The following is a 72,089-nucleotide window of genomic DNA, read 5'->3' on the forward strand; positions in this document are numbered from 1 at the left end:
TTGCCATGTTTCTTATCCGTGTAATCTAGAGTCCGTGGTTTGAGCATTTTTATCGCGGTGTTCAATAAAAGATATCTCAATAATCTTGTTTTTTGATAGATCTGTGGTTTTATTGCCCCTGTGTTCAGCACAAACCAATTGTCTCGTTATGATCAGATACTGTGCCGACCAATACTAAATAACACTATGGTGTCATACGCCACAGCAGGGACCTATACTTGTGATCATGGAGTCTAAGTGCAAGACTTAAAAAAGTATGTTGTTTCGCTTGCGGTTGTTAAAGCCAAAACGGGGCTCCCAGCTGGCACAGCTGCTGATATTCAGATCTGAATACTTAAACTTATTTAGACCTTATTCTTAACCGTTGCGCGTTTTACGATATCGGATTTTAGGCGGGAATAAAACTCAGTGAAACTATTCAATTTCTTACACAACATTAAGCATATTAACAGTTATTGAAATTAAAAATATCAGCGACATCTTTTTAAAGACTAAACACCTTTTCAAGTATCGAATTTAACATGTCAATAAAATATATTAATACCAAAAAAGGTTTCATTTAATATTGTTCACATTAAACCTTTAAATGAAAGTGTCGCTTTAATTATTTTCCGTGTCTTATTAAGCCGCGAATCGTTTGCTAAAAACAGTTAACAAAAAGGGCTACACGTTCTAATTCTTAATGAAATACAAAAATAAGTATAACATAATTAATAAAGTCCATAAACACACACAGCAAGATCAAAGTTTTAATGGAAAACTAATATGACATTCCACGTAAGTTATTATTTTCGTCTAAATCGAATACTATACATAGAGAAACAATGTATTTATAACCGACCAATGAGGTAACATTATGCAACTTTCAATTTACACAGTGCTATATGGCAACAATATGGAATTTGAACAGTGGTAGTGTTTTAAGGTCTGGACTATCATTACTTGTAAGTTTGTATAAACATTTTTCTAATGCAATTAGTAAAATAATGTTTATATTTTATGTTTAATAATTTATTGCATGATTATTCTGTGCTGTTATATGAATTTGATACCGTTAAAGCTTCCGACATGAATTCATGTCGGAACGATGCTATTGCAAAATAACGTTAAACGATATGAGGTCGATGTAAATCGACCTCATATTTATAGGAGTAGTGACGAATAAGAAAGTTTAACGAATTCATTTGAAAATAGTGATAGGATGGCATAAGGGTCTTTATTTAACTATGCTAAAATAATTATTAAAGACCCTAGATGCAAAATCGCCAATTATTGAGTTAAATGGATTATTAGATGGATTTTAAAGGATAATTAAAGGTAAGATATTAGTTCGAACGTGTTTTGGTTTCTGTATGTACTTTTGTCGTTCCCCGTTTTCGGGGAAATGATTTTAACACGGGGGACATTGATGCATTGGATCACACACGGCATACCCATAACATTATATAAAAAAACACGTTCTGCGCGTCCTTAAATTGGTCGTCCGAAGTCGGAAAACGTATTGCCCTGCATATTAAGTCAAATTAAGTGTCAGTCGCTGCAATTGTCTGTTTACTCGTCGATAGTGTACATGTAGAATCTATGTTAACATCGACATCATTTTGTCAGGAGCAATCGCCGCCATATTGGATTTTGATCATTTTCGTTCGAAAATAAAATGAATTATATTCAAGTAAAATCTTCTTTTCGCGGTCGTAATGTGTTACAATTCGCATGCTGCGTAAAATTGAATCGAGGCATATGGTGATATTTTAACTAGTTTTACAGTTTGTGTGTGAATTTTTTTTAAGACTATTTTGCGTAACAGAACAAATACATTTATATCACTACGCATGGTTACATTCGTTAGATTTTAAGAGATTTTTAAGAATTAATTAAAATAATTGTTAGGCTAAGGTTATTAGATCTAGTTATGTTAAATGTCACGTTGAAAAAAATCAAATGGGATAAATAGAATACTAGGATTAGCGTTGAATACAGAGACGTTTATGTTGCTCGGCTTGAACACCGACAGCGCTCGCCAAGGCTCGCACTCCCGGCGTTCTAAGCCTCGCAACATAAACTTCTCTGTATTCAACGCTAACCTAGTATTCTCTATATTTACATCACTTTCTCTATTTTTATAAGACGTTCGCATATATGAATGTATGTATGCATATCGCGTTTCTACAACACGCATTCAATAATGCTATAAACATGCGCGATTTTATTGCGTATATTGTTCGGAAAACCTTAAATATATCAAATACAACCAATATAAGAGCATCCACATTCGCCTTTACTATTTAACTGGCTTTTGTACACATATGAAAAATCATACAAATGCATATGAATGAAACAGTGTTTATCGTTAAAATATTTCCGTTATGATAATAAATCATATGTCTAACTTTTAGCACCAGTTTTTATTCCATCAGGGATCACACTAGCAGCTTTCTCATTGCCTATGTATGCATTATCAACACATTTAGGCTCATTTTCAACGATAGCCTCTTCAGTCTCGTTATCGTTGTCTTTAGCACTAACGCCGTGCGAAGCAATATCGTTGACTAAAGCTCAAATTGCCTGAAAAGCAGCTCCATTGACATAAACTTTATTGCAAGCAATGCTTACACTATCTTGAACCGAATGCTCACGAGAATTATTGTCATTTGCATTTGTTTCATCGATAAACACGTGTGTAGATATCCCATTTGGCGGAGGTCTTTGTCCCTGAATAGCAGTCCCATGTGCTCGATTTCCAGTTCCATTGACGACTTCGCGCGTAGAGACAATATTGAATAGACGTTCAACTTGATTTGCTGTGTAAGTACATATGAAATGAAAAATTATATCACTTTTCGGAACTTTGTTAAACACAATTGAGAAAGAAACATCTATATATCGAGTATTTTATAACCTAAATATGACGTTTATTAGAAAAGTGAATATTGGAAACGTTCAAATTTTATCTTTGGGCCGCTATTAATCAGAAAGCATTTACATTTTGCATTCAAAGGTTAAACTCTTTTAGATAAAAAAACAACACATTTACATTAAGGCCTTCTTGTACTGTTTTAATATTCTTGAAAGATACAAAAAGACATGTATGCTGTATTTGAACAACAAAAAAAAACAGCACACACTGTTACAAAATGAAGAGTTGTGGCGTGTACAAAAATATTTTATTATGACGTTTTGTTTGCATTTCGTATTGATCGATATATGACTCTTAAAGTATAAAGAACATATAATTAAATAATCATCTTTCATTATTATACTTGGATCACTTTAAGCACGTCGACAGCAACAGTAGACATAAAGCCCAACACCAATTGTTACAAACACCAGGACCAGCAAGGAAATTCCAACACCAAGGCCCCAAATCAGCTCCTTGCGATCTACAGAAATACATGAAATGATATAGTGTTATCCATATTAAAATATAAAACACATAATTAGGGGGAAATGATATAGAGTTAAATACATAAGAAGAAATGAAGTGAAGCAGTAGATAAAAGAGTTACCGAGTGAATGAAAAAATAAGCAAACGATCGACATTCTTAAGGAATCAAACTTATAAGAGAGATGACTAAATAACGAACGAATTAATAAACACATTAACAAACGACTTTAATGATAAACTAAGAAATTAATCAATAAATGAGTGGTGTTAGTACCAGTTATTGTCCGGACAGCACATATAGTGTCCTCAGTTGCGGTGCAAGAACGCTGAAGGATTTCATTCGCGCCGCATGTGGAGCATGGAAGACACTGTTCTGTTGTTGATGACACATTTGAAAACGTTTCTCCATGAACGCAATCCTCACATACTGTGTCCCTGTTTGGGGTAGCTGTAATATAAAAATATAAATAGTATTGACTATACCGAATATCATTTTAATGTTTTAGGGTACACTAGCGTCAAATTTTAACTACACATTTATAACTACTGTTTAAACCCGTTTCCAATCTAGTTCAATTTTATCATGTATAATTAAGAGCCACTCCTTATCTTTCATCGGTTCTACAAACATGTAATCAAGACGAAAATAGCGTTAACTGTTTTAACTATATCTAATAGATCGCCAAAGCTTCATACATATTGAGCACTTTTTATCTCTTGTCCACAACATCTAATGTTATTGGTTTACATTTGGTATTAACGCCCTGTCCTTGACCACACGTCGACACAAGAAGACACACGCCATAAGCCCCGGATTCTCTCCAGAAACCTTTCTTACATTAACACTTCAAGTCAGAGATACTAGTACAGGGCTGTACTATAACTTCTCTCTGAACACCCTCGTCCTCGTGATTCTGGTTTCTACAACTTGTCCTACATGCCTGACAAGAAGGCGCTCTGTTGTTGTTAGGGAGGTAGTGGTTGTCTGGACATTGGGCGCACTTAGCAGACGCTCCGTCGGTCAAGCAATGACCAATCCAATGTGATCCCGGAGTACACATGACGCACGTCATGTTGTTGTGCTAATAGTACATACTCGCATCACATTGGATCGAATACATTACGACGCATGCCGCGAGAAGCCTGTACATTGTGTCTCGTAAGAGGCGTTAGGAAGAATCTATGAAATGTTCATTTCAGTATTGTTAATTGAGTTTCTCATATTATTAAAAACAAAGTAATAAAAAGTCTTTCAACAAACTAAAAAATTAAAAAGAGGTTTAATGCGTTTTCGTACTAAACCATATTGTAAACTTCCCATAGGCATTCAACAATACAGTGGGAGTTTTAACACTGTTTTTCAGTTAGTTTTTGCCACCTGTATTTTCGCTGATTGAAAGATATTGATAGCCCACCATACCATTTGCTATTGATATGGACCAAACAAAATCATCGAAATAAGAAGACGTCGCATTTGCCTTAGAAAGTAGTCATATGATGCAATGTTTTACTTAAACTTACCATTAAATAGCTGATCATTATCTTGGAGCATTCCATTAAAAAGTTCAAATTTATGTGTTTGAATGTGTTTGTTCGTTCATTATTTTTGTAATTAATGCATGATTGTGTTGAATCGTGGTATTAAGGTTTAACCAGAATATGTTTTATTAATTGTATAAATACAATATTTATAACGAACATAGAAACACGGTGAAAATGTATGATTGCAACAAAGAACGTTATCAATTCCAATGTCGAAACATTACCGGTTTCCAACCCAATTGAACAATTTAGAAAAATCATAGGTAAAATTAAACCTTCGATTTGCTTGATCTTGATACAAACTCACGGTCATGTGTACGGTACTGTCCTTTCATAGTAATGGTTTACTAACATATCGACTTTTTTTCTAAATGAAGTCATCAGGATCACGTCACTGTTTTCGCAATATATGTATACTTGAATTAGAGCTATTGATTCTTATGGATGAAACATATAACAGCTTATATAGAGTTTAATTAAAAGTCAACGCAGCTGTGGATATATTTTATGTTCTCACTCATGTATGTATGTTTTATGTTGCCTTATTCAAGCACAAATTATTGTAACAATCCTTTCCATGAACTATTTTACACAGAGTATTTAAGTGTGTAACTTTCACTGCTTTGTTGACTCGGTGCTGCTATACTATTATTTCGAAACTGGCAAAATACTGATGAACATATCATATTCTCGTTTTTAACCATTTCTGTCAAACGTTCCAATAGTATGGGTATAGACTATAAGAAACGTTTAAAAAATGTCTCGCGTGCCTTTCTTTCCAAGAACTAAAGAACACGTTTCAAGTGATAACGATTTGGCAATTGATTTTAAACGTTTTTTATTGTTCAATATAATGAAAATTCATTCACTCTGCTGTATTGGTTACTTGAATTTTATTGAGAATATTTATAAAGTGTCGTATATCTTAAAACATAAGTACATTGAGATCATTCTATCTTTGAAGTCACATAAATACTTGAAATTAAAGAATATTTCGCATAATATGTCGTCAAATAAAGTTAACCCATAAAAAGCAGTGTTCCTTATAGCAATAGCCACAATTTTAACGCTAGATGTGCTATGGTAACAGAGATTTAATGAGTTACAAAATGCTCGGTTTAATTTTTGTGTGTGACAATATATTCCATGTGAACTTCCCGCAACGATATCCGAACATTTACGAGCGAACGCGCGATCGGCTTCGGACAGCGTCGGAGAACGACGTAATTATGAGAACATGCAATTATTAAAAAAAAGATGAAACTGGCTCTTTCCTTACTACTGACTGTCCTAAATTGAAGTTGATCATGGTTGAATTTAAACTGATAATATGCATACATAATTTTTATATAAATTTATTTAACAATCAAACTGATTAAACTGATTAAGTCTAGTAAAAATAAAAAGCTTTAAACACGAATTGCATAAGTCGTGTAAAACTGGACCACACTTTTCGTCGTGTTTTGAAAAGGTTACATCGAAAACTGCTATACTCGGATTATCATTGATAAGCTGGCTGATAGGTTCCAAAAGTAAATGTACAAAAGTATAGGATAGGTGTTATTTAAAATGCCAAAGTCTAGTCGAATTTCAATATTGTCCTGCCCATCCACGGCCATAAATGGTATGAGCTGAATATTCTGTTTATTCTTTACGGGCACTATTGTATACATCCAGGTAAAGAGAAGCAAATGTGGGTTAAATGTTTCTTCAGAAAAGTTCCAATGTTCTTGGTATTTAAAAAAAATTATATCTTCATTTCGAAGCCCAATTCCTTCTATGGAGGGTAACAAGGACAAATGAGATGATGTATTTATAGAATCTGTTTAAACACTTCAACACTTGCATCTTAAGATTTGTAAAGAAGATATTATCGAATCAATATAAACTCATATATTGTTCTTTTTATTTAAGACGAGGAGTTTCAACGGGGGTTGCTAGGTTACGAACCGAGATGTTTCACGCATGCCAATAACTACCAGTTCTAGAGGGGTTTTTAACAGTGGACCAGTATGCATGCCAATAACTACCAGGTCTAGATGGGTTTTTAACAGCGGACCAGTATGCATGCCAATATCTACCAGGTCTAGAGGGGTGTTAAACAGCGGACCAGTATGCATGCCAATAACTACCAGGTCTAGAGGGGTGTTAAACAGCGGACCAGTATGCATGCCAATAACTACCAGGTCTAGAGGGGTGTTAAACAGCGGACCAGTATGCATGCCAATAAGTACCAGGTCTAGAGGGGTGTTTATAAGCTGACCAGCATCATTTATTAGTAATGTAACTGACATGAAAACATCTAAAGTTGTTTAGTACTGCTAACTAGTACCAAATCTAGCTATCAGGTATAGAGAAGATGATGTTTGTAGTTTATAACTGTACCCTACTTGGTGTCATGATTTTATCTAGCTGTAAATTATAGAAGAGATGTTTATCTTTTTGCCAACGACGTCTCTAGCTTTACAATAAAGTAGATACCGCTTTGTACTTTTAAAAAGTAATTGTTTGAACTGTCAAGTAAAGGAAAGAAACATTTTTTTTTACTTTAACAATCTGTGAAGTAATGAAAGAGCGGGTTTGTACACTGGAACGTGAACACCTATAGCCTGAGTCTGATACTACAATGTTAATGTATAGGACAGAGGGGGTGATACAATAACACGTGTGTTTGAGACACATGTCTATAAACAGCTATAAATATGAAGACACAAAATTAGTGTTTTAAGTCTTAACAAGCACGTTGACATAGTTCATATGAAGGAGCTATGTATAGTTTTAATTATAACAATTGTGTCACGCACAATATATGCATTTTTAATAATAGATCATTGTGGTGTTTTGTTAACGGTAACAATATATTCAAACTAGTATGATAATTATACGATAAAAACGTAACCTTTTTTTGCTCAATACGTTTTTTGAAAATTCATCATTATATTGATTAAAATTGAAACTTAAAGGCACAGCGGTCTGTGTTAAAGCAATATATATATATATATATATATATATATATATATATATATATATATATATATATATATATATATATTTTTTTTTTTAACTAATGGGTAGTTATCGCGTGTTAAGACATGAGACGCTTAACAATGATGCAAGTGAACTAAGAGCTTCAAACCGCAATTAGAACAAACCCCAAAGGTCGCCTTTTAGTGTTTGTAGCCCTTTTCAGGCGGTGATTTCCATAACGGAGCGAATTCCTGTGGGCTCTGCGTTTCGATACCACGTTAATATTATGTAAAGTATTATAATTACTTAAGGTTACCTAATAGATATCCGACAATACATCGAAGTGAACATCGATTTCAATGTACACGTCATTACATTGTTTTAATGAACACTGCGATATAATATAATACATTACAAAATGGACCAAGAGCACAAGTCCACACATTGCACATTGGTAGCAGTGATCACCGCAGCCTATATAAACGCAATGGCGTTAAAGCATAGCATTTTTAGATCACTTCTATTTCTAAAACCAACACATTTCTACAACCGAATATCACTGCTCATGATCAATTGAGCACTCGATTTGAGCAAGTTTATTATTATACTTAGACATGATAGACATGTCAATTTGTCGTTACCTGTACATCATATGAAACAGTGCACGTACATATACATTTAAATACAACGTGACATAAACAGATATTATACATTCGAAGATACGCGAGTAAACGTATCTATTTCATTTAAAATGTAACAAGTAACACACATTTCATGTAAACAGGTATCTCAATCAGAATAAATTACAAATAGTAAGAAGTCACTTTATGCGCGTATTTTAATGTCTGCATTTTCGAAACCATGCGTTTTCATAACGTTCCAATATATCAAGGCATGAACGTGAGCAATGCATGTAAGTGTCTTCCCCAGACATTGACGTCAATCTTCTGACAAGTTCCAATGGGATTTCCATGGCTGGTAGTTCACGGACTGTTTTCCTAAGCACGGAAGAGTTTGTAGCACTGCTCACACACTCGTATTTCTTCCTCTTCAATAACTGATATAGCAGAGTCACTTAACAAATAATATAATTGTAACTTGATACCTATACACGTTATGGTTTACATGTAAAGGTTTCACAGGATATTTCTTGTTTTTTTTTTCAATTCAAAATAAAAACAATTGCCGAACACCTGAACATATTTTAAAATTGTGTTGACTTTTTTACGGGATACAGAACGAGAAAAATTAAATGAGCAAAGATGATATATTGAACTTCATTAGAAAATCAGTCAATGAATTCGAGTTACCAAAGCATTTGAATTTGTAAATGAGAAACAAAATATTTACGTATTCCATTTTTACGAAAGAACATCCTGAAATTGCCATCCATCTCTTCAAACAGGTCGCAATAGACTGTCTGCATTGAATAAACATAAATGTACACAAACTGAACATTAAATCATTTGGACTACACCGTTTTTGATAAACTATTCACAATTAAATTATGATAATTCGAAAACATCTGAACGCCAAGGTTTACTATTCCAGTGTTTAAGATGAAATCACAAATTGCAAGTATTAACGCAATTATTAAAAAACATTTACAAACAAGATCACTGCTCATTTTTGTGTGTTCTTGTGATTCCATAAACCTCTATGATTCATTGTAGAATCATTAGTTTACTATAAATTATGAGATGTTGATGTGTACATAGATGAGGCGTAAAACATAAGTAATTATGTATCCCGTCGGTGGTACGTACTAAACAGATCTAGATCGGAAGCATCGGATGGTTTGTCTAAAATCAGGAAAAAGGACAACATAATAAGAAGAAGTAAGTTGCTTTAATTATTAAAAAAAAACTCGTATAAATTATATTTTGAAAGATTGCCTTTTATATAAACAACGCTTGCACAAGTACAGTATTTGATTCCATTTTCATTAGATATATTTCACAGGTTCGATATATAAGGAAAATACTGATCATTTAAACGTCTATATTTGAAACTGCACAATCCAGTCGTTTCTTCAGTATCTCCATATGTATAAGACATTTGCATGTATGAATGACTGTATGCATATTATGTTTCTACTTCACACATTCAATAATGCTATTAACATACGCGATTTTATTGCGTATCTTGTTCGGAAAACCTTAAATATATCAAATACAACCATTATAAGAGCATCCACAATCGCCTTCTGTGTTTAACTTGCTTTTGTTCGCATACGAATTTAACAACCACACACACGCACATGAAATGAAACAGTGTTTATCGTTAAAATATTTCGTTTTATAATAATAAATTATATATCTTACTTTTAGCACTAGCTTTCTTTCCATAAGGGATCACACTTACAGCCTTTCCCGTGCCTATGTATGCATTATCAATACAATGTTGCCCATTTACAACAATAACCTCTTCAGTTTCGTTCTCGCTTTCGCCTTACGAAGCAATATCGTTGACCGATGCTCCATTTTCTTGTGAAGCAGCTCCACTGACATACGCTCTATTGCGGGCATTGCTTGCACTATCTTGAACCGACTGCTTAGAGTCATTTTCTTTTGTTTCATCGATAAACACATGTGTAGATATCTCATTTGCCTGAGGTCTTTGTCCCTGAACAGCAGTCCCATATGATCGGTTTCCAGTTCCATTGACCACTACTTGCGTAGTGACATTGATGAATTGAAAGTCTATTTGCTTTGCTTGAAGTACATATAAAATAAAGCAATTATATCACTTTGTGAAAAATATTTACACATTTGATAAGAAACTTGTGATTGATTATATCGAGTATATCATAATCTCAACATAACATATGTTAGACAAGTGATTAGAAGAGACGCTAAATTGTATATTATAGTCGTCATTATTCAGATTATATATAATTTATGCATGTGAAGGTTTAAACACTTTAAGATAACAACATAATAATATTGTTGAAAAATAACCCATAAAGCCTGTAAGCTGTGTTTGAACGACAATAACAAAACAGCTTACAAAGTAACCCATTATACAGTTGTGGCGTGTACTTAAATGTTGTATTATGATGTGCTGTTTTCATTTCTAATTGTACGACTTATGACTCTTAAAGTATAAAGAAGATATAAAAAAATATTCACCTTTCCTAATTAAACCTGAATCAGTTTTAGCATATCGACAGCAACAGAAGACACAAATCCCAACACCAAGTGTTACAAACACCAGGACCAGCAAGGAATTTTCAACACCAAGGCCCCAAACAAGTTCCTTGCAATCTAGAGCAATAAATTAAATGATATAGTGTTTCCAATATCAAAATAAACAACACAAACATAGAGGGAAATGATATAGAATTAAATAAATTATAAGTTAAGAAATGCAGTAACGTAAGTAGATGCAAAACAATATCGAGTAAATGACGAAAGAAGCGATCGAACGACTTTCTAAAGGAAACAAACTTATACGAGAGATGATTAATTAATAAATTACAAAATAATTCGTTAAAACCAGGGGAAAAAACAAAATGACTAGTTAGGAAACGACTTAAATGATAAAATAAGAAACTTTAATCAATAAACGATTAGTGTCGGCACCAGTTTTAGTTCGGACAGAACAGAGTGTATCCTCAGTTGCGGTGCAAGAACGCTAAAGGATTTCGTCCGCGCTGCAAGTTGAGCATGGAAGACACTGTTCTGTTGTTGATAAAACATGTGAAAACGTTTCTCCATGAGCACAATCCTCACATACTGTGTCACTATTTGGGGTAGCTGTAATATCAAAATAGTATTGACTACACTTGGGGACTTTACTAACGCATCACTTTTCAAACTTGAATATCTCAGTTATAAGAAAAGATTTTGATTTAAAATTTTACATACGATCATTTGACTACATTCTATGCAAGCCCACGATGAAATCATTCATCCGTGACGATTGGACGCTTTAGCACGTGGGGTGGGTGTGGTTCCATATTTTTGCACGTGGAAATGTTGAAACGCGATTTAAGTCTAGGTTTATTTCAATTTAATTATTTTAAGTGGGTACTTAAACAAGGAAAACACAAAATTAATTTATAAAACAATATAGCTCGTATGAATATTCAGGAGCGCAATCGCGCACTTAGCATTTTACAGGCTTCCTTTCCCACTTGCTAAAGCGTCCGATCGTCACGGATTAATGATTGTATCGTAAGCTTGCACATATTGTAGTCAAATGATCACATGAGCAATTTTAGATAGAAATATTTACTCATAACTGAGATATGTAAGTTTTAAAAGTGTTGCGTTAGAAAAATCACCCAGTGTAGTAAAGGCGATATACATGTTATTCCAATTTAATTTCAATTTCATAATTCTAGGTTAGTTTTTACACAAGAAAAACATAACATTAAATACAGAAAAACAATATGGCTCGTATGAATGTTCAGGGCGAAACGGCTCAATCGGCATGTTGCAAGCCGGTGAGTTATTAAGACGTGTAAGTTTATGCGTTTTACTTTACACATTGTTATTATTTTACGTTGTACGAGTTTGCGAATTTGACTTTTGAAGTGACGTTTTTAATTTGTTAAGTTTTATATTTTGTTGTTTTTCAATTTCAATCAAAATTTCAGAAATTACCAGATATGTGTTGAATTACTATTGGTCCAAATTTCAACACAAGCAGTTAATAAATAGGGGAGCTATATTGATATGATCAAGTGATGCGTTAAAAAAGTGTATACTGAATAACACACAGTGAAATGTTAAGTGTACGATTACGTCTACTTTTAACTACTAATTTATAAGTGTGGTTTAAACACATTCCCAATGTAGTTCAATTTAATAATTTTTATTAAGAGCCAGAATACACTCCATACCTTTAATCAATTCTATGTACATGTAATCAAGTCGAAAAACGCGTTAATTGGATTAAGTATATTTTATAGATCGCCAAAGCTTGGTACATATTGAGCACGTTTTAACCCTCGTCCACCACATCAAATGTTATTGGTTTACCTTTGAATTTAACGCCCTGTCGTGACCACACGTTGACACACGAAGACACACGTCATTTGTCCCAGATTATCTCCAAAAATTTTCCTTACATTGGCACTGCAAGTCAGAGATACTAGTACAGGTCTGTACTATAACTTCTATCTGAACACTCTCGTCCTCGTGATTCTGGTTCCTACAGCTTGTCCTACATGCCTGACAAGAATGCGCTATGTTGTCGTTAGGGAGGTTGTGGTTGTCTGGACAAGGGACGCACACGGCGGACGCTCCGTCGGTTAAGCAATGATCAATCCAATGTGATCCCGGAGGGCAAATGAGGCATCTCTTGTTGTTGTGCTCATAGTATGTGCTCCCATCAGATCGGACAAAACAACATTATGGAGAATACCGTGAGTAGTCTTAACATTTTGTCTTGTGAAAGAGGGACTCTGAAATAAGCATGTTAATTGTAATTAGAAATCCCATCAAAATTAATAATGTTATAATGAAATAATTAACTTACTTCCGGTTTATTTGGAAGAAATAAACTGATGCTTGAAACAAAAACAGCAATACACGGTATATACCAATATTGCATTTCTAATCGTCTTCGTTTCGTCAACAGAAACACAGATTCAAATACAATACTAAAGTTTGAGAGGTTTGTTGACAAATTAATAAAAATGTAATGGGTGCAGCGTTGAATCAATAATTTCTATATGCTAAAATGCTTATGGCTGGACTGTTATTCATCAACTCGATAATTGATTGCTAAGGCGCAAAGGAGCATGGGCCGATGCCGTAATACTATAGGGCAGCTTAAATTATTTTCGGACATCATAATTTGTTTTTTAAAGTATCATATACCGATTGCGACAGATAAGAAAATATGCCAGAAACATCTATTAAATTATATCGACAATTACATGCCGCTACGGTACGGTTTCATTGTTTCAGCCAAGTTCATTGAAACCGATGCTCTAAATCTACCTCGGATTGTCTTTATTATTTCCTATTCAAATAAATCGTCAAAATATGTATTTTGACTGATCGCCTTTATTAGCGAACGGCTAGGAAAAGCAGTTCTTAACACAAACAGTAAAAGAAAATATAGATACCCATCATTCCGGACCCAATGTTCCGGAGCTCGCAACAGCTTTCGCATATTTTCAAAATAATATCGGTTTACTGAGGCAACAACAACTACTACTACAACTAATACACACACAACGAATACCGCCACATTAACTACTACTACTGTTTCTACTACTAAAACCGCTACTAAAAATAATACTCATAATTTCAATGAAAATACTAGTATAAATAATAAAGAAATATAACCGTAAATGAGCTATGTGAATCATAAGAAAACATTTTAAGTACAACATACCTTAATACCTTAATACCACATCCAATTTAATTTTTTTTGCTTAATATTGTTGCTATATATATATATATATATATCCTACACACGGACATTCTTTTAAGACACGAACTCAACCGCTGTTTCATTCTTGATTTAAGTAATAAGACCATATAAAATGCGTCTGTTTACAATAGCCTTGAAATACCCACGATTATGACATACCTACGGGTCGCGTGATATTGCCAACTCAATATAAGCATAGCTTTTGTGTCTACTGACTTAATATGCACGTAGTTTATGTAAATAATGTATTGCTTTCCATGCAATTTGTCTTTTTTCTAGGACGTTGATTAAATATCGTTATCAGTCATATTTGTCAAATAAGGTAGAATAGATTCTACATGATTTAATTAATAATTTAGTAAATATTGAATTTTATTTTCTCTAAAAAAGGTCGTGTACGATTTAAATATAGCATTTGCTATGCATACAATTGCAAATAATAAATAAAAAAGATTTGTTAGTTAAATGTATATAAATATATGCAATAATGTAATAACACGTTTGCCCAAGTAGGATTCCGTATTTTTTTTATCTATATGGTTTAAGCGATCTCGACCAAACGTAAATTGTTTTCAATAGAAGTTAATTGAAAAGTGTATAGTTAAATACTATTCAAGCATGAACTAATACTAGTACTATTACCAGTTCCTTGCAATTTAGAGCAAGAAATGAAATGATATAGTTTTTCCAATATCAAAATAAACAACACAAACATAGAAGGAAATGATATAGAGTTAAATAAATTATAAGTTAAGAAATGAAGTAACGCAAGAAGATGCAAAATATTATCGAGTAAATGACGGAAGAAGCAAACGAACGACTTTTAAAAGGAAACAAACTAAAATAAATCGTCAAAATATGTATTTTGACTGATCGCCTTTATTAGCCAACGGCTAGGAAAAGCAGTTCTTAACACAAACAGTAAAAAAAAAATATAGATACCCATCCCCGGGGACCCAATGTTCCGGAGCCCGAAACAGTTATCGCATATTTTCAAAATAATATCGATTTACTAAGGCAACAACCACTACTAAAACTAATACACACACAACTTATACCGCCACATCAACTACTACTACTGTTTCTACTACTAATACCGCTACTAATTATAATACTCATAATTTCAATGAAAATACCAGTATAAATAATAAAGAAATATAACCGTAAATGAGCTATGTGAATCATAAGAAAACATTTCAAGTACAACATACCTTAATACCTTAATACCACAGCCAATATTTTTTTTGCTTCATATTGTTTATCCTACATACGGACATCCTCATAAGAAACAAGACTCAACCGCTATTTCACTCTTGATCTTAAGTTATTTACATACATTCCCTCTGTTACATTATTGGTCTTATCTATTTTGCTATATATAGCAAATGGTTTGTTTACAATAGCAATGAAATACCCACGATTATGACTCATACCTGCCATCTCAATATAAGCATAGCTTATGTGCATACTAACTTAATATGCAACTAGTTAATGCAAATAATGTATTGCTTTCCATGCAATTTGTCGAGTTGGATTCCGTATTTTTTTTTATCTATATGGTTTAAGCGATCTCGACCGAACGTAAATTGTTTTCAAGAGAAGATAATTGAAAAGTGTATAGCTAAATACTATTCAAGCATGAACTATTACTATTACTATTACCAGTCCTTGTGATCTAGAGCAAGAAATGAAATGATATAGTTTTTCCAATATCAAAATAAACAACACAAACATAGAGGGAAATGATATAGAGTTGATTAAATTATAAGTTAAGAAATGCAGTAACGCAAGTAGATGCAAAACAGTATCGAATAAATGATGGGAGAAGCAAACGAACGACTTTTAAAAGGAAACAAACTAATATGAGAGATGATTAATTAATAAATAACAAAATAATTCGTTAAAACTAGGGGGAAAACAAAATGACTCGTAAGGAAACGACTTAAATAATAAACTAAGAAACTTTAATCAATAAAAGATTAGTTTCGGCACCAGTTTTAGTTCGGACAGAACAGAGTGTATCCTCAGTTGAGGTGCACGAACGCTGAAGGATTTCATCCGTGCCGCATGTGGAGCATGCACGACACTGTTCTGTTGTTGATAAAACATTTGAAAACGTTTCTAAAAGAACACAGTACTCACATACTGTATCACTGTTTGGGGTAGCTGGAATATAAATTTTGTACTGACTATACTGAATAACACACACTGAAATGTTTAGTGTACGATTACGTCCACGTTTAAATACCAATTTAAAAGTGTGGTTGAAACCCATTTCCAAGGAAGTTCAATTTTATAATTTTTATTAAGAGCCAGAATACACTCCACATCTTTCATCGGTTCTATATACATGTAATTAAGTCGGAAAACGCGTTAATCGGATGAAGTATATTTAATAGATCGCCAAAGCTTTATGCATATTGAGCACTTTTTAGCCTTCGCCCACAACATCTAATGTAATTTGTTTACCTTTGAATTTAACGCACTGTCAGTGACCACACGTCGATACACACTGACACACGTCATTAAATTAGTCCCAGATTCTCTCCAGAAACCCGCCTTACATTGGCATTTCAAGTCAGAGATACTAGTACAGGGCTGTACACTATACAGCTTGACCTACATGCCTGACAAGAATGCGATATGTTGTTGTTAGGGAGGTAGTGATTGTCTGGACAAGGGGCGCTAATGGTGGACGCTCGGTCGGTTAGGCAATGGTCAATCCAATGTGATCCCAGAGAACACATGAGGCATCTTTTGTTGTTGTGCTCATAGTATATGCTCCCATCAGATCGGACAAAAAACATTATGGAGATTACCGTGAGTAGTGTGAACATTGTGCCTTGCGCAAGAAGGACTCTGCAATAAGCATGGTAATTGTAGCTAGAAATCCCATCAAAATTAATAATGTTATAATGAAATCAATGACTTACTTCCTGTTTAATTGGAAGAAATAAACTGATGATTGAAACAATAACAGCCATACACGGTATATACCAATATTGCATTTCTAATTGTCTTCGTTTCTTCAACAGAAACACAGATACAAATACAACACTAAAGTTTGTGAGGTTTGTTGACACAATTAATTAAAAAATGTAATGGGTGCAGCGTTAAACTATGAGGCTGATGTATTAAGAACCACTAAGTTGGCCAATGTGTTTCTTTGTTTTGGTTAACGATAAGTCAAGTTTACATATATTGCCCAAAACGTGTATGGATGATAGTGATGAACACCTTACGCTTAACAATACATGCAGCGTATCTATCAAATAAACGCGACACATATTCGCCTTTTTATATAAAAATTACCATATTTTAAAGTAGTTATTTTAAATTTAATCTTATGTTTCACTTTGCATCGTTCAGGTTGAAAACATTTAATTACACTTACACTTACGTGTCAGTTAGTGAATACTCCAAAAAAGTATTATCCAGTACTTTCTTGATATAGCCAGTGTATTGTCTGTTGTTTTTTGGTACTGGTGCGTTACATGCAAAATTTCTCTTTTTATTTAAAATTCGCACCGAATAAATCGTCGCCATGTCATAAATATGTCATGACACATATTATCAAAGACTCGGGTGTTCATGAATACAGTTCAACAGTGACCTAGCAAAAGTTATCTGTATTCGGGGGGGGGGGGATCCAGGATTTCTGGTTGGGGGGGGGGGAGGGGCGGGATATTGAAAGTTGTGCTGGGGATCCAAGGGGCCAGCCAGAGTTATCTTACTTTGCCTGCACATTCCTCTCATGATAGTTAGTAAGTGTGCCATTTTTGAATGCAATAGCGTTGATACTTTATGAGAAAAGTGTACCTAAACACAAAACTTAACCGGACGCCGACGCAGACGCCGACGCTCAGGTGATGACAGTAGCTCATAATTTTTGACCTGAAACATGTGGCCCGTCCGGATTTTGAACCCGATTCTCAAGATAATAAAATTTAAGAAACAAAAGCTCTGCCACGGCACCACGGCAGCTTTAGTCTGCGAATAAGGTAAACTAATATATGAACGCGCGGAAAGACGTAATCGAGCGGTTTATCCACGCGTGCGTTAAAACTATTGACAGGCAATTCATAAAAAACAAGGGATATAGGTGATTTCTTCAGATGAGTGGGAGTATATAAAAGAGAATATAAAGTGGTTCGACTTGAAAAACCGGGCGACAAAGAGTATAATTTTAAAACATTTAGCGATTGTCTGTGATTAGTGGGAAATGTAGTGTACGTAAAAGAAGAAAAAATAGTTTAAATAGGTGATTTAGATCTAGTTAAGTATGAAACATCAAATTTATTGACTTTATTTTGGCAATGTTTTGGGGGGAGGGGGCGAACGCCGCGTCCGCCACCCACTTGGATCCGCCTATGGTATTGTTCATTTGAATTATCTTTTTTTAATCAATGTTGATAATGAGATTAGTCGAGATCTTTTTACAGAAATTAAGGCTAAAGTTGAGTTTATTTATAACATTTATTACATATTCAAAGTACATCATGTTTCAGTTTATTCGTCTTTCCGATATTTTTATCAATTCCCATAACTCGGCCACTTAATTATTTTGGAAATTTCGACGCATATCTGATAACACTTGTATTTTTTATTTTTATTTTGAAACTTCTATTACATAAATGTTTTTGTATTTTATTTAAGAAAACGTCAATGTTATATATAGTTTGAAACACATACAGGCATATAAGGCTACGCATGTAATATAACTTGCCAAACATAATTTCCATTTAAATCGATATGTTAGTTTTATCAGGCAAATCACTTGATTGAATTTATTAAAAGTTATAACAAACATTGAATATTTTCTGATAAAATGATGACACATTTATAAGATTGATAGGACGATATAAACAAATCAGGGTTGCTAGGGTGTCCGCCTAGAATGGTCATGTTAGTATGGAAATAATTGATATAAAAATGTTTAGCCTTTGAGTGTTGTTAAGATATAAAATATTTCATGAAATGTTTCAGTGTGAAAAATGTTTTCATTTAACATAAAAAGTCAACATAACTCTTAAGTGGTTGAGAAGTACTTGTGGAGGAATAAAAAGGAATAAAGGGCTATATGCTTGTTGAAATTGAAACAAACTAAACTTGCAAACATAATTCTGTATCAATTTTCTGATCAAACGTGGATTTATAGAACGTGGATTTATAGGTGAAAGAGGTAGATACATATTCAAGAATAAACAATATACTTATAAATGTTTAGGTGAATTTGTGCATTTTATCCAGTATTATAATAGTACCAGTTTTGGGATAAAAAACATAACATTGTTTTGAAAGTTTGTAACCACTTTGTTCAGAGTTATCTATTAAAACAAACATACAATGCTTTCTTAAACCCTGATGTTATCTCTGCACTCATTTGTCATAAATTACTTATGTTTTAAAAGATCATTTCTTCATGCTACTCATGGTACCAGTTCTTGGTTAGAAAATTAATAACATTATTTTAAAGTTCGTAACCCTTAGTTGCCAATATATTCATAGAAATATAACTGTAAAAGAAATCTATTAAAGCAAAAAGAAAATGTCTTCTTAAACCTTAAATGCTATTCCTGCACGCATTTTACATCAATTATTGATGTTTGAAAAAATCATTGGTTCATGCTTATAAAATAAACATTTAGTTCTCGAAGTATATCGAAATTTATTAATAAAAGTCACTGTACACACATAGATCAATTGTATATGTATTTACACATACACGCATACACGATTAATACTAGTCGCAGCAGCAGAACATTAACTTCAATTGTATAATTCTGGGTTAAAAGAAGCAAATTTGTACTTATGTTTGCTTAGAAACGGTCAAATGCTCTTGGTGGAATTTTAAACAGGGGCCTCTTTTTACCGAAGCGCTAGTTCTAAAAGACCTACTGAGGTGTTTTGTCTTATAGAAACATGTTACACATGTCAACAGGTGCGTCTTCAGATTTTAAGGCAAGATCTTATTGAATCATTATCAACTCGCATTCCGCTCTTTTGTTTAACGACCAAGAGTATCAACCGTGGTTTCCGGGTTTGAAAAATCGGTAGTTCTCTAGACAATAACCAGCAAGTGTAGAGGGGAGTTCAACGACGAACCAGTTACGACTGTTAGCAGCTAGTAGTGTATGTGACAAGACAGGTGGACATTAGTTTTGTACCGTCTACCACTAACGACCATAAGTTGAGGATAGAGGATCGCTAGTTTGTACTTTTATCTAATAACGATTCTAGCTTTTCTAAAGGTTTTAAGATAAAAACAATCAGTAGAGGGGAAACTAGGCTTCTGGGACAGAACCGTTTCCCTTCCGTTTCCCTTCCGTTTTCCTTCCGTGTCCCAGGAAATTCTATATATAAATGTATAATATCTTTTTCAAGATATTATATATCCTTCCGTGTCCCAGGAAATTCTATATATAAATAATATCTTTTTCATATTTCCGAAAAGTCAAGCTCGGGGCAGCATCCCATTCGCAAACGCGGCGGCTCGAGGACTTTTGACCACTACCATTATTCGTGCATTTTACAAAAATAAAAATAAAATGAAAATGACTTAAGTATTTTTTTTTACTATATAAAATGGATGACAAAACGGTACAAGAATTGATTCAACGGCGTATTCAGCAAATTGAAAATCCACCACCAAATGAGCATCTAAATACATTTTTACAAGACTTAAAATTTACACAAAAATTATTTAATTGCAAAATATGCAAAAGCCATAAACCTGTTAAAAACAGTTGGATTTATGATGAACGTGTTATGGATTTAGTAGATTTTAAAAAGAATTAAGGTCCATTTCCAAACCCTCACTTGGGTATGAAAATGACTATTACAAGTTTATTAGGTTTTTATTGTCAACCCATGAATTAAACGATTCGGGATATCCAAGCCACTTGACTAACGACTTGTCCCCGCGTTTTCTAATAACTTTTTCTATTCTATATACTTCTTGACTTGTTTTTGAAGTTCTTGTTCATAAAACGTACCCTGTATTTCCTCATCATTATAATCAGTGATTTTATACGTTGGCGGATCTGTATATTGAACTTGTGACACTGTAAACACCTCCTCAGTCCATCTCGGTGTATATCCTTTTTCAAATATTCCCTTTTTCTTAGTTATTCTTACCTTATCGCCGACTTCAAATATTGGCTTACCGTACTTTTGTGGGTGTTTGGAGTACAAATTTACCCAAACAACACTTTCATTTTTTTTATCACTAGCATCATCAGGTGTCATTTTGATTGATGAATGCTTTGTGTTGTTATAGTCATTGACCATTTCATCTAAGACATCAACATATTTTTTGGTTGAGTTGGCTGAAAAGTATTTGAACATTTTTTCCTTCATTGTTCTGTTCCATCGCTCTACCACGGAACTTTTCTCTTCGTTTTCTGTGGAATACAACTTGACTCCCAACGCCATAACGTTTTTATTGTAGAACTCCTTTCCTTTATCAACCCACAACTTTTGAGGTTGTCTGTTTTTAAATATTTTGTTAAATGCTTCAGCAACCTCAACTCCGGTTTTACTCTTTAATGGAACAATCCATCCATATTTTGAAAATACATCAATAACTGTTAGCAAGTATTTTACACCATTATTAAACTTAGCAAAAGCTTGCATGTCAACTAAATCCGCAGCCCATATGGTATCAATGCCATGGGCAACGACTATTCTTTTTCTAAAACGTTTTACAACGGGTCTATGCAGTTCGACTGCGAGCTGATCAGACCATTTTATTTCTTTAGCCACGACTTTTTTTTACCATTATAACCCAACCCAAACTTTGCCTTGGTAGATATTATCGGCTCTATTATACTACGCTCAATTTTTTCACGGAGTGTTGGGTCTTTAATAGCATCCATTTGTTCAAGCATAATTTGATCAGCTACGTTCCTACCTGCTGTATCTGGAAAGTGTTGGTAAGCTAAATCATGAAGGTATGCGGCATTATCAACTCGATCAACTGGTTTACTCCAGTCTTTATATGCGCCAGTTGAAGTTAATCTCTCGTTTAAATTAATTCCAGGTCCTGCAAAGTTCATTCCTGGAATATGCATTTCAACGGGAAATTTAGCCCACGGAAGCTTGACTTTACTCGTCACCTTATTCAACGTCGAAACCAAGTCTCCGCCAGTTTTAGTATGCATTTTTACAAACTGTGTTTTAACACAACCGCAAACGGAGCACTTTCCGCGAAGCATTGGTTTATTGTTCTTACTGACAAGATTTTTTACATCAACCGTTTCAGTTTTGCTTTTGCACTTTACACAATACATTTTTTTATGAAAAAATAATTTATATTTAAAAATGGAAGTTACAGATCTTTCGTGGAATGATGATATTTCAAAAAGATGCAACAGTAGACTTTTACCGAGATCAATACGAGGTCTTATTATTGGTAAAAGCGGATGCGGAAAAACTATACTATTGTTAAACCTTTTACTACGACCAGGATGGTTAGACTACAACAACTTGCAAGTTTTTGGCAAGTCGCTATTTCAGCCGGAGTACAGAATTATTAAGAAAGCGTTTGAAGAAAAGCTGCCTAAAGAAGAGATTCTGAAATTGTTTGCCGAACAAGACTATATAATAGAGAATGACGTTTCACCAGCTCTTTTAGTTGAATTAATTGCTAAAAGTTTAGATAAGCCAGCTGATATTGAATGTAAGTTTTTTGAAACGTCTGATGATGTACCTGATCCTAGAGACTTGAATAGCTCTAAAAAGAATTTAATGATTTTTGACGACCTTCAGTTGGAAAAACAAAACAAATGTGAAACTTATTACATAAGAGGACGCCACAGCAATGTAGACTGCTTTTATCTCGCACAAAACTACTTTAAACTTCCAAGACAAACAATAAACTTCCAAGACAAACAATACGTGAAAATGCAAACTTTATGTGTTTGTTTCCACAGGACATGAAAAATATTAATCACATCTACAACGATCACGTTTCAACTGATATGTCAAAAGAAGAATTTAGAAATTTTTGTAAAGTAGCCTGGGACCGTCCTCATGGATTTGCTGTTATAGATCTTACTAGTAAAAAAAATAATGGTAAGTATAGATCAGGATTTGACTATTTTTACATACCTCACTAATAAAAAAAAATATATATAAAATGGAACGAGTACTAGAACAAATGTTAGCGGAAATAAAACAAATTAGAATTAATACCGGTTCGAAAAATTCTTTTCACATTATATTGCATGGTAATAGCTCAAGAATTTGTACTTCTTTAGGACCACCAATTCAACTAGATGTAGACAAAACATATGAAATGGCCTTAGTTAGTTTGGAGACCTACTATTCATTTCCAAATATAGACTCTTCAAACAATAACTTTCGCTATAGCCCTAACAACGGAGATGATTGGTATGATATAAATATTCCCGAAGGTTCATACGAATTGGATGATATAGGCGATTACATTCAACGAAGAATGAAGGAGAATAATCATTACAAATCTGACTCGGACGAGTACGATATAACCCTAGAGCCGAACGACAACACACTCAGAACAGTACTAAATATAGCACCAGATTATAAAATAGACTTTACACCTGCAAACTCTATAAGAACGGTATTGGGTTTTAATGCAGAAATATACTCATCAGGATATAATGAGGCAGAAAATATTGTCAATATATTATGTATTAGTAGCTTGAAAGTAACTAGTGATATAATTAGCTCATCATATGTTAACAATTCGACTGAAAACGTAATATACAGCTTTTTCCCATCGGTTCCACCTGGGTATAAAATTATGGAAACACCAGTTAATTTGGTTTATTTACCTGTTAATTTGTCGACAATTTCGTCAATTGAGACAAAACTCACTGACCAGAACGGAAAACTTATAAATTTGCGTGGTGAAAATCTTTTTATTAAATTTCATATAAAAGAAAAGTAAAAAAGTTTTTTTAAATCATATATAAAATGAGTCGTTTCGTAAATGTACCAGTAAATATTAGCGAAGGTCAGAGAGAAAAAATCAAAAAAGCTATTCAATCAGGAGCTCCCGTGTCTATTCGCCTATCACACGAGGATTTATCTGGAGAACACGTGCTAGCCCTCACTCAAGCACAGATTAACAAAATGACAAAAGCGTACCAAAGTGGTAAAGGAGTGACGATTAAAATGTCAAAAACACAAATAGAACACAACAAAAAAGTTGAAGGGGGATTTATTGGAGCTATTTTGCCGCTGTTGGCTACCGCGGGTAAGTTTCTTATGTCTAGCGTTTTACCAGGATTTGCAACCGGTTTGCTAACCGGCGTTGGAGCCGCAGCCGGTAGTAAAGTTGTCGACAAAATTAGTGGATCGGGTGTTTTGTATTTAAAGAAAAACGGAAGCGGTTGTAAAGTAACACAAGCAGGTAAAGGATTGTATTTAGCTCCGTGGAAGAAAGGTAGTTCGTTAGGACAGGGGCTGTATCTTAAATCTGGAAAAGGAATGTACATGAGAGCAGGATCAGGATTGCTACTAGGACCGAATTCACCATTTAGCAGTATTCCAATACTAGGGATGCTTTTATAAAAAAATATTCACATATATAAAAATGCAAAGACATAGTATGCCAATTCACAAATTTATCCACAAGCATAAACGACCAACACCAGCGTCAGTTAAATGGCTGCCACACGAGAATCTTGCACATCCTGCAAAACCACTGTATGGTAAATGGAGTATTTCGATGCAGCAATCGCTCACTATTCAACCGAAAGCAGCACTTCCTATTAAATTAAAAATAGGTTTACGGCTATTTCAAGGTGTTTGTTCGGTATCGCTCAAACAAAGTTTAAAGGAAAAGAGATGTAGTTTACAAGATGGAATTATTGCTGAATCTGTTGACGACATAATTGTTACAATTCAAAACAACTCCGACGTTGCAGTTGATATTGTTGAAGGTGAATCTTCATGCTTTGTTACACATCAGTCGCTTGAAAAAATAACTTTTCAAATATAAAAATGGAGTTCAAAGATTCTAAATGTAACGCATACGATACGTATGCAAGTAACGCTAAATTATATCCATCTTTACCACCAGTTGCCGTTCCGTCGGCTCCAGAACCGACTAGCGATGAAGGAACTGCTCAGTCATACAGGCTTCAAAAGATAAACGAAATTCAAAAAGAAATTGCCACAGAAAAGAGACAAGCGTGCAAACTTGTCTAAAAAGTATCACAGAGCAGTGAGAGTTATAGCAGGAGTGGACAACGCTCTTGTTGTTTCTTCAATGGTGCTAGGTGCGGCGGGGATAGGAGTATTGAGCACAATCATTGCGGCACCAGTTGCAATAGCAATGGAGGGAGCTGCAATAGGTATAGGACTATTGTCTATCATTGGAGGTCAAACCAATAAAAAGCTATTAATGAAAGCTGAAAAACACGAAAAAATTAAAACACTTGCAGAAGCAAAATTGAACACAATAAGTGATCTTATATCAAAGGCATTGGCAGACGATCAAATTTCCGATAAAGAATACTCACTGATTCTAAGTGAACTAGACAAATTCAATCAGATGAAAGAAGAAATAAGATCTAAAATAAGAGTAGGTATAGACGAGGAAACAAAACAGTCCCTTATTGCGAAAGGACGTGAAGATGCAATTTTGTCGTTTCAAAACATGTTTAGTAAATCGAGAGAAAAACAGACGAACACCTCTCAATCAACGTAATTTTTAACGTATAAAATCACGTTAAAAATCACGTTAAAAATCACGTTAAAAATCACGTCTAAAATCACGTCAAAAAATCACGTTGAAAATCACGTCAAAAATTATGTCAAAAATTACGTCTCAAATCACGTCTAAAAACATTATTATTTCTATTTAAAAATGTCGTTTTTAAAGATAACAGATCCGGAAAAAAGGGACTCCATGGTGCATGAGTATCTTATGTTAAGAAATAAAATTCGTCAAGACTCTTTATCTGAAAAGCTAGGAGACATTGATCAACACATAGAACTAACAAAACTTTACAAACCTATCACCGATTCGCAAAGAGAGTTAAAAGAAGCAACGTCAAGTGCGATACAAGCACTGCCAGCAGCATTAGCAGCTACAACACCAAATGCCATTACTTTCCCTCAATACCCAAGCATACAAGCAGAAGAGGATAAAAGACCGAAAGAAACATTAATAGAACTAGGTTCAATAGCAACTGAATACTTGAGATCGATGGCAGGCAAACAATTAACCGATAAAACATTTGGACTGTATGATAAAGGTGGCGCTTTTTATATTTGAGATTCAGAGGTAAAACTATCTGGAGATGATATAATTGTTGGAGAAACAAAATATAATGGAACCCTAGGACTTTGGGAGCTAATAACATCGAAATATCCTGATACCGATAAATATACATCACAAGACATTGACTCCTACAAAACAATTTTACTAAACACCAATGCTATTGTGAATCCTGACACGGGAAAGGTTAAATCAAGTTCTGGAGAAAAGTACAGAAAAATTATTAAACCAATCTATGAAGCATATTTAAAACCTAAAAAGACACACAAAATAAGTTCATTATTCAAGAAGAAAGGAGAAGGAATAGCGTTAATGCCTTCTGATCCAAACAGACTCGTTGAAATGCTTACATTACGAGTTAATAGTTATAATGCAGGTAATACTGGAGTAAAAAATGAAATCATAGACATAGCAGATGAACTGGTGAGACAAGCGGTAATAGACAAAGAATATTATAAAAAATTAATGTTACGTATTTAAAAAATGATTGTTAAACGAAGGTATATAAAAAAATACGTTATCGGCGGTTCTGGAATGTTTGATACCGTCTCAAATTTCTTTAAGCGAATGGTAGGATCAACGGCTGCGAAAACTGCTGCAAATGTCGCAAAAACGGTGGCATCAAAAGTGAGTAGCGCATCGAAAACAGAAATAGGTAAAACGGCTATCGAAGCCGGAAAGTCGGTTGTAAAAGAAGTTGGTTTAAAAGCTATTGATGTTGGAAAAGATGTAGCTATAGCCAAAGCTAAAGCTTTGATTGATGGATATAATGCACCAAAAAATCGCGAAATAACGCAAGAATCGAGGGACGCGTTAGCGTCTCTCGTAAATAAGGGTTCTAATAAAGCAACAAACATTAACAACTTGATTGCGGGTTCCGGCGTTGGGGTGAAGAGAGGTACTGCAAGGGCAAACGAAATATCAATTCAAGATCTTGTAAAAAGGTTGAACACAGGATCCGGTCTTCGTCTGGCTTAAGAACTTTTTATTTTATTTTCTAATTAAAATAGCAACAATGTCGAGCGAAATATTAAATTTTACGGAAGCTGCACCTATTGACGAATCCATTGAAAAATATGAGTTTAAGGCGTATGAGCCTGTCAATGGTACGAATTTAAATTCGCCGGGTACCATAACTATCGATATCGGGTTGTATGATGTATTTGTTCATCCTGCGGAATCGTACCTACTCCTTGAAGGTAGACTAACTAAAGCTAATGGGGATGCATACGCAAACGATGACGCAATAGCGTTAACAAACAATGGGCTTATGCATTTGTTTTCCAATATTACGTATAAGCTATCCGATCAACAAATAGAATCGTTGAATCATCCTGGACAGGCTACGACCATGATTGGAATGCTAAAGTATCCGGATGGTTTTTCAAAAGCGCAAGGACTCAATCAGCTTTGGACTAAAGATACGGCGACAACAGCTGCAGATAACGCAGGCTTTGCAATCAGGCAGGCATACCTTATTCAGAAGCCTAACCCCAAGGGAACATTTTCGTTCGTTGTTCCGCTGAAACACATTTTCGGCTTTTGTGATGACTATGACAAGATTGTGTATGGATTTAAACATACGCTAGCACTTGTTAGAAAAACTGACAACGATGCCATCTTTAGACACAATGACGAAGATGCGGGTAAAGTAAGCCTTGATAAAATGTCATGGTTTATGCCTCATATTTTACCTGCAGATATGGAAAAGTTTCAGTTGTACAAATCCATTCAGGCAAAGGTAACAGTACCCGTCCCTTTTAGGTCTAGACATTGCGAAAGTATTACAGTGCCACATTCTACATCGTTCAACTGGAGACTAAGTGTTAGAACACCAACCGAAAAACCGCGATACATTTTGGTAGGATTCCAAACTAATCGCAGAAATAATCAAACAGGAAATACATCGATATTCGATCATTGCGATCTTCATAACATGTACGTGACTGTTAACAATCAACGATACCCTGAGGCTGATTACAACTTATCTTTTCCAAACCAAAAATTCTCACGAGCTTACTATGAAGCGGCTAGATTTAGCGAAAAGTTTTATGGAATGGATCCGCTGGTAACACAGAGTAACATTACACCGGCGGATTTCAAAGACCTGTTTCCTATTATGGTGTTTGATGTCAGCAAACAAAGTGAGCGGTTAAAATATGCATCGGTAGAGATGCAAATCCAAGCAACATTCCACCAGAATGTGCCAGCGGGAACAGAAGCGTACGCAGTTGTTATTTCCGACCAAATGATAAAATTTACCTCTGACGGATCTAAAATGTATATAGTGACGAAATAATAAAAAAAATATTATATAAAAAATGAAGTACACAAAGAAAGAATTAATTAAAATGCTAGAAAGTATTGACGTTCCTGCTACGACTGATCAAAGTATAATGGAATTAATGTTGATTGCAAAGGAAAACGGACTAGATTGGAAACGAGAAGATGTTGTTATACCAGAACCTAATGAAAAAAGACCGCGAGGCAGACCTATACAGTTTTCGCCTAAAGTAATTGTTAAATTAACGAATGTTGAAACTGGAGAGGAAACAACCTATAACTCAAAATATCGAGCAATAAAAGCGCTTGGTTGTAATATAAAAAAGAGAAACAACGGACAAGTGGTAAATGGAATGAGGTATGAGGTCATGTTTTTATAAGCAAAACACATGCTTATTAAAAAAAAATGAATCTACCTAAATATTTTTTAATATATATATAAAATGAATAACAAAACTTTAAAAGAGTTGAAGAAAGCCGCAAAAGATCAGGGTCTGTGCGGATATTCGAAGCTCACAAAAGCTGAGTTGATAGATGATGTATGGGAAAATGCAAGGGAGGATGCAAGGGATAATTATGTATGGGAAAATGCGAGGGAGGATGCAAGGGCTGAACCAGCTAAAAAACCTACTATGATAAATAGGTTATTTAATTGGGCTGTTAAACCTGTAAAGACTGCTGTGAAAAATAGCTATGATTGGGCTGTTAAACCTGTAAAGACAGCTGCAAAAAATAGCTATGATTGGATTATTAAACATACACCAGAGCCTTTAAGGAAAGCGATAAGCAAAAAGGCTGATGCGTTTAAAGCAGAAGTCGAATCTATTTATAATAATTACTATAAGAAGCAGCAAAGAAGTGAACGTGATATTAAAATTAGTGAAAGTGCCATAGTAATTAAAGAAAGTAAAACTGCACTTAAACGTTTTGCAAGGCAATATGTTATTGATGGGGTTGAAAAAACTGATGCTCCAACATTTTTAGATATTGTTAAACCTGAAGTTGTAAAGTTTATGAGCAAACATCGTCAAATAAAAATGAATCTAGTGCTAGTGTGTGAAATGGAGCGGCATTCTATGGAACATGAAACTGGTGTAATCGAAAAAATACCCTTTGTTTCGAGAACTGAAATAGTATTGGAGGGAACTGATGTTGCTGAATTATTTACCCAAATGGTAGATAGGATTTTGGAATCGTTTGCAAATTTTCAAATGAAGGGAAGCAATTGGAGACCAAAGTCCGTCATTAGACTGGAAATTAACACCGGTACGTATAAGCCATTAAAAGGTAAATCATACATTCCATTGCCGAAAGAGTTGGCTGCTAAAAAGGCAATTATTAACATAAAGAATGAAGACGACGAATGTTTCAAGTGGTGCGTCACGAGAGCATTAAATCCTATTGTAAAACATTCCGAAAGAATAACCGAACAATTAAAGGAACACGCAAAGTTGTTAAATTGGAATGGAATTAAATTTCCAGTTGCAGTGGATGAAAATGTAATAAGTAAATTTGAAAGAAACAACAACTTGAGCATCAATATATTCGGTTATGATTCTAAAGAAAAGGATATTTACCCACTAATAATAAGTAAAAACGAAAGTGAAAAGGCTATTGATTTATTGCTGACTTCAAATGGAAAAACAAAACATTATTGCTTGATTAAAAATTTTAACAAATTAGCTTCGGGACGAACTGAAACCGGTCACAATAAAATGTATTATTGTAAAAGGTGCTTAACAGGTCATCGAACAGTTGAGGGTCTTCAAAGACACAATGAATATTGTTCATTACACAGCACACAGAAAATAGTGATGCCAGCAGAGGGAACCACAGAGTATTTCAAGCATTACTGTAGATCAATGAGGGTTCCGTTTGTAATATATGCAGACTTCGAATCGTTTATCGAGCCTATTAGTTCTTGTAATCCGAATCCTGCGACGTCGTTTACACACAAGTTCCAGAAGCATACGCCTAGCGCGTTTTGCTATCACGTGGTATGCTCTGATGGCTCATTGTATAGTCGAGAGCCTGTTGTGTATTCAGCTAAGAATCAAACAGATGATGTCGCGCAATTATTTGTTAACTCTGTTGAACAAACCACTAAGGATATTTACAACACATTTAAATTTTCCAAGGAAATGATATTCACAAAAGATGATCAAGCTAAATACGATGCTTCGACCACATGTCATATATGCGAAGGTGATGAAGGCGAGTTTAGGTTAGAAGGCAACACTGATAGCTATACAAAGGTTCGCGATCATTGTCACTTGACTGGAAAGTTTAGAGGAGCGGCACATTCAAAGTGTAATTTAGGGTATAAAATCCCTAAATTTATTCCTGTATTACTACACAATCTTTCTGGATATGAATGTCATCTATTTATTAAAAAGTTAAGTATTGGAGGACAAATTAGCTGCATTCCAAATAACGAGGAAAAGTATATTTCGTTCTGTAAGAAGGTTGTTTTTGACACGTATACAAACAAAAAAGGACAGGAAAAGCCTATTTATCGTGATATTAGGTTTATCGATACCTATAGGTTTATGCAATCGAGTTTGGATGCTTTATCAGGAAATCTTACCGATGATCAGTTTCGTGAATTGGCTAAGGTCTATAGCGGTAATGAGTTTACACTCTTGAAACAAAAGGGCATCTTTCCATATGATTATGTGAGCTCTGTTGAAAAACTCGCAGAAACGTCATTACCCCCAAAGGAAGCATTCTACTCAAAGCTCACGGGTAAGGCTATTTGTAATGATGATTATGAATTTGCAAACAAAGTATGGAACGCTTTTGGCTGTAAATCAATAAGAGACTACCTTGAACTCTACATAAAGAGTGATGTCTTGCTGCTAGCCGACGTTTTCGAAAACTTCAGAGATGCTAGCAATAAATACTATAAACTAGATCCAGCATGGTATTATACAGCGCCAGGACTATCTATGGATGCGTGTCTTAAGTTGACAAAGGTAAAACTTGAGCTTATAAACGATTATGACGTGTTGCTAATGTTAAAGCAAGGTATTCGAGGTGGGGTTAGTACAATTTCAACGCGTCTTGGTATTGGAAACAATAAGTATATGGGTGATGATTATGATGAAAGCAAAGACTCATCGTTTATCATTTATCTGGATGCTAACAATCTCTACGGGTGCGCGATGAGTAAGCCACTTCCAACCGGGGGGTTTAAGTGGATGAATGAAAATGAGCTTAACGATTGGAAAAACATTTCATGCACAGAAGGACAGGGGTGTATTTTAGAAGTTGACTTGGAATATCCTGATGAATTACATGATCTTCATAATGACTATCCTTTAGCCCCTGAAAACATTATACCTGAGGGATCAAAAGTTAAAAAGCTTATTCCAAACTTGAACAACAAAACCAAGTATGTAGTACATTATGAAAACTTGCAGCAGTACGAAAAGCTAGGGCTCAGAGTTACCAACATTCACAGAGGAATTAAGTTTGATGAAAGCCCTTGGTTAAAAACATATATCAACTTGAACACTGAATTGCGAACAGCTGCAACTAACAACTTTGAAAAAGACTTCTTCAAGTTGATGAACAACAGTGTGTTTGGAAAAACAATTGAGAACATCGAGAATCGTGTTGATATCCGATTGGTTAATAATATTACACAGGCGGAAAAGCTCCTTGCAAAGGTTAATTTCGACCGCTTGACTATATTTGATGAAAATTTAATAGCTGTACATATGAAAAAAACCAAGTTATGTTATAACAAACCCATTTATCTTGGAATGTCTATTCTAGACTTAAGCAAGACAATAATGTATGAGTTTCACTATAATTACATCAAGGCTAAATATGGACAAAAGGCAAAGCTATTGTTTACGGACACAGACAGTCTTGTCTACGAAATTAAAACTAAAGATTTTTATGCAGACATTTCAAACGATGTTGAAAGACTGTTTGATACGAGTGAGTATCCAAAAGATCACCCCTCCGGAATTAAAACGGGTGTGAACAAAAAGGTTCTCGGAATGTTCAAAGATGAGGCAGCTGGAAAACAAATAGAGGAATTTGTGGGACTCAGAGCTAAACTGTATTCGTGTAAAATGTATGAAGGAAAGGAAAACAAAAAGTGTAAGGGGGTAAAAAAGAGCGTTATCGAAAACACCATTACACACAACGATTATAAAAACACGCTCTTTTCTCGTCAAGAAGTGCTAAGGTCAATGAACGTTATCAGATCATACGCGCATGAAATATATACTGAAACGGTCAATAAGGTAGCTCTTAGCGCAAATGATGATAAGCGTATTATACTAAAAGACGGTATTCATACAATGGCTTATGGACATAACCTCCTAAGAAAAAAAACAAGATGAGCAATAATCTCACAGACAATCAAAAGATAATAAAAAAATTTAAGAGCGTGGGTGGGCGTGTTGTCCCCAACATCCCCATATACAGCACGTTCTCAAGCACATCACAACTTATTGACGTCGCAAAGCAACTACAAAGCTCAAACGTTAGAGTAAGGTATGTGCGCGACAATTATCCACGTCATCCCAATATGCCAGGAACACACTGGACGGCATGGATCAAAAACGGTCATGAAAAAATATACTTTGACACTTTTAGTTTAAAGCCACCACTTGAACTTGTAACGTATCTAAACAATCAAATGAAAACAAAACATTGATAGCACTATATAAAATGAGTTTTAATACCGAAAAGTATATTAATGTTGAAGGAGTTGTCTTACCAAACGAACCTCTATCCAATTTCCAGTTGATAGATGCCGCTAAAAAGTTAAAAATTAAACACTTTAGGGGTGTCTATGTTCGCGATGAACTTCCGAAAAGCCCTAAAAAGGAAGAGTGTGGAATTCTAAATCTATGCGACTCGCGAGGAAATGGTACACACTGGACTGCATGGATCAAAAACGGTCATGAAAAACTGTACTTTGACAGTTATGGGTTAGCACCGCCTGTTGAACTCGTCAGCTATATAAGGAATCCTGTGTATTATAATAGCGAAAGAGTACAAACGGATGGTGAGGTATTTTGTGGTCACCTATGTCTTTACATTCTTAAACAATGTGAGAGCGTAAGCTTACAAAATGTAATAAACTCATTGTATTTAAAAAAATGTGTATATAAAAATGTCTGTAAACATATTTGGTAAAACAAACGCAGGATCGTCGCAAAGAGTGATTTCAGGAGGGGTTACATTATCACAGGCCATTAATACGTTCTTAAGGCGAGATGGTAAAAATGCCGCTGACGCAAATATTAATATGGATTCTCACAATCTAATCAATGTATTGGATCCTATGAATGCTCAGGATGCTGCAACAAAAAATTATGTTGATACTCGCGCTGTTTCAAAGACTGGAGATACTATGACTGGTACTTTAGGCATGAATGGTCGCGCTATAACTAATTTATTGGATCCTTCTGCAGCTCAAGGCGCTGCAACTAAAAGTTATGTTGATAAGCAAGATAGTGCTCAAATCATAACTTTAAATTCTTATGTTGATACTCATGCTGTTTCAAAGTCTGGAGATACTATGACTAGTGATTTAAACATGGGTGGTAGGATGGTTAAAGGATTACCTGTTCATTATCCTCCAACCACGTACTTAGGATCTGAAGCATCTAGTTGGTCTCAAGTTACTCAGTTAGTAAATGCTGAAGTTCAAAATGCTATTAAAATAACAAAGGAACTCATAACAAAGGAACTCATTACAAATACACCTAAAAAAAGTTATTCGGGTTATGTTCCAATTTTGGAGGAGAATATTAGTAGAACTGGATTTGTAACAACTGCAAGTGCAGTGACTACTGGTAACTTTCGAGCATACGGCGCATTTAATAGTCTTAATGCCGATGGATCTAATGGAAGCTGGGCCACACCTGCAAAAAAGGGATGGCTGCAAATTAAATGTCCTGAAGCCGTTACCATTTGGAGAGTGGCGCTCAAAGCTCGAGCTATTGATGGTAAAAATATAACTGAATGGGATTTTTCTGGAAGCAATGATGGAAAAACATTTGAACCACTGTTGACATCTACGACTAAGTTGTTTGGCTCTGCTAATGCTCCTTTGTTTTTCGATATTTCAACTACTACAGCATACCTGTATTATAGACTCGCTATACAAGCAAGTACTGGAGCCGGAGATCTTGGAGTTCAAGTTATGCAGTTGTATGTTTTATCAACGTGATTTATAAGTATCAAACTCTAATATAAAACATGAAATTTTATCCGTTTTTTCTAGAATGTAGTAAGCGCGACTCTAATAAGGAAAATAAAAGATATTTGGAACTTCTTGGTTTTGGAAAATGTGGTTTGATTATTGACAATGACGATGGAACGTCAACACTCGTTAAAGAAAAGGAAAAATTCAAAATCCCAAAAACATACAGCGCCCAACTGCATGATGAACTTAATCAATTGCTCTGGACTAAAAACAATGAGTTTGAAAAGATGGAAGCAACCATCAAAGAGTCAATGAAACAGTGGGTAAACGTTAAAAAACAGGATCAACTTAGGTTGATAGACAAATACGTGTTAAAATTAGAGTGTTATATGGAGGAGAAAAAATATCGCAAAGGTGCTATTACCACGGCATTCTTACTCGGAATGATCAAACCAAACGACATTGTTTACCAAGACTTTAAAATTAAACATATAAACGAAATATTTTTCAAAGGCCTTCACGAATAATGGTAGTGGTCAAAAGTCCTCGAGCCGCCGCGTTTGCGAATGGGATGCTGCCCCGAGCTTGACTTTTCGGAAATATGAAAAAGATATTATTTATATATAGAATTTCCTGGGACACGGATGGATATATAATATCTTGAAAAAGATATTATACATTTATATATAGAATTTCCTGGGACACGGAAGGAAAACGGAAGGGAAACGGAAGGGAAACGGTTCTGTCCCAGAAGCCTAGTTTCCCCTCTACTACAATCAGTGGTGAACATCTAAAAAAGCCCGTTGAAATATATTTTTTGTTTCTTGGGTACGACGGTTGAGTTTGAAAAACGGTAAAAAAACATGGTCGCAAGGGGGGAGGGTTCTTTTTCTTTAATATTTATATAGTAAAAAAAAGGTAGTGAACACTCTAGAAGACACTTTTTTTGTCCAATCGTCATGAAACTTGGTCAGAACAATGGTTTTATGGATATCTTGTTATGAAATCTAGGCCGAGTTCCTTTATTATTACGGTCTGTTGAAAAACATGCATTTAAATGGCTTTACCTTGTTTACACTCTACTAATAAGTTACACATGTACACGTTGAATGAGATGTATGCATATTATGATATTCATGATTTCAATGCAGTCATCTGAATATTAATTCTGCCGATAAGATATACAGTTATATTGCCAAAACTTTATATATATATATATAAATAAATAAATAAATAAATAAATAATAAATAATATATATATATATATATATATATATATATATATATATATATATATATATATATATATATATATATATATAAATAAATAAATATATATATATATATATATATATATATATATATATATATATATATATATATTTTGTTCCTTTCTGAAGAGGATTATTATGATGATGAATGGTTGGGGATGAAATACAACAAACATGTTTACATGTATGCCATATGAAAACCCTTTGTTAAATATTCTCAAAATTGTAAGAAGTAATATTGATTTCAAATTACTTAGGGGAGAAACAACTGTATATAACTTGAATTGTGTTTGACCTACAATCATGAATGCATGGCTTGTCAGGAATGCAATCTTATTTCTCCAATGATCCCATTCATCAACCTGCTTATCAGCAACTAATTATTTCTCTATTGACTGTGCCTGCAATGTTCTGGTTAAGTAGTATTCATTGATGCCTTTTGAAATGGTAATGTGATGTAACAGGCTTGCAGCTTAAATGCCCTTAGTCCCTAGAAAAAGGCCCCAGCTGGGAACTCACATCAAAGACCTGATAAGAGTGGAACACAAATGGTAAGTGCACACGGTTTATGGATGAGGTCGGTAGTTTTGGTGCGATTATCAAAGATTTGTGTTTTTAATAGGGTTGAGTGTTGTTTTAATTGTAAATTTCATTGCAAGGTGAGTCTGAAAATAGTTCCAGTTTGTTTAAAAGCAAGGCCCTGAGGTGTGTGGTAGATTTCTTTTTTATTGATAAAGTGAATCTTTGTGAACTCTCTATGAGTCACATTTTAGTTCAATCTAAATGAAACATGCTGAGAACATATGTTCCTATAATATATTGATTTACTTTGAAAATGGCTACGGTGCTCTTAAGAGCATGGTTTCAAGGGGCGCTTGAATTTCTTCTTGTTAACCTTATGATAATATTTATGTTGGATGAAGTACTTTTATTATCTTGAACTCCACCTTCCCAAAATAGTTTAGTTCCTTCGGGTCTCAGGTGAGCGCCTTAGGGCCCATGGCCCTCTTGTCTATTTATCTTTTCAAAACGAAAACAAGAAGCAGTTAATGTCTTGATTATTATGTCGCCTTTTTTTCGTTGTTTGTATTATGCAATATAAATCACATATATTTCCATTAAAACACGTGAACTAATAGATTAACTACCAATTATTTGATAAACGAAATGCTTCGGATGTGATGAGTTACGATACTGTAAACGATATGTACATGATGGCTGTTAAAACTCAAACCGCGTCATATTCAGTTATTTTGGCTGGTATTCACCAACTAGTTCTTTGAATATTAATCTCAAAAAGAAGATTTTTTTAAATATAATCGTCTATTAATATCACATAGTTCAATTTAAAATGCAATTAACTACATAATTCTTAAATTATTTTAAACAATTTATTCATGACCCCCCCCCCCCCCCCCCAAACATTTTCAACATGTATCTATTCAAACGCGTCAATGCATTATCTCGGTTCGAAGTTTATTTTTTATTCTAAATGAGACCTTTTCACGTTTTCGTTAATGGACATAATTGAATAACACAATGTTTCAAATTCGCAAATTTGCGTTTTTGTTATGATATTTGCGAGGAACCAGTACAGCATTTATGTTACTTTAGTAATGACTTTTTCATTTCACAAAGTTTAATAAATGGTGTGTAAAATTATAGAATAAAACTTAATGTTATATAATAAACTTAATTAATCAATATCTTGAAATAAAACAAATATAATTGCTGTCATGAAATAATTACATAGCATTGCCATTTTCACATATTGTTTAAATATACTCATTTCATTCTATAACAAAGATGATGATGATGATGATGATGATGATGATGATGATGATGATGATGATGATGATGATAATGATGATGATGATGATGATGATGATGATATAAATTCTCAAAATCAACGAATATTTCGAAAAATATGTCGTAAAATAAAATTTACCCATAATAAATCATGGCTTCTTATAGCAATAGTCAAATTTCAACGTTAGATGCAGTATGGTAACATAGAGTTAACGAGCTATCAAAATGCTCGTGTTTAATTGTTTGTGGCACATTATGTTCCTTTGTGATTTCTCGCAACGATATCTGTTCAGACGAAACACGAACACTAAATTGGTACATGAGCATGTCTTGAATATAATGTCCCACAAAAAAGTAAGTTTGCATCTTGTTAAATCGATGTTACCATACCATATATAGCGTTGGCTAAAATGTTTGTCTATTGTCCTATGTGTTTTAACACGATTTCTTTAGTTCATTCTAGTTTATTTATAGTCAATTTAACGAATATGATCAAATAAAAAAGATTGAAAACTACCTGGTATAACAAACACGTGTAGTAGGCACAACAACATTTCATTATTTTCCGATTGTATAACATATTTGGTGAACTATAATACTATTTGTGTTTATTGTTACAGTTGATGTATTGAGTTATAACTAAAAATGTGGTAATAAATAAGCAAAGGCTCTCAATTTTTGTGTCAGTATTTAAATATTACGAAATCATTCGCGTGATCAGCTTTGGCCCCATACGCGTCAAAACGTAACGTTGACAAATCGTAAAAAATAATAAAAGATATAAGTATATCAAGTCACTTTTGATTACTCGGTCCCGTCGATAAGATAGATATCAAAGGGATTAATTCTATAATTAATTAATTAAAAACATATAAAAATAAATTAAATCATTATACCCTTACAAAGACATCTTATTCCAAGACTTTTTATATATCTTTATAGTTTATTTAATATATGACATACAATGTATACATGTATATTATAATAAAACAAATTGATACCGTGTAGCAGCCATAATATTAAAAGATATATGCTTATATATACTTTTTTGACCTTGTGGCTTCCTTTTGATGTAAAAAAATGTATTTTTCCTTTAGTTGTTTGTGAAAGGTGTGTAAGAATAGAAAAACAATGCAAAACAACAATTCCAAGACTTTTCTACATATTTCAATTTTATGAGAAGCCGTAAACGTTGTCTAATCCACATTTAACACCTGTATGCAATTACCACAGGTTAGACGTTTATACTATTAAAGTTCATTTAAATATAATATAAACTAATAAGCAAGTCTGCCAAATATAAATATACAGCTCAGAAAAAAATACACTGGAATACCAAATTAAGCGATATTACATCTAAATATAGTCCGACAACGAGTAATCGAGATGTTTAAACTCGTATATGCCTCGTCTGACATCAAATGTATGACATGTGAAACCATATTTTTATATTTTATTTTATTTTATCATTCGATAGTAAGTAGGTCATTTCTATAACATGTTGCAAATACATATTTGTTTTAATAATCAATAAGCTAATCATATGTACTTATTCCTAAACCCAAATACATAAAAGTGTATGATGTCACAGATCTGATTGGTGATAACCAACTATGGTTCGGAACAGATTTATTGCTGTTTTCGGTTATAATACTTTCATATATTTGTAAAAAGTACTATTTGTACACTTGATAAAATTACAGTTCCAAAAATGTCAACTTAACATTTTAATTGAGAGTGCTATTTTATGAAATATCTAACATAAATATAGAACATACACATATTCATCAAACATTTATACGCAAACAACGCTTATCAATTTATATTATACAATTTGGGAGATTATAAAAATGTATTAAAACAGTAAACCCAATGCCGTAAATACTGTGAGTAAACGGTTAATATATTTGATATGGATATTCTACGATGAAATGTTTTATGTTTAAATTGATAGCTATTAAATAATTTTTAATGCAAATCATTTTCTTAAAGTGATTATCAAAATAAGTTATTAATGAGTATGAAATTGATTTAAATCAAATGTTGTTTTTTTTCAAAATAACGAAGTATTCGCGATATCACTTTATAACATTACCACACTGAACTCAAGACCGTGTGTATTTCAAAGTTTATAAGATTCTTCCGCGCCTGAGTCTGAACCAGGTGAGGACCCGAAATATGACCCAGCACTTCAACGCAACAAACTTACTAGATCCACGAAAGTTGGACGTTCTGAATAAAGTTGCAATTTCCAGTCATGAATGTTTTACAGAAAGGCAATAAATTTTGGTTTGGTCTGGTTGCTTTGAAAAAAAAAATTGTATCCGGAAGAAAAACCACCTGTACGGTATGGTAACCACTTACTAATTTTAGATTTATTAAACAAACGACTGAATACAGGTATATTTTGTGCGTACGAAAAATTTGTTATTAAGCTTGTAATTTAGTATTGTTTATATGTTATTCTTTTTTGATTGTATAATGTGTTAGATCATTTATTGCTAATGTTTAAAAGGTTTCAAAATGGCGATACGTAAGGGTCGTTTTACTGAAGGATTGCCAACAAGCGTACTAATAACATATATGATACAATGTCTGCTCTTATTTGAGGCACGCGACATATAATTTGACAAATTTAGACTTATTAGGTGTAAGCACTGTTTTGCAAACCCTTGAACGTAAGATGGTTACCGCTGACTATATCCTATGTAAACATATCTGCAAAACACTTTAACAAGATAGTCAATAATTGCATTAAAACACGACCGCGATGACGTCAGTTTAAAATATTTGCAATGTTGATCAGTCAATGACAATCATGAAGATCTCTTAGAATTGAATCAAATCATATTAAGCTTCGTTCAGTGTGGTAGAGTACTTAGGGTGTTAAGTTTAAGTAAAGTTACCATTGTCTTTGTTGAGTTTTTGAAATTCTTATGCAGGTTCTATTAGATTTATTTAAAGATCTAGCTGATTAAGTCAATTAAACATTGAACACATTAAACATGAATCGCTTTTCTTTTTAAGTCTTTTAAAACTGTAACACAATTTTCGTGTCGTTTTTAAATTGTTACTGTAATCGTAAATATAAAATCGTTATATTCAATATTGACTGCAAATTTATCACGGAGAAGCTATGTTGTAGTTAATCGTGCAAAGGCACAGGTAAGGTCCGATCTCGAAAGCTAGTACAATATTTCAATTTAATCCTCCCTCCCTTTCCCCGATCATATGCCGTGCGATAAAACTGTGCGTATAAAGAAAACATGGGTTTAATTCTTTACAGGAACAATGGTATACACCTAAGGTAAAGAGAAGCAAAAGTGGATTGAATGTTGGCCCAGAAAAGTTATTGTTGAAATTTGTAACAAGTGTATCTTGATTTCACAGCCCAATTCCTTCCATAGAGGGTAAGAAGGGCAAATGAGATGATTTATTTTTATAATATTTTTATACACTTAACTACTTTAATCTTAAGATTCGTAAAGAAGATATTATTGAATCTATATCAACTAATTTAGTGTTCGTTTGGTTTAGGACGAAGGGTTTCAACGGTGGTTGCAAGGTTACGAAAAGAGGTGTTCCTGACTTAAATATTATGTTTGTTATTGTCATGCTATATTGATTGTCTAAATATTTGTTATTATTACAAAACATATACGCACACGTTTTTGGCTCGACTAAGTACCAACCCACTTTTCAAATTTGCATTATCCAGTGATCGATAGTGAGCCACGTGAATGTTCGTGGGTGTGTTTACAGGACTGGCCAATTAAAACGACACCTACCTAATGAAGTGCAGACTGATTTTTACATTAAAGTCAGGGGGTAGATAAATCATTTGTGCGATTGTATGTGGTAATTTTATTAATTAAATAGTTAAATCTATAACGAACTGTTGTTAATTAAACGTGGTCCGTATAAAAATATTTATCGGACAAACTGTTGACTGTGGACGAGGTCAATATTTGAATTAACAACTGGTGAGCTGATCATTAACATATCGAACAAACCGTTGATTTTAGCACTCGGTTCATATATATTTTTTATTTATTCCAGTCTCATCCATATACACATATTTACAAATACATGTATACAGCCATTCTATAAGAATTATAAGAGACTATAAAACATGAAAACATACTAAAACACACCTCATAAAAGTTAAAAGTACGATTATGCTAAGAAACATAGCCAGTGTTCAACAATCTAGCAGAGCATCTTGAAATCTTTAGATATATTGGTTTAATAAAACCGCAAAAAATGATTTATACTATGGGTAATAAAAATATAATAGTACCACTAAAACTTGTTATTTAAACAAGTATGTCAAATCAGTTTATACCATCTATTTTAAATCTAGAAATCAAACAGTGGCCATGTTTTATATACATGTAAAATATATATTTACAGTAAAAATCTTATCATTATAAAAATATTTACCCACTACAAGTTTTACTATATAACGTGTTATTTCTCAGTTTCAATATATCACACCAGGTTTTTGCGAGGACCCTAACAATGTCTGGGTGAGTAAACATGAATACAAATTAAGCATTATCATTCATATCTTGAAAACCAAAGTAAAAAAACTGAGCTTTCTGGTAAATAACATTTCGTATTTGATTATATAAAGGACATACAAGTAAAACATGCATTTCCGTCTCTACTAAGTCCTTTCAAAAAGGACATGTTCTTTCAGACACTGGTAAGTTAATGTAACGACCTGTTTCAATTCTAAGTGGTGCTACACCACATCTAAATTTAGACAATACAGACCTATGACAGAATGGCATTTGTAGTTTACAATAAAGCCCCGTATCATAACTATTCTTAAATGATCCATATGTTCTAAGTTTATTATGGTTTGAGCCATTTACACCCGAGTCTCTATTCAAATCAGTTTGCCACTGAGCAAAATGACTATTCATTAGTGCTGTACATTCATCATTTAACATCTTATTTTAATCAAAAGGTAACATAAAATACATATTCAAATCCATAGAACATAGCTTATCTTTTACAATGAAAGGCCAATTTTTACATCTAGTATTCCCTTTATCTACTGACCAGTTAAACATTTTCTTATTTGTCCTACTATCATTATACAATAAACATCTATGCCAATGGTTAAAAACAGACTTCCATTGATCTATAATAATTGGTTTCCAACCCATATCACCTTGCACCGCAACATTGTGTGTATATTTACCAGTACCAAGGTAGAACCTCATAGCTCTTTGGTGAATAGCATTTATACATGAAAAGGTTCGAACACCCCACACGGACGAAGCATATGTAATTACTGGTACAACACAAGAATTGCATAGCTTTGTATAAACATCATAGGGTAGACCACCGAATGATTTGTACTTAGCAATTAGTAGCCCTAAGGAACGTCCAGCACACTGAGCTACCATCTTAGCTGTAATATTATAATCTAGATGTTCGGCCAGGGTTAAACCAAGATACATATATTTACTAGCATACTCAATTTTATAATCTCCACAACTTAAAACAAAATTTGACCTTGGAAATGAATTTGGTCTAAAGTGTACTACATTACTTTTACTAAAATTAATGCCCATTTCATTTCTCACACACTATGTATTAAGAATTGTCAACATATCTTGCAAATCGTTCTCATTCTTAGCAATCAATACAATGTCATCAGCGTATAATAATGTGCAAATATTTTCATCGTCAATTTAAATCCCTTTATGCATATTTTTTAACATTATAGCAAGGTCATTAATGAACAAATTAAAAGTATCGTAGACAACGAATCAGTACACATACCATTTACTCGTACACAAGCTGATACATGTTTATAAAGGGCCCTAACTGCACAGAGCATCTTGGTTGACATGCCACATTCATCTAGCTTACGCCAAAGATGTTGGCAGAGCTGAGTCTCGGGAGACTATATGCTGATTCGCTCTGTTTGTCACTTCTGGAAGCAACGCCTGCTGAAAAGTAATCGATGTGCACACCGTATATTTAAGGACAAAGAACAAATCTTATATTTGAAACGGTTTATTATTTATCCAATGTAATTTACATATGGAAAATAAAAGTGCGCACATATGGAAAATAAACGTGCGCCAGCTGCTGTCATAATTTGGTATCCAGCATTAGTCTAACTTGCATTCTGCTTACTTCCTGTTTCTAACTGCCGTTGTTCATGACGCTTGGTGGCACAACCGATTATGACTGATTTCAGAGTAAAGTTTCATCACGTGTGTTAGAATTTAAAAGTTCACATGGTCATAATGTAAATATTCACCAGGAACGATGTCATTTTACCCAAATATCTTTCCATAATACTCTTTGACTTGTTTCATCATACTAATTATACTTATTTCTTTCAGTATTATTGCTAGGTTCTTTGGAGCTGATATAAACTGTTAAAACACAGTTATATTAATCATGCTTGGTCGGCAAATTGGATACCGCCTTAATTGTTGATAAACGGAAATCAGTCACCTATATTTTTGAAACAAAATCACGTTGGAAATGCTTTTTAAGTTCTAGTTTTAAACAAAGGTTCGAGGATGGGTTCAAACCTATGTTCTTCTTTCTCTTCGGATGATCATGTTATGTTATACAGTATCTTCTATATGTTTGATATGTGAAACGATGTTTCTTTTGTATTAAATGTGTTCGATTTATGTTTATGTTTAAAAAGATTTCAATAACAATAGCAATATTTTAGTGTCGTTTTACAAGAAGATTACGAAAAAGCGTACCAATAACATTTATTTGAAAATGAATACTATGATTTGAGACGATGGATATTATATAACGACTGAATCAATTGAAAACTTATCTGTAGATGTGTATCCTGTTTTACAGACCCGTGATACTATAATGTGAACCACAGACTGGGTCCTCTGTTAACACGTCTTCAAAACAGTATATATACCCTAACATAATTAGTCTATAATCGTATCGCGTATTGTTTGAATGTGAACTATGTAAACACGCGACAAGTGACGTTTGTGTTAAATATTAACATGGTCGATATGACAATCATAAACATCTCCGAGAGGTTTTTAATTTAATCAAAACAATATTTAGTTTCTTATCGCGTATGTGGTTTACTACTTAGGGTGTCAAGTTTCAGTAATGTAAAATGTGTCGTTGCTATTATTTTTAAATTTTAATATACCGCGTTTTTTTTTAATTTTTTTTTTTTTTACACTTATCAAATTGATTAATACCAGTACAACACAAATAGCGTTAGTCTTGTAAAACTGGATCACAATTTCGTTGTTATGTTTTAAAAAAGGTAACATCGAAAACTGCTATATTCGCATAATCATTGATAAGCTGGCTGACAAGTGTCAAGAGTAAAATGTACAAAGGTATCGGATAGGTGCTATTTATTTCCGATGCCAAAATACTGTTAAATTTCAATATTATCCTGCCGATCCCGACCATAAGTGGAACTAGCTGAATATTCTATTAATTCTTTACAGGCACTATTGTATACATCCAGGTAAAGAGAAGCAAATGTGGGTTAAATGTTTGTTCTGAAACGTTCAAATGTTCTTGGTAAAATTTGAAACAATGATATCTTCATTTCAAAGCCCAAGTCCTTCTATGGAGCGTAAGAAGCACAAATTAGATGATTTATTTATAGAATCTGTTTTTAAAATAAACGTCAATACTTAAATCTTAATATTTGTAAAGAATTTATTTTTGACTCAAGATCACCTCATTATATTGTCCTTTTGGTTTAAGACGAGGAGTTTCAACGGTGCTTGCCAGGTTACTCATGTTGACAGGTGAATATTGGTTTATTACTAATAAATAACGATACGACGATTAAAAAAATATGACTATATAAAAGGGATAATACATTTACTTAAGGCACTTAGACAAAATGCAATAATATACAAAACAATTCAATACACGTCATGTGTTTTATTTAAAACTGTTTAAACATACGCAACACAAAATATAATAAGTTACTAATACATGTATTTATCTCATCATAATTAACAACTGATAATGATGAAGATATTGCGATCAATTCATGACAATACACCCAAATCTGCAGCTGTTAAGTAAGCATTATAAATACTATTGTCAATTTATCATACATTATCTTACATGCATTATCCTTAATTGAGAAGTGATGTTCAAATTGCTTAATTCAGTGTTAATTTGAAACATGCTTGAAGTTCAAAAATATTATGGACTTTGTTATAACACTGGATAATTACTTTTACAACTTAAATACTTATTGCATTGAGCAGGCGCATTGAAGTCTTATGGATTCCTGTTTATGTTTAATATTTCCAATGTATTTACTGTTATTCGAGACCGATACATTATATTTCCGCAGTTAAAAGTTGATGTTTTATTTATGCCTTGCCTTAAACTGCAAGCATGTGTTGTATATCGGGCATTATTATAATCTAGTAGAGCGATACAAGTTGGAAATTCAAACGTGATACAATCACTCACAGTCACGCACTTCATTACGCTTACAAACCGACGGAAATTCAACATTTTTTTTTACATATATACAAAAACAACAGGTTTCATAAAGAACCATTTACAGGTTGAAACAAAATTTTCTACCAAATGACACCAAAAATATTTAACACAATAAAATAAGTATAATTTAAGTAGTTAGGAAATTATTTCCGACTACTTGAGATTATTTTATCAGTATAACATATGAAAACATCATACACTAAAGATCATAAACGTATTCATGTTACAAAAAACTTCACAACCTCAAATGATATAGGATAATTTAGCCCTGAAATGAATATCTTTTTCTGGACAATTATTTTTTGTACGTTTTAATTACATTGGTGCTACATTCCGACACGATACACAAATATATTCGAGGTTAAACATTGAAAATATTTGGCATCACGCGACGTCTTTGAGATCAGTTTAGCAGCTGTATAACATAAAAGACAAAAGCCCGTAAATCAATGAACACAAGCGAAATACATTGGATATTTAAGGTCACATATAGCTAGTTACAACAGTACAAAGGCTGAAAATCATGAGACTAAGTTTAGTCGATTACACATTTTGAATCATATATGGCCATATATTTACCGGCATTACACATGCTTCCGATTTACTCTGTTTAAGTCCCTGTTTACCTTTGTCATGTAATTTAAGTTCCTGAAACATTTGTGTTCGTGTAAACAGTCGGTGAAAAGTATATATAGCTTAATTAAGGCAGTGATATCATTCTTTAATAAACTTACCATACTGCATGTGCTATGATAATTATCATAATGAATACAGTTTCAACAATCTTAAAGAAAATGCATTAATTGGTCTTAGATAACACATAGGCCGAATAATTTAGTCTTGTTGCATTGAACAACTTGTAAATGCAAAAGGAATAGTAAATACAGACATTGAATCAGTTCAACAACATATGGCAACTTAAACATAGAGAATATTATATTCTACTCACCTATCACATTGTTTTTTTTCTGGGAAACTTTTTCTTTATTTCTCGTGAGTGTTTGTCTAAAATGGAATAACATTGCTTTTTCAAACACTCTGGCATTTCTGTTAAACGCTCGTCAAGGTGGTGTTTAAGTTTTCGAATTAACTCAAATGACCATTCAAGGTGCGACATCATAGTTTTGTTTGTGCGCATGTGCTCCCATTCCATAAACAACTGGTAGCACTGCTCCCGAACGTTGCCTGGGTGTTCAGTTTCAATTCGTTGAATGGTGCATTCATCTACAAAATAAATGAGACTGAAATGGTCATGCAAGCAAATTTTCAAAATACATTGTAACAAATTAAATGAATTATTCAAAAGAAAAGTGATCAAGTTTACCACCAGTGTCCTTTTTAATAGTCTAATGACATGATTTTGCCAGTCTATCTGAATTACACCAGATCCGCATTATAATTGTTAATATGGTTAATGCTCTGTGGATTTATAAATGAACGCCACACACACAAAAAGGCACTCTTTTCATGATTTCAACGACATGATAAATATTACGTTTATACAATGAGTACAAAGTAAAATAATTTCCTGAACAGACACTGTAACATAATGTACCTATTTTCAACTGCCGGAAGTACATCTTTATTTCTTTTGCTGGGAAGATCTGACTTAGCTTGACATACGATGCTGAAACTGAATGGAAATATTTGTTTGACTCTGCAATTAAACACACACGTTTTGCGAATAGCGAACAGAAAATTACTGATATAAATGAACCCTGCTTTGTGAAAAGTGGTTTAATGCATGTGCGTAAAGTGTCGTCCACACAGGCTAATCAGGGACGACACTTTCCGCCTTAACTGGATTTTGCTAAGAATATACTTTCATTCAAACAAAATTAATAATACAAGCGCAAAGTGTCGTACCTGATAAACCTGTGCGGACTTTCACAGAGCACGGCTCAAATGCTAAGTAGGTAAGCTGCCTGCAAACCTTTTTTGGAGGTGAATAGAGCGATCTTCATTCAGAAATGTTTAAGCAAAACGTCTACATAGAAATATATTTTCCTAACTTGCCTCATGAAAAGAATGGTAAATAAACGAAAGGTGCGAAGTAAGTATCTTTTCGAAAAAATGCTAAACTAAAGCGAAATATGCTATCACGTTTTTGAACTATGTATTAACATAAACGAGTGCATGCACCAACTATTTGTAAAACAACCGAACTTTCCTACAAATTTACTCACGAAACGTTGTCCTGTGAATTTCAATATCGTCCCCGGGGTCATCTAAAAAAAGTTCAATATAATGCGACGGTATAATTGCACAATACTTAATTTCTAACAAAATAGTTGCTGACATTGTTCGTTCATTCAAAACATGATTCTTCAAAATGAATATTTACAGGAGAAGTAGTTTTTAAATATTGATTGATTGTAAATTTCTTATTAGGAATACATTTTAGTAAAAAATATTATAAAGAAAAAGATTGTGGTGTTAAAATAAACACTGAACGATTTGGGTCGCAAATATGTTTACCCGTTAGATGATCAACGCTTGGTTATATTTCATGAGTTAGTATGTGCAGACTCGTCCATGCCCCAATCCATAATTATGCATTGTTAGTTGCAAAATAGGAGAATTGAGTCGGATTGCGTCCAATTATATAGAATATTTGGCTTGTGACTTTTGATTTCATGTGATAAAAGAGTCTTATGTAGAGTAGGTTAAGGCGATGTTTGCTTGTTGTCAATTTATTTACATGTGCATTAAATCAAGGCAAGTGGAAATGAGGAGTCAAGTAGCGCTTTTGCTTACGAGTTTGCCTTTCTACGTCACCATTCAAGATCCATTGGTTTGCTGTCATTGTCTGTCGTCGTCTGCAACAACAGCACATAACGAAGAGCAAGATCCCCTGGTTTGTTTTCTTTGTTTGCTGTCGTCTGTAATACCAGCTTAAAGCGAATATCCCAACGGCAGCTAGAAGCACTGTTACAGCAAGTAATATCATAAATACATAATTTCCAGCCATTGTAGCCACTTGTGGAGTCTCTGATGTTGTCATTTCTGGAATCACTGGTGGCGTCTGTGTGCCTGTAAGTTGGTGAAATGAACTCATCAGCATGATTACACAATATCCAGCCCGACACATAATTACACATGCATATGTGGGTTGACAGATTATTGTACAATTATTTGTGCATACCGTTTGGTGAAAGTTAAACACAAGTCGATGTAATTTAAAGAAATTGTGTGTGTTTGAAATGATAGCTGTGTATTGGTTTTGGTTTGAAAAATGATAATTACCTGAATGCGAAAATAATTATAAACAAGAGATGTGTATGTCAGAAACACAATGGCCCCTACTGCACCGCTTTAATACATATTTTTTTACCTTTGACCTTGAAGGATGACCTTGACCTTGACCTTTCACCACTCAAAATGTGCCGCTCCATGAGATACACATGCATGCCAAATATCAAGTTGCTATGTGAAGGGATATAGAAGTTAAAAGCATTTTTCGATACCTAAATGCGAAACCTCAATACAAAGTGTGACGGAAGGACAGACGGACGGACGGTCCGATCACTATATGCCCTCCTTCGGGGCAAAACAACAACAAACTGTTTTGACTTTATATACCCATAAGTTCAAAACGTGCCTATGTATTCGTCTAAATCTACTGTACCAATCGACTTGAGGTGACTGTACAATGTGCTATCTTATATACAAAACGATTTTTTACGAAGTTTTTTTTTCCAACACTGAACTCCTGCATGTTCTGACTATCAACAGGTTGTTTTATATTTTGATCATATGATAAAATATTTGTAGGATTAAAAATCAATAAACTTTTAAAATTTTAGATTGTAGTAACTATATATATATATATATATATATATATATATATATATATATATATATATATATATATATATATATATATATATATATATATATATATATACCACAATACAAATACTAGCATAAGACGAGTATTCGAATGTTGTCTATAAATGTTCAATGCATATGATGAATAAACTTATAAATAAATCAAGGAATGAACGGATTAATGAATGGATGACTAAATGAATCAATAATTTATTGAAAGAAAGAATGAATAATTGAATGCATAACTAGGTGAAGGAAGGAAGGAGCGAACAAATGAATGGACGAACAAACGTCTATATTAAGCTTTCATTTAGCCCAGCCGGAACAAAGCAACCAGTGCCCGACCACCCTCCCTTCATTACCAGTAATGCTTGGATCTGTCCCCTGGTTCGCGTGCACGTTAAACAATCGTCATAGATAGCTAAATGTCTTCTTTCCTAAATCGGGACTTATCTAATATTTTAAATATAGTCAATTAAATAATCAATATCTTAAATCATTAAAATCAATTTATATTTGAACGTCTAGAGGTGGACAGCAGCTTCAACCATTTTTTACACGAGTTTCATATAGAATTGACGCATTATACATCTTTTTTAACAGCCCGTTACACAAATTAACGAATGTGCATGTATTGTCATTATTGTCATAATTGACAGATATGTAATTTGAAACAATACACCTAACCATAATTATTAAAAACTTCGGATAACCCTTAACAAGATAAAAACTTTTTTTTTTATTTATTTCATGATAGTTTTCAAACAAAACAACCACGGAAATTAACAAGATATTGAATTTGTTCCTTTGAGAGAATGCAGTATTTACATCAAGCATTTAAAGTGTCATAAGAAACTTACTTATAGATCAAATATTTGATGTTGTTTTTCGCCCCTCCTTTGCTGAAACCAATATCGGTTCACAATAGGGTTGAAACCAACTGGATATTCTGTTTTGACTGCCAGTTATTATATAAGATTAATATTATTAATGTTTATTCATATATAACACTGAAATAAATTCACATCGCGTCATCTCATGTTTTATTTAAACAGTGAATAACATTCGATAAAATAACAAACACATTTTGACAATGTTCTTCCTTTCTAAATTTTTACTGCGTTTAAACTGTCAACTATTATCAACTTTTGTTTATGAATCAGTATATAAGATCTATTTGCAGTACCGGTAATCTATCTCACGTATGCGCGATTGTTGCGTATAAATAGACTGACTGGGATTCGAATTTATAAAAACCAGGGACCTATACATAGATATCTGGAAAAAAACAACTTATTCTCAGTACAAACAACGTTGGTCTATTATATCAAACAATGACAGCTTAATTAAAATAATAACGGTTGATACGGTGTGTCATTTTGAAAGACTTATAAATGGGTCAGCTTTATTTGTACCAGCAGATCAGTGCATTTATCCAAAAAGGTTTCTTTTTCGGGATATCCATATTGCTGTTATATGTCGCCTTATTTCGTACATTTCCGTACAAGGCGACACAATTTGTTTTTAGAAGAAGACTGAACTTTCAATATCGCCTTTATTGATACATTTCACTATACGTCAATATTATTTATTTAATAGAAATAAAGTATACGTTAGCTCAGTTGAACCATTCTATATATAAACTATTATATTAAGGCGTAGGTAAGCAATATTAACTGATCAATGTGAACTTTTTATGGTCCCATGGCTTTCGTTTACAAATAATGTACAACATGTTATTTATACATCTTAGCAGTGTGTGATAGTTCTATACATATACGATATTTTCAATAAATGTATATAACATTAAAAATTCTCAATATCAGAAAGTGAAGCATGGCTACGGAAACAATAACATTTGTAATCAAAATTGAATTTTATGGTATAGTTAAACTTACTTATTTTATTTATATATACGATATTTACTCCGTGTTAAAGTTCAGACTCGTTTAGACGCTTTACAAAACCAATCAAGCGTCTCAAAAAATCGGATGAAACCACTTGCTCATACACATGTATTCGGTTAAACTTTAGGGTTGAAAGCTTTTCGCACATAAAACATAAAACATAAAAGGGGAGGAGGTAGGAAACTACTTAAATCGGTAAGTAAAATCAGACAATGAAAGTCAAATTAAAATGCAAATTTTATAATTTCATTTTACTAGCTTTACTTATTTATTTTATGTACATATAGGTTTGATTTCAAGGCATTACTCACTTTTCTATCCAAAATGTGTTGTGTGTGTTTCCGAGGAAAAACCCACACTGCATATATCTTGAGATATCTTCTATACGTGCAACTTCCTGGTGCGTTTTTTTCACCCATAATTTATACAAATGATGAGAATACAACTGTTCAGAAATTACTCCTTGTAATCACAAAAAATAAAAAAAATTCGACTAGCTAAAGTTTAAACATTGAACGAGCTTTCCACATTATAAAGCTTTCCTCAGCTTAGCATATTCATATCAATTAAATAGTATTTTACTAAATTTGATTCTCTACTCCAATCAGCGGCTGAGAAGATAGAACTCAGTGAAGCACCTTTATATAACAGCTATGAAGTTTCAATTGATCTGGTGCTATGACCTTTAACTTTTATTGATTTGGCATTTATAGCTAGTTTAAAAATTTGTACAATTGAATAAGAAATAGTCTGTTCGTCTATGAGGTACATTCAGACTCAGAAAACATGTTTCTCGTCCGAACGATCTGGTGGTCAACGAAAAGCTTCAGTTTTCTTCAAATAATAATATAGACTTCATTTGGATCCAGCTTGTTTTTTCCTTGAAAACAAGAATAAAGATATGTTTGCCAAAATGACCATCTCTGTCCTGTTTAGCTAGTCCATACCGTTTCAAGGTGACTCCTTCACTTCGTATGTTTGTTAACTGAGCCTTCTCCTAACTGTAGTGATTGTAGATCACTACATGTCCTGAAAAAGGACTGGCAATAAGAAACACAGTCTTGTCATTAAGTAATTTCAATGAAGCTTTGTTCATTGGTCCAAATGGTTTCTTCTGAATTGCGCCAGAACAGAAACTAGATATCATTCTGGCACACACCTTTTTTTGAAGAGGTCTTGAATTGAAAACCCCTTTAATAAATCTAACAATATCCGGATGTTGTCCTACTTTAATGCCATCTAAAGTTGAGAGAACAATTGACAACATGGATCATTATCCGGCAATTGTGCAATATTGAAGACCTTCTTGAAACAGATCTGAAAGGAAATCGGCTACATAAGTTTAAGATGTTTGATTCCATTAATGCCACCAGCAAATTTTGTTTCTAAATTTGCTATTGTAATCTTTCTAAGTGCTGAAATTCCCTAATTTTAAAATTGGCTTTCGACTTTTAAAATTGGCTTTCGACAGTATAAATGCTGCCAATTAAAACAACTGTGAATGTGGATGGATCATTTGTGTCTCTTGTTGTACCATTACATCTGGAACTTTTGGAAGCCGTTACGCCATTGCTATCAAAAATCTTAACCCTTCTGTATACTAATGCATGCGGGCCCACGGATGGGGGGGGGGAAATTTAATCTAGCAGTTAAACTCAGAAATGAGCTTCAGAACACTTGGTATTATACAAATCGGGGGATATACATAAGCAAACATACTTTCCCGAAGAAATTGACAGCGCATCTGTTGCAACAGCAAGTTAAAAACATATCGGCTGATAATTTAGTTTGGACGCACACAGATCCATAAATGGGTGACCCCACATCGATAAAATATTCTAAACTATGTCCGTCCAAGGACCGTTATGTTGCCTGAATTTTGAGTCGACTCACTTGGCCTGCCAACACATTGTTTTTGACACAATTATGAATTAGCGGTAGAGAAACTTGATTCTAAATAGCCCAATTTGGTAGCATCTGTTGTTACAGTGATCTTTGGTAATTTATTTTGAAGAGATCGACCCTTGAAAATGTTTTCTCTTTGACTCCACCAGAACAAATGCGTTCTTAGATGAACAGTGAATGAAATTGTTTTGTCTACCGAATCTTTGGATGGTGTCAAAACAGATGTAACTGAATTTGGCGCATACATAAGAGGTCATTTGGAACTAGTTCTATACACGACGCCAATCGACCCAAACGATGGAGGAGCTGCCACTTAAGACTTGCTGAAAAACTGTTTTGCTTATTAAATTTTTACAAATCTTTCATCTGTAGGATTTATTATTCCTGCCTCTAAAAGGAACAAAGCTCCTAGATAGACTATTCCTATTATTTAAGTTGAAACTAACTGATTTGTTCTCCATATTTATCTTGAAACCCAATCAGTTCTATGCAAATATTTTTAACATTGATAAAAGCTAACTTGTTTTGATTCAATATTATCCAATAATCTAGGTTAACAGCTAGACGAATGCTCATTGTTCTCAAAAACTCGTAGTGATGATGTTGGACCAAAACACATCAATATCCATTGGTAACACTGACCTTGAAAAATGAATCTTAGATATTTCCTGTGACCATTGTAAATAGGAATGTGTACGTAGGTGTCGGCCAACTCTACTGTGATTGACAAGTCATTTTGTGTTAATAGACTTTTGATACAATTTCCATCTTTTTTTCGATGGTACCGGTTGAGGGGTCTGAGATTTAGTTTAAATTAGTATTTGAAAAAAAAATGCCGATTCGGTTTACAAAAAAGTTTATTCAAGCGCGAAGAAAAAGCATTAATATGTATTGCTTTACATATAGTTAATGTTTTCTAGTTAGCTTGTTTTGATTTACTTAAAAATGGTATGTATAATGTTCCTTATAACTTATAAGAAGAAGTAATAAAGAACTAGAAAAACGGAACCAACTTACTTACTCTCCATTAGTTTAAATGTGTAAGTATAAGGCAAAGTTATGATCGAGAAACTGAAACTTCGCACAGACGAACAGATGGACAGAGCGACTGCTCTATTCCGTCTTCTTAGATGGTGGGAATAAAAAAAACTATTTTCATCAAACTGAATTTATTTTGCATAATCGGGCGTAGTTCTTTTTTAAATTCTTATTTTGAATATCAATTATTTAGTATCGGTTACTTCTTCGCAATTTCGTGTGAGTGTTTAATGGAAGTCTAAAATGGAATAACATTTCTATTTCAAACACTCAGGCATTTCTGTTAACCGATCGTCTATGTGGTGTCGAGTTGCGACATCTTAGTTATGTTTGTGCGCATGCGTTCCCAGAACATAAACAGCTGGTAACACTGCTCCCGAACGGGTCCATGGTGTTCAGTTTCAATCCGTTGAATGGTGCAGTCATCTACACAAATAATTGAGAATGACACAGTCATGTCAGCTTTATTTGAAAAATAAATATTCAAAAATTAAATAAACTTGCTACAAGAAAATGAACCCAATTTCCCATCTGTGGTCTATTTATAGAAACATGACATACGTTTGTCCGTGCAGATATCGCATACCGTTAATAACGGTTTATAAATAAGAATAACAATGCTCTTTTGGTAAACCAGCGAAAGCTTCTTAAACAGTCGCACTTTTTCGTGGATTCAAAGACACAATATACATAACTATCATACAATACATACACACTAAAATAATTCATTAAACAGATTTTGTTTCAACATGCACCTATTTTCAACTGCCGGAAGTACAACTTGAATTCTTTTGCTGGGAAGATTTGACTCAGCTCTACATAAGCTGCCCCAAGTGAATGAAAAACGTCATAATATAGTCTGCAATTGAATCAACCGTTTTTCAAATAAAGCACTGAAAGTTAATTACAAAAAGGGAAGTGTTTGAGCTAATTGCAAATCTTTTCTGAGCCAATTAGTAGAACGATATGGGATATTTGCCCAAATAAATTTTAGAACAAATACTATGCTGCAAATTTATTTCATAACAACTTTAGTAACAAAATGTGCAAAATAATTATCTTTTCGCAAAAATGCTAAAAACAACGAAATATGCCAACACATAGAGCATATATATTTTTATAATATTTGTCAAACATACAAACTTAGGAAACGTGGTCCTGTGATTTTCAATACTGGTCCCGCGGTCAGCTAAAAAAGAAAATAAATTTAATCGACAGTATCAGTTCAATGTCCTTTATTTCGTAAAAGAATAATGGTCGACACTTTTCATTAATCCATTAAGATATCCTTTTCATATGAATTCTTACAGAACTATATTTAACATATTATTTGATCGTCGATTGCTTGTTAAGTAAACATTTAATCAAACATTATAGCCAAGTCAAGAATTGTTTTTTTGATTAGGATCACTGAATCATGTGGGTCGCCATTGTGTCTACCCATTTAAAAGAGCAACGGTTAGTTATATTACACGATTAAGTATGTAAAAGCCGGCCAACGCCCCGATCAAGAAGTATGTATTGCTTGTTTCATAAAAAGAGAATTGCGTCGGGTCAGAACATATGGCATGTGACTATTGCTTTCGTGTGATAAAAGATGAGTATAATACGAAGTAGGAGAATGCGATGTTTGCTTGCTATTTATTTAGTTATATTTACGTCCAAGTAAAGGAAACTGATGAGTAAACTATCGCTCCTACCTTCGATTTGGCCTTTCTTCGTCATCATTCAAGATCGTCTGGTTTGCTTTCCTTTTATGCTTTCGTCTACAATACCAGCATGCGATACAAACTCTGATGGCAGCTTCCAGAGGCACTGACAGACCTAAACCAAGTCCGAGCCTCAGTCCATCATGGTTAGCCTTTGTTGCCACTTGTGAAGTCACCGTTGGAGTTATTGTTGGTGTCATTGGTGGTGTCGGTTGATCAGTTGGATGTTGATATGAACCGATCAGCATTTAAACAAATTATATTTGGAGGCAATATAATATGAAATTCAGATGTATTGACTGTTTCTTGCGGGTTTAAAGCGAATTTGTGTCATTTGATGATTAGAATAGAAGTAGGAAATGTTTCTGTAAATATAAGAATCTATTTGTTAAAAAAGTAAAGACTTTGGAATATATATATTGGAGGATAAATATTGATTTTGCTTTGTAAAATGATAACTATCTGATTATTAAAATGATTATAAAAGCATCGGATATTGAACACTCACATAAACATTAAACGATAAAAATGAAACTATTTTAACAAGAAGTGTACACTCATGCGATAAAAAATGTTCGTCAAAAAGAACACCTTTGAATAGTAGAACAATGCGTTTCGATCTTAACCTTTCACTAAGAAACACGGGAGTTGTGCACGAGGCATCGTCTGGTGATACAAAATAATACTCCACAGAAATGTAAATCGTGTCCTATCCATTTGAATATTAGATAGCGGAAACACAAATGCACAAGGTTTGACCTTGGCTGTGAACGTGATCTTTCACCATACAAATTGGATTTGTAAGCAAAATATTATCTGTTCATGGAAAATAATAATCCAAAGTAATAATTTTGAAATCAGCCCCATAAATGTAAATCTCCTAAAGCGTACATTTTTTTTGGATTGATGGACACAGTCAACCACACAGCCGGTTACGGGTCGACTATAAAAAGTCGGATTCGAGAACAAATTCAGGTTTTTTCATTCGTATTGGATACTAGTAATGGATAGTTGAAAATCACATGGGCAAACGTGTATTTATCCATATGGGGCCTTTGTGATAATATCTTGTTGCAACATTCGTAATATTTGTCCAGCTAGCTTCGGTATTGCGATATCAGCCAAAACGATTGAGACAGTTGAAAAACATATGAACCTTAATACTGTTGTGCCGAGCAAACATTAAGAATGAGTATATTTATTTGAATTATTCATCACAATACGGCAAGTTGTGATATTTTCGATTTTGTTTCGTACATTTATCACACGCATTTAAATGAATGAAGACAATAAAAAAACGTCTGTCCGGCTTTACACGGCTCGCACACAGTGGCAGAGTGACCAGTGGCTGTTGGATAAATTACAAAATGCCAAAAAGCCATGTTCGTTATTATATGTCGTTTCATATTTGATATTTTATAAAAAAGAACATTAACAAATAAAACTACCCGTAATATTTTCTTGTATTGTATTTGCAATTGCGATTTTTTTCATGAGGTTTATTTTGTTTTATTGTCTGCACGATTATAACGAAGACATAATGGTATATAATCTGCAATTAAATGATTATATACTTTATAAATGTACTATCGAAAACATACCACTGAAAGCCTACCAAAGAAGAACTTTATAACTTACCTTGTGTTGTAACACCATGTCCTTGCCCGCATTCCTTTCCTCGTCGACATATGCCGCTGTCTCCACTCTCCCGCCAGAATCCGGCCTTACATTCGCACACAATGTTGGAAGTTCTCGTGCAGTTGGACTTCTTCAATTCCCACTGATTATCCACAGACTCATAGTTGGAATTTGGACACGTGACGGAACACGGTTGACAGTATCTGGCCTGCGTGTAAATGGATGAGTATGTTCCCTCTTGACAAGGGCTGCAGACAGCATTCTGGACAGTCGTCCACAAGAAATGTGCCCTGTTCACAGAGGAAACATGTCAAGTTATTTGATTTTCTGTTTGTATACACAATATCAACAGAACGAATTGCAGAATGGCCATGCAGTTATTTGAAATGTCATTTCAAATAATCCTCTAGTTCGACACCGTTTAGAAAAATACTTTATCCCAAAACATATCTAAATGCGTGAGCTTAATGTGTGTTGTAATCGAAAATATGAAAATAAATTCATAATGATAGGCAAACTTTACAACTCTACAATTCATAGTAATTTCTGTAACTTAAACCATCTAATTGCATGTTCGAAAGAAGATACCTGGTAAAATAATTCAAAGATGAACTTCATTAAACAAGATTAATTAAATGCCAGCATCATTCATTCATTCATTCATATACATACGCATGGATCTATCCCCGGAAAGGCTAGTCTGTTAACTCAACAAACGATGGCTGAAGTCCGAGTTATGCTTTCTTGTACTGATTCGTGGGGAACCAAAATATAACTTTTTCAAAGTCACTTAATACTGTTAAATGGTCTGGCGTGTTTGTTGGTTTATGCTTAAAACGTCTAAACAAAAATGATGGTAACATAGCTTAGAAGAAGTTTTGTGTAGGATGACTACTGTGGCAATTGTCAATCTGCTTGTTCATTGAATCCGTAACTGTCTCTTAGTAATGTGCTTACCACAGAACTAGTTTAAGTCCCAGTAGGGTAATACACATGTTGTCTCCGTTGCAAATGAGAAGTCCCAGGTTTAATTGACAGCCTAGTAGCGTTCTTCGGATCTTGCCAAAGACACCAAGTAGTTGTTCTTCCCAGGAAATGGACCTGAGAGTGTCTCTATACGCCTTTGATACGATTGAGCTAAAGTGAACTGACACAAACTAGCCAATCAACTTTAAATATTTACCGTGACAGTGATGGTGGGTTTGGGTGATAGAAGGGGCACATGTCATTGTGTTCAAATCTAAAACCCCAAACTGTTGTCCCTTATTACCATTTATTCCGCTTAAAGCATTCACGGCTGGATATTTGTGGTGCTAGATCACCAAACATATCATTATCGCATTTTGGATACACTGTGAGACTTGCATTTAAATGAATGTTCTGCTAAAAGAATCATTCTTGTCGCCCAGTCATAACATCGCTTTTGGAACACCGTTTCTCACACGGGACTCCGGAAACTAATGAATGTTCTTTTAGAAGAATGAATCATATCGTGTAGTCGTAACACCGCTTTTGAAACTAGGCAGAGCTCGGCACCTGGGATTTTAATGGGTTACTAGATTATTATTTAAATAATAATTTATATCTTAAAAACATAGTATCGACAAAGTAGATATGATATTTAATAACATAGCTCCTGTTTCAACATGGTTAAATCTAGGAATTAGTAAAACTTATTCCTTTTCTCATTTAATTCTTGAACACTATCTCCGAAAGGATTCGGAAACAGATGTGTACATAAATTACTGATTACATGTGTGTACAGATTCAGATTCGGACACATGACCTCTCGGAGATAATCCCCTCATCTTACATACTGTAAGATGTTTCACGAATGTCTTTTTCAACACGATATTTCTACATTTTTTCTTTATCAAAAGGCTGATTTATATTTGTACCATTTCATAATGTATATTCGAAATTAATGCAATTTTACCATTTGCGATCATGGTAACTATTTGAACAAACAGATAAGAAGTAGAATATTCGAAAAAAGTTAACTGCGTTAGTCGGCAGATTCTGTTTTCGTCATAGTGTTAAAACTTTTACATGTTGCCTATACACGATTGATACATTTGTTAAAGGAAATTGATGAATGTATGAATTATATAATTAATAAATGAATAATTTAATAAATGAATGAGCGCATGTAGGAGGGAAGGAAGAGACAAAGAAAGGAAGAACGGAAGGAATGATTAAAGGAATGAAGGATTGAAGAAAGAAAGAAAGGGAGGTAAAAACACGAATTAAGAAAGGACGGAATGAAGGAAGGAAGAAATGAAGGAATTGAGAGAAGAAGGAAGGAAGACATAAAGGAAGAAAGGAAGGATGGAACATAAGAAAGAAACGAACGAACGGGCTAACGAAATATGGCTTAGCGTTCGTTGAGACTCGCACCACCCTACCTACCTGTGCGCCCCCAGGACAGTTATGTCTGGATCCGATCCTTGATCGTGCGCACTTTATACTGTCGCCGTAGTAAGCTCTTCAATCTTATATCGGAATTCTTGAATCTTTAACAGTAGTAAGTCAATGAAATAATTAATCAATTTAATCATTCATATGCATTATTTTTTAACACCTGCAGATGGAAACCAGTTGGATCTATTTAGAGGATGGTGAACAATTCCTTAATTTAGAGTTTACGAAATATTAAACAAATAGAATTTCCCTCCTCAAATCAATATATGTGTATGTATTGAACGAATGTGTTTTTCAGTTATAAGTATTCTAACACAATAAACCTAAACATACCAATTACAAACTGTGTAAGTCGATTCGAACAACTACTTATGACCCTAAAGCAGTATGGAATTAATATATATTTCATGATAAACTTTAACATAAGAGCCGATTAAATTAACATGATATCGAAATCGTTCCTTCTGAGAAATTTACTTATAGAATATCTGTGTTTACTCTGTGCTATTTTTCGTCTCTCTTGTGCTTTAATTCATATCATTTCACAATTGGTTTGGATACCAACTTGATAACTTTTATTAACTCGCCATTTTATATACTTTACGAGGTAATATTTATTAAAATATAACGCGCAAGTTAAATCATAACTCATCATTTCGTGTATTATCATTATAATCAATTGCACTCGATTAAATAACACACACATTTTAGCAGTATACTTAACTTTTAAGTTTAAAATCATTGACGTGATTGTTAACACACCCGATACGTATACACTGTTGAGACATTAATAGACATTAGAAGGTTTTATTTATATATATAAATGTATTGGTACTGGGTGTACAATCTGCACATGCTTGTCGACCCGATAAATATATATGCGCGCTCGTTAAATTATTCAGTACTTTCAAGTTTGATATACGTTTTATCCCACATATTGAAACGGGTGGGGATTTATATAAATGAGATTCATCCGTCTGCTCGTAACATATACGTGTCCTCTTAATATCTCATCTTCTTTATTCTTTAAGATTCTTTAAGAAACATGGAAAAAAGGTTGAGCTCAAAGTGACCACTACAGACGGAATGAAGAAATAAGCCAGTCATACAAACGGAAATTAATCTGATGACGTTTCAAAAGTTTAAGTGACGCTGATTTAAAACCATGGTGATACTTGATGGCCATTTATTCAAGGGACAATGTCGAGGCCGCTGCATACCAAACAAGTCCTTAGAATTATTTCGTTAATATCGGCCAAATGGTCCAGTCATTGAGGCAAGAATACGTCGTTCTCTCCGAGGCCAATCGCGCTTTCGCTCGTTAATATTTTGATATGGAATATATTGTGGCACAACAATTTTAAAACGATCGTTTTGTATCGCTTAAAATCTATGTTACCGGATCACATCTAGAGTTGTAATTTGGGCTATTGCTATAAGGAACACTGATTTTTATTTGTGAACTTTATTTTACGAAATATTTTGCGAAATTGTCGTTGATTTTTAGTATTTATGTTCCTTAAACTCTTGAAGAACTAGGTTTAGGCAGACTTAGAAAATATGCAGAAGGCATATAATTCATGCCCTTATTTATCTTTGGAGAGTGCACATTGGCTCTTATTTTTTATAACATGATGGAATTTAAGTATCCATTTGCGTGTCAGTTTTGTGTGTCCGCTCGATATACCCTCTTCCCTTTGGGGAATAGAATATCCATGAGCATAGGGTTTGCTTAATGTGATGATGGTATGAGTCGCGTACGTCATCACGAGGTCAGGGTCACAACTGTTCTAACAGCAACTTTTGCATATTAAGAATGTTTTTATTATAGTAATAGGAACATTTTTAGTTTAAATACCGATAATAATTAAAAACGAAATGTAAATAATTAAAACATCTGGAAGTTAATTTTTTAATAATAATTCAGATAGTGTATACTCTGGTGGACTTTGCCATTTTGTGTATGTTTGGACATTAACAAATTGCAAATCATGTCCGATTTAAGATTTATTGTTTATTTTATATATTTTATAATTATGTGTAGTATCTAGTCGTTTAGTACATGTTTGGACTGTTTGGAAAATACCATAAGCCAGTGTTTGTCTTATTTTTATTCCGACGTTTGGTATATTGTATTAATCACACGTAAATAATGTTGGTGGGCTTTTTTTTCTTAATGGGCTAAATGCAACAGCGCCTTTTAGATTCGATGTTTTGTTCAACCGAAAGCGCGTGTAATTATAACTAAACGGAAAAAGAGAGATAGAGCAAGCGTTGAAGTTAGGTAAAGCATGGGTTAAACTGAATTTTCAACATTCCTGGGATGAGTTTCGGAATTGTTAGCCATATTTAAAAAGACGAAGCCTTGAGACTTTAGAAAAATCAGTAAAATATATTTGTAAAAGATAGTACGACTAGACAATTAATTTTTTTTCCGAAGTTTACTGCTATCATAGCTCAAAACAGCAAGTTTTACCTTCTAAATGAAAATAAATCACTTATTCAAACGACAATTTATAGTGTTAGGACCCAGTCCGCGCGTTTACACAAATGACCAAATAAACGGGTTTTCATTAAAACCAAACCATGACTTTTCAACGTATTGTTTATTCTCCAGCAAGAAATGTTATAAACGAAATATAAATGTCTTAATATACATTTATATATGTGTATTCACTATTTTTACACTATGTTTCAGGTGTTTTATTTTATTAACACAGTTTGTTAATTATTTCTTCTTACTCAAATGTCTAAATAAAAGTTGTATGGAAGATGTTACTCAAAGGAGGATTTTTTTATGAGAAAATCTCAGCTATTTATATGCTACTGTCGATGCCACACTGCGCCCTGTGCCTAGCGCATGGAATATTGCGCCCGACACAAGACACAGTGCGCCTGTCACAACAAATTCGCCGGGCGCATATATCACTGTACCCTTAACAGGTGCTCAGAAGAGATGCCAAAAAAATACAAGTTCTAGGGAAGATAAACTAATACAATACAATATAAACTAACAAAAATAACATTAGACAATATAAACATCTCAAAAGAGCGTTTTCTCCCATTTTCATTTGAATACATTTTATTTAAAATACTTGAAAATCAATGAACAACGTTACGTAGGTTGTAAATTTAGCTGACCGCAACCTGGCAACGATCATCGGGTACAGTAAAAATCAAGATGGCTGAAATATTACCCATAACAGCATGTGTTAAGCATTTAATGGAAAAATCTGTGGATTACGCCAGTTTTAAGTGGTAACATTTACCAAAAATATTTAAAGTAGCACTTTTATTTGATAGATCCTATTTTAATTGGCTGACGGAGAAAGTTATGCCATAAGAAAAACAAGTCAAGTAATATTTAGTCAAGTAATAATTATTTATAAAGTCGGGTATTTCAAACATGATAACACAAGCTCTGAAGAGGTGTTAAGGCCGACTTACACATTACATTGCATGATAGCAACATGATATATAGCACATACAAAGAAACATAATTATAACAATCATGTAGATGAGAACAATAGAGAATATGAGTATAAATAAAGTATTGCTTTAAAAAACTTGATAATACTTACTTAATATTACTTCAGACTAGCGTTTACACGTACTTAAAATATCACACAAATTTAGTACTACAGAGCTTAGTAATTAATAAATAAATATTGTACAAAGCATACAAACATAAAAGGACAAACATTTAGTATTTAACTGGTCAGCAATAATTATGTTGTGGCCAGGCTAGACTGGACAACATTTTAGGAGTAGAACATTGAATAATGCCACTAGAAATTAAGGTAGGAACCAGACAATTCATAATAATAGCTAACATCATTACAAATTACTTAATAATAGCTAACATCATTACAATTTACTGATTGACACTGGGATCCAACGATATCAGCATTGTAAAATGTATGTATTTCATCATTAATATTCATGAAATACATATCAGGTACTTTAACCAAACAAATCCGCCATCATTTCGTTCGGTAGGCCAGTCATGCGTTCATGTATAGATTCCATTCGGGATCCTGCTTCAAATCTACAATTATCAGGTAGATAATTTTTATGTCTTTTGTCTAAACAAAAATAAAATTCGGGAAAACCACGAGTAAGAACTCCAACAACTTCTACGATCCCTGCCGATGGATTGACGCAGGCCAGAATGGGTGAACCTGAAGCACCGTGTTCCATAAAGCAATGCATCAGTATTAAATGTTGGGACTCGTAGCCCTGATAACCGTTATCCACCATCGAGCGATCATATGTCTGCAGCAAGCCTTCACGGAATATGTCAATGTTTTGGCGGAAAACTGTGTGTGCAATATCAATTGCACGTGAATTTATGTCTATGATTTGGCAACTGTTCTCAAAATGCTTATTCGGATTTCCTGGGTGACCATACCCAATCAACGAGACAGTGTCGACACGATTGAATGGTTCTTTTCTAAGTGTTAGCTTTTTTGGCAACATCCCATCGGTGTGAGCTATTTCTAGGATAGCAAAATCTAGATCTTTATCGAAATAAAAACTCTCTGCGTTGAAGTTGTAGTGCATGGCCGATGGATCCAGCGGATTATCAGTGAACACAATAGACGCTTCTTTTAATTTTGAAAAGATTTGTGCTCCACATTTCCTTGGGTCTGTAAAAGGCACACACAATTATACTCTGTTTATTAAAAATTATCTTGCATGTGAAATTGTAAATCAGAAAACTTAACTACTGGTGTATACTGTAAAAAGACACAGTTTTAGCATACAGCAGTACTATATATACAATTTCAATCAAATATATGTTTAATGAAATTATATTAAATAAAAATTAATAAAATAACTTCATTTGTAAGCATGCGTTGCAAAAAAGTGTTTAGTAAAGATATGCCACAAATTAATCCAAAGAAAGCTTATACGTTATAACCGTCATGTATTTCCACTACACACAGATCAATCGTGAAACGACTAATGGCGCATTTACCTATAATTTCCATAACAACATGCCGAGCGGTTACTATGTATTGTTTTCCTACTCTAAATCCGGTACCAACCACCTCGTTAGATCTTATAATTGCGCCGACTGACAACATCACATCGCAATAGATATCCATCATACTCTGAGATAATGTATTGTCTTTCTCCTTCTGAAATACACAAAAGACGTATTACCTTGGCAAAACATGTCTTTCTCGAATTTAGCCATATCCAGACTTAATCGCGTGTAAGCATTCGACTTTCGTCTAGTTTATCATTTCTTTCAGTGGCGTTTTTTAAACGCAGTTCTCTATTTTATTTATACACATGCGTTAAATGGTATTTCTAATGTGCTAGAGTTAAATATACACACATGGTTCGACATGGTACAGGAAAATGAAATTCGCTTTACTCTTCGTACTGGAAATCGTTACAAAGAGTTAACATCAGTCATTATCAATATTGTTATATGTAGACGAGTATAAATATAATTAATAATTCAACTTTTGCAAAGCATAAAAAATTAATATTCCTGGCAATACAATATCCCAGTATATACATAACACACATAATAGTTAGACTAGATGGGAATAGTTTAATAACAAAAGTTTGCATTTTGGTAATTTTTGAATCAGCATGGATTTGTTTGACTGAAAAATAACCCAAAAGTGTTCAAACTGAAAGAATACATATATATCTTTTACCTTCAAAATGCCACGGTCGACGGATGGTCCTGAGATACAATGGTCACTCTCTGAAGAATAAGAAGAAGATGCTTCATTGATTCACACCTTTCTACACAAAAGATTTCAAATATTCATTCATATGAGTAATTGTGTTAATAGAATATAGAACGTAGTTGAATACATTACATACTGGGTAATTGCCTTGGAGTTAGTAAAAAAAGACAATAATTATTTGTCTTAACTAATAATAGCCGTGCGATTGAAATACTAAAAAAACAAAAACTTGATTAAGCCATTTGCACAGAAAACGATTTGGATTTGTTTGAAAGACTCATACCAACAGGACATGAAAGGTTGCTAAGAATATTGTGGCCACCGTTCAAAGTAGACGTTTCAGACATAGCGTTAAAGCCATCATTTTTGGACGTTGGTCCCAGATCTGATTCGCTGCTATGAGTGCTTTCTGAAGAACTATGTTGGTCCTTTGACGAGCTTCTAGCAGCTGGTAAAACAAGGCAATGTATAAAAATTAATCAGAATTGTATATAACGTAAGTGATCATCATTTAGCCAAATACAAACACGTTTGCTTCGAATATTGCCCGAAACTCTCTTCGAACTTCTAAATTATCCAACGTTATATGTTATAATTAAGTTACTCCCCTGTAGAAAAAAAAGACAATATAAGCTTGTTTATAAAATATTAATGTCGTTCAGTGAATATGAGCATTTAGCACATGTCATACCCTGTTTCCCATGTAATATAACCATTACGAATATTTTTATCTAACACATGTGTAATATACTTTTAAAGCGTTTTCATTGGCTTAGTTTTTGTTTATTGACCAATTGCATTTTGTTATTTTGCTGGAATGACGTTGCAACGTCAAATGATGTCAAGAAATGTAAACAACATTTGGGATTTATCATTATGTTTGCGAGAGAGAGAGAGAGAGAGAGAGAGAGAGGAGAGAGAGAGAGAGAGAGAAGGGAGAGAGAGAGGGAGAGAAGAGATATAGAGAGAGAGAGAGAGAGAGAGATGAGAGATCTCGCTCTCTCTCCTCTCTCTCTCTCTCTCTCTCGCTCTCTCTCTCTCTCTCTAGAGCGAGAGAGAGAGAGATCGTTGCGTTATTTGCCTTTACTAGTTTAAATTCGTCCATGTTTTTCCTTGAAATGCCAATACCTTTTTTTATTTCAGTGATTAAACTCTGACTAAAGATCGAAGGGGTTTTGTTCTCTAAGTACATTTACAGTATGCCGCTCTTAACAAGGAAATGCCTATTATTTTGGTTACAATCCATGCTTATAAGGCAAAGTTAAGTTTCATAAGGTAAAGTCACTTAAACTAACAAATGCATCTCAAGAGACATGATAAGGAAAGACAAACAATACTCGTGCTTTATTAAATTCAAATGACCAACTGAATAAACAACACAGGATAATGCATGCAAATCAACGGAAAACAAAATAATGACTTTTTATGTTTTGTACATTAATAATAATACATATAACTTACCATGGTTACGTTTCCACCATACAAGACTGATAATTACTACTCCAGCAAACACAAGTGCGCCCAAACCTAATCCTATGCCGAGATATAGCGTATTATGGGATTCTTGCGTGTTTGGTGAAGCTGTGAATAAAAAAATACAATTCAGTATTGACATTTTTGGGAAAAAGTTAAACCCTCATTTTAAAGAACATGAATGCATTTACATACTTTGAATAGTAAGTGTATTTGAATATACGCTTAAGAGTTAGCTTACAGGCGGACATTGGTTGAATAAAACTTGAACGTGTTTATATAGAGACAATAAAAATAAAAATTGGAAAGTTGGAGTTAAATGTATACTCACTTGTACTTTCTGTTGTAAACAACGTCGAAAGAAGAATACACTCTGTATCTCTTTTTGGTTGACATGCACGCCCGACGTACATCAGAGCGTCACATTTCGTACAAGGCTGGCATTTTTCGCTTGCAGACGATTTATTTGAAAACGTCTGACCGGGCTCACACGGTTCGCAGATGGTGTCAGCGTTGCCCGTGGCTGAAAAATACTTTACCTTACATCACGCATGCTTAATGCTCCGTCATAAAGCACTGACTTTAATGAAAAAACTAACGACAAAAACAAGCAGCAAACAAACGAGGAAGGAAACAAACCCCGTGATAACTAGCTCCCTTTAATTAACAAACGAGTTTCTTGATGCTGCATCTAAATACGTCTAAGTGCTATTTGAAAACACTGTGCTATAAATGATTTTTAATTGGAATAACAATATAATGTACAGCAAATAGCATTTACCTAATGCTTTTACACCGTGCCCTTCTTCACACAACTTTGATCTTCGACACATGCCGTGGAATACACCCTCCCGCCAAAATCCTGGCTTGCACTCACATTTTATGTCTGTCGTACTCGTGCAGTTGGCAGTGATAATTTCCGGTTGATCGGCAGGTGATTCATAATTCGTATTCGGACATACGGAAGAACAAGGCTGACACTTATCGGCCTTACCATATATTGCTTTGTAATGTCCATTCGGACACGGGCTGCAAACCGCTGTTTCATAGTCCTGCGAACAGTCTTTTACGAAGAACATTCCTGGTGGGCATAGGTAGCAGGTCAATCCACTGTCTGCTGTATATGTGATCGCCCAGAGGCAATTGGCGCACTTCATAAACGCACTCAGTGCCAAAATTACGAATACTTTTATTTTCATTATTTTTCAGTTGATTTTGATGTAAGAAAGTAATATATATATTTATAAGGTCCAGAAGAGGCAAAATTAAAATGTCACTAACTAGTCTTGCCTCACTGATGGTAGCATCTAAGGTCTGAAACATAATATCATTTTAACTGACAGGCTCCCCAGTCCAATACATTTAATGAACCCTATAGTTGCCTAATATATAGATGATAAAAAATTGTTCCAACAGTGTAAACAATAAGTATCTTGTACCCTAGCGTTTTCGACTTCACGTCTTCTTCAGGGTTGTATAGAGATATTAGTTATTGTTTAGACTGTTTGATCAATTTTTTTCTCATATATATATATATATATATATATATATATATATATATATATATATATATATATATATATATATTTCTAATAGTTCTTGTATCCTCATAGGATCCAGTGTTTTTTAAATGATATATACAATTAAAATACAATTATTCAACAAGTAGACACCTGTTAATCAATGACTTAGTTGATCAATTTATGGTTTATATAAATATCGGCAATCAAAAGAACATGATTGCATAATTCTATTTTAGCCACTATTAATATAAACCATAGATTAATCGACTCAAAGTCATCTATCAACAGGTGTCTACTTGTCACCCGACGCACGTACAACATCAATTACACATATTTAAACGTTCATGTGTATCATTTGCAACTAAAATATATCTGAAATAAAAGAATCTAACAACATTCTGTCACCGCAAATACATTTTTATAATGTATTGTTTACTTGTAAATTTATATTAAATATTTAATTGATTTCAATTCTTTGTGAATTTAACGGCTTTTAAAAGTAGCCATAGTTATTGTATAACTAGACATGTAGCAAATACACAAAGTTATTTAAGTAGATAACTATTAGAACTAGTACAACTCACCAATTTTCATTTTAACTAACACTCACAAATTACCCGTTTATTATCATGGTAACCAGTGTTGAGTTTATTTTAAAGTTTTCCAATAAGTTAACCAATCAAATATCTCTATTCGACATATGGTGCCAAAAAGACTTATATGTACATCGTTATGTGATCAGCTATCTGACGCGAACATAAGTAAATATTTATTTAAACTATATTTGGTTCTTTGCAGGCAACTATTTTTTTTTAAATTTTATATCTACGAGGGCTTTTCAAAAGTAACGGTTTCATATGTTGTATTTCATTTTTCTTATGTATGTGTGATTAGTATTTGATACACGTATTTATTGTATTGCTATTTAAATATTATAATGTTTTTTCCTTAGCTCACCCTATGTGTTGGTAAAACATTTATTGTATTGGTAATCCTTGTAATCCATAATATTGACGATCATGTGATCAGCTATTTGACGAGAACATTAAAAAATATATTTAAACTATATTTGGTTATTTTCATTTTTTAACTACCATGGTTATCACGTTTTGGGGATTGGTACCAATTTATTTACATACACTCAATACGGTGACAATGACAACCATTTAAAGTTAATATGTGATGCTAAAAGAAGTTAAACATGTTTTTGCGTATATTCGTTATCATTTTTTTAACATACTAAATCAGTATTGGCGTTGCTTGTTATTAAATCAAATTATATGCGATCACGCTATATACTCATGACCATGAACATTCGATATTCTTATATTAAAGCAAACGTAAGCTTGGGAAACCAAACAATAGTTTTGTACTTGAAAACCAAACAAATTTTTATCAGTTAACAAATATAATATATACAGGTAGCGTTCAAAAATATAGATTTTTTATAACTGTTAGTATGTCTTTTGTAAACTTTTGTTTGCTATACCGCAAGCCATTTTGAAACATTTGGCTTTTGTGTCAGCGAATTTACACCAGTTTAACATTTCGTTAGTAAATTTAATTATGTTTGCTATGTCATCACTCGCAATGTTTCGATATTGTGTAAGCTCCTTTTCAACTGTTCGTTGTTTCGTAAGCAAGCGGTTTCGAAATATTGTTTTAAAGATTCACGCGATTGGTAATACGCAGTTTTAATAAATTGGTCCCTTATCAGAAAGTTTTTGAAAACATAATTAGCGTCAATCATAACACTTGTATGTAAAGTTTTTACAAAATGAAATAAAATGTTATGATTTGCGAGGATTTTGTCCCATGTGTACTTCATAAATCTATAGCAAGCAAGAGTCCATTATTTTAAATTGTTTAAACTTCTGATTATAATTAAAAATATGACAATACATGTTAAACAATGTTCGCTAATTATCTGGTCTCTGTATCGGAAATAATCCGTTGCTTGCAATTAAGAATATTACTCATACATTGACATTTAAAATGTTTTGTCAATCTATTTTAGCAAACGTTTATCTACATTGCAATAAATATCACATGTTGGGCAATGACAAACTAGAAGCGACTTTAACAAACAATAAACCATTATAAAGTTTTATCAACAAATCAAGAAAATGGTACGCCAATGATATCTATTTAACAAAACAATTAAACAAACACTAGATTAATATTGACTAGTCGATGATAATGCTTAAACATGCAAAACATATGACATAACTTACATAAGTCTTTGTTGGTGTTCGCGATTCCTTGATTGAATTACACGGGTCTATATTTGATACCACTTCACGTTCCATCGCCATAATTTACACTA

The 72,089-nt window shown here is 33.6% G+C and overlaps 3 protein-coding genes and 1 long non-coding RNA gene across 6 annotated transcripts in view; all 4 read right to left on the reverse strand.

Annotated features, from left to right (window-relative positions):
- Positions 1–11,061: 11,061 nt before the first annotated feature.
- Positions 11,062–12,947, reverse strand: LOC127845076 (uncharacterized). Its single transcript, XR_008033043.1, has 3 exons — positions 12,883–12,947; positions 11,479–11,652; positions 11,062–11,160 (listed from the first exon to the last, which is right to left on the reverse strand). It is a non-coding gene; the product is annotated as an uncharacterized LOC127845076 (long non-coding RNA).
- A 33,138-nt stretch (positions 12,948–46,085) lies between these two features.
- On the reverse strand, positions 46,086–51,558 carry LOC127845071 (uncharacterized). 3 transcript variants are annotated; one of them, XR_008033040.1, is made up of 6 exons: positions 51,296–51,558; positions 49,362–49,637; positions 48,791–48,832; positions 48,160–48,237; positions 47,554–47,828; positions 46,086–47,252 (listed from the first exon to the last, which is right to left on the reverse strand). XR_008033040.1 is itself a non-coding variant. In XM_052375739.1 (5 exons), coding segments are annotated over exons 1-5 (564 nt in total). In that variant the 5' UTR covers positions 51,297–51,558; the 3' UTR covers positions 46,086–47,556. The 3 variants fall into 3 exon arrangements, 2 of the variants coding, with proteins under 2 accessions (XP_052231699.1, XP_052231698.1); XM_052375739.1 differs by having other exon boundaries at positions 46,086–47,828; positions 49,362–49,532; XM_052375738.1 differs by having other exon boundaries at positions 46,086–47,828.
- Positions 51,559–55,580: 4,022 nt separating this feature from the next.
- Positions 55,581–59,627, reverse strand: LOC127846316 (tumor necrosis factor receptor superfamily member 6-like). The gene is made up of 5 exons (XM_052377484.1): positions 59,590–59,627; positions 58,633–58,922; positions 56,986–57,157; positions 56,041–56,144; positions 55,581–55,711 (listed from the first exon to the last, which is right to left on the reverse strand). The coding sequence occupies exons 1-5, from the start codon at positions 59,625–59,627 to the stop codon at positions 55,581–55,583; spliced, it is 735 nt and encodes a 244-aa protein (XP_052233444.1).
- Positions 59,628–63,663: 4,036 nt separating this feature from the next.
- Positions 63,664–72,089, reverse strand: part of LOC127845055 (uncharacterized) — an 8,647-nt gene continuing 221 nt past the window's right edge. The window contains exons 1-8 of the mRNA XM_052375692.1: positions 71,998–72,089; positions 69,022–69,554; positions 68,572–68,763; positions 68,229–68,348; positions 67,051–67,215; positions 66,732–66,781; positions 66,035–66,197; positions 63,664–65,702 (exon numbers count right to left, since the gene is read on the reverse strand). The exon at positions 71,998–72,089 is cut by the window's right edge and continues 221 nt beyond it. Coding sequence (XP_052231652.1) covers positions 65,017–65,702; positions 66,035–66,197; positions 66,732–66,781; positions 67,051–67,215; positions 68,229–68,348; positions 68,572–68,763; positions 69,022–69,439 — 1,794 coding nt within the window. The 5' untranslated portion in view covers positions 69,440–69,554; positions 71,998–72,089 and the 3' untranslated portion in view covers positions 63,664–65,016. The remainder of the gene's footprint in view (positions 65,703–66,034; positions 66,198–66,731; positions 66,782–67,050; positions 67,216–68,228; positions 68,349–68,571; positions 68,764–69,021; positions 69,555–71,997) is intronic.

This window comes from Dreissena polymorpha, chromosome 9 (genome assembly GCF_020536995.1).
Source record: "Dreissena polymorpha isolate Duluth1 chromosome 9, UMN_Dpol_1.0, whole genome shotgun sequence".
NCBI classification, from domain to species: Eukaryota; Metazoa; Mollusca; class Bivalvia; order Myida; family Dreissenidae; genus Dreissena; species Dreissena polymorpha.

Coding starts and splice junctions, on each gene's coding strand:
- LOC127846316 (XM_052377484.1), bottom strand. CDS start 59,627: ATGTGTATTACCCTACTGGGACTTAAACTAGTTCTGTG. Junction 57,158..58,632: donor ACATGGTGTTACAACACAAG/GTAAGTTATAAA, acceptor TGACTTCACAAG/TGGCAACAAAGGCTAACCAT. Junction 56,145..56,985: donor GAAGAAAGGCCAAATCGAAG/GTAGGAGCGATA, acceptor ATTCAATTGCAG/ACTATATTATGACGTTTTTC.
- LOC127845071 (XM_052375738.1), bottom strand. CDS start 49,608: ATGACAACATCAGAGACTCCACAAGTGGCTACAATGGCTGGAAATTAT. Junction 48,833..49,361: donor TGACGTAGAAAGGCAAACTC/GTAAGCAAAAGC, acceptor AACTTTTTTTAG/ATGACCCCGGGGACGATATT. Junction 47,829..48,159: donor CTTCCGGCAGTTGAAAATAG/GTACATTATGTT, acceptor TTTATTTTGTAG/ATGAATGCACCATTCAACGA.